Source organism: Rhopilema esculentum, chromosome 5, assembly GCF_057945365.1.
Source record: "Rhopilema esculentum isolate cy_ngs chromosome 5, ASM5794536v1, whole genome shotgun sequence".
In the NCBI taxonomy this organism is placed as follows: Eukaryota; Metazoa; Cnidaria; class Scyphozoa; order Rhizostomeae; family Rhizostomatidae; genus Rhopilema; species Rhopilema esculentum.
The window spans coordinates 8,191,988-8,264,076 of NC_142819.1; the positions used below are offsets into that span (position 1 = coordinate 8,191,988).

Sequence of the window (72,089 nt, forward strand, 5' to 3'; positions counted from 1 at the left end):
TGCTATATGTGATATATTCTGATATTGCTGAATTTAATGAAATCTTGTTACCAGAAGCTGAATTATCAATTAATAATGATAGCCTAAATACTTAAACCAGTTTACCTCAAGCAGCAGGTACCTTGGCCATGTTAGGCTGTAAATTTATCTGGCAAATGTATAATAAACTAATTGGGCCAAAAAGATAATAAATTGCATGGCAAGAGATGGAAAAATGTAAAAGAGGTGCATTGCATTTTATCATTCTAATGACATTCCTTTGCCTGCTTCATATGCTTCATTTCTTTAAAAAATATTTGTAGACCTGTTGGCTGATTTTAAAGAAACCTTGATTATATTTAATAAAGAACAGAACATTCAATCACACTAAAAGCAAAAAGATATTTGACAGTGTCAAATGTATAATTTCGTCTGGAAACTGTGTGCATTTCAAAAATTTCATTCAAATGGTGATTTCATTTTACTTCATTTAATACCAGTTAATTTAATTTCATTTCAATGAACAGTGCTTAACTCTGCTATAGCAAGCATTTTTCACAACTGTTCAGCAGCTGTTGATCAAAATCTAATTGATACTCTGAACAACATCATGAACAATGTTGACAAAATTCATTCAGCATTCATTTCTTACTGTTTTTTTACTTAATTAAACAAGAAGGAGCCTTGCTCAACAAGCCCTAAAGAACCTGTGGCATGACTTTTCAAGACAGATGGCTCTAACGAAGAATGGACATTATGGTGTAATAATTACGTGGAGAGTGACAAAACATTAGTTTGAAATTGTTTAAACACACTGCTGTGGACTTAGAGGTTGACAGCCTTTTGGAGCTTTCGGTTTTTGTTAGTCTGTTTTGGGCTCTAACTGAAAGTGTGTTGCCATTTTTTAATGCTTGAGGCTGAATAGGCTTGCAATGCTTAGTAAAATGTCAAGAGCCACTGCACATAGCTTAACATGGTGCTGTTTATCCTATTGACTTTCTATCACATACTGAACTTGGGGTAAAAAAGTATGAAATTTTCCTTATTTTTATTCTTTGTTTGAAAACAGCCTGGGGATAAAAAAATTGTTGCTCTATGTTAGCTCAGATAATTATATAAAATATCTTCAGTATTGCTTAAAGCAAGCAAATAATGATCGCTAAAATAGAAGGCATAAAAGCCCTGGCAAAATGACTGGATATTTGCACTCATCGTATGCTAGACATTGCTCATTTTGTTCAGTCTGCAGACATCCAGAAATTTTGGTGGCAGCAAAACAACTGAACATTGTCCAGTGAAATTTTGCTCTGCTGAAGAATGTCTATTATTCAAGAATGGTTAGGCCTGCTAGGCTATTTATAGACACCATATTTGTGCTCTATGCCATAGTTTTTGATTAGTCAGAATTAAAACTAATCTCTTCAGAAGACTCGTCAACCCTCTTAAGAAAACTCATCTTCTCTTGTTTTTCGTCAACTTGAATGTTAATGTTTGTTTCATTTCTTCATTTCTTCCCATGTTGCTTACAGTTTAAGCTTGCTGTAGATTTGAATATGAGAAATAAAATCATCATTTGATCATAAAATCAAAACTACATCATTTGCAATGCCTCAGCCATTCCATAGAAATGACACATATTGATGAAAAAAAATATTTTGGAATTTGAATGTGAAAAGTTGTTTTTTATATGGTAAAATACCTTGCTTAAGCATATTTATGATTTTATTTCCCAAAAATTGCTAATAATGGGCGTGGCTATGGTTATACCTGACCTTACTATTGCTAAAGGTCATTGACAGACACTTGTACCATTTTAAGAAAAAAGCCTTTTATATGAGAGAATGTCTATGAAGTCAAACAATTTTTTCTAAGTAATGAATAATTATGTAATGCCACACTGAAAAGACCCTCTCTGAATGGTCACACGAGTCACACTTTTCATAATAAAAGTGCTCTCATTTTTCTCCCTTTAATTCTTGTTTCATTAATTGGAGCATAGTTTGGCTTTCAAATGAAAGTCCATGCTGACCTAGAAACTGAAATTGATCAGCCCAGTAATTTTCACAAAAAATCACCCTCAAGTTTTGTCACGCGAGTCACAATACATCGGTCACATTAGACTAATGGGTTGGATTTAGGTCTAGACAATGTCAAGGAATTAATTTCTTTATTTGGGTACCATATACTTTATTTGGGTACCATATATCAGTTATAGACATGAATAATACTCAATGATATGGAAGAATACTAGTTTCTCATGCAAATGAGGCTGTAAATCTCTGTTCCATGTTGGTACCCAGTGCCAATGAAGTTGAGAGAATACTAGAAAGCTATCAAGGTGGAGATATATAATTTCTCAAATTGATTGAGCCAAATATAGGTCATTGGTATGCTGTTTACTGGGAGCCAACAGACTATTGGTTCCTGGGGCATGTAGTGAGAATTGACTCAAATGATGATGTCACAATGGAATTCCTACATCAGACTTCAGCTGATGCAAACAATTTCAAGATAAAAAATTATATTGAGTCTGTCTCTGTTTCTGATATCATTGTAAAAGTTGATGCCCCTATGCCAGTCTCATCATCGAGGTGCTCAAAAGTAAAGTTGACAGAGCACAACTTTGCAAAAATAAAGGAAGCCTTTGATAAGTTTCATGAAAATTAAAAAAGAATTTTCAAAATACCAGATATGCCAAGCTATTGATTTGATGGCCTTTATGTATCATTTAGTTCTGTGAAAAAGTTCTGATTTTTATGTTACACTTCCAGACACTGATTTAAGCTGGGTTTCCTTTAGTTAACTCTCACTTGTCACGCGAGTCACATTTGTGGGTCACACGAGTCACATTGCATTGGTCTTTTTATTTCAAAAAGCAAAAATACCTCAATTGAAATTTTCTACTAATATGGTGACTCAATGAGTAGGGGCAATCTTTTTAAAAGCTTCTTCATAAAGGTTTTAAAATTTCTCAGATAAAGTAAGATAGGCAACTGCAAGTAAAGACTTTCAAAATGTGATGGTCACACGAGTCACACCAGATGAACAAAAAAATTGCAGAGGTGAGCAAGTTTCTTTGGAACAAAACATTGCCAAGATAAAGAATGGCTCAAGGGGATTCTATTATTGTATCACAAGCTTTGGAAAATAATTCTGACTTTACTAGACAACTAAATATGTGTGTGACTCTGTCACGCGAGTCACTATGGAATGGCTGCCTGTGCGCAGACTGGACAATGTTCAGTTTACTTGCAAAACTGCCTTCAAAATTGACTGAACAACACTCAACATTGCTGACGTAGACTGGACAATGTGGCAAAATGATGCAACATCTATGCTGGACATTTGTCCAGTTAATGTTCAGTGAAAATGTCGAGTTGTTTAGCCATAGCCTAATTAATGCTTTATCAAAGACACACATTCAGAATTATGAAAATGAAGGAATTGTTCATTTTCATTTTCATTTGATAAAAATTCTAGTACGAATTATTAAAATTGCAAAGAATTCACAGTGATCCACATACAAAGTTCAACTGCTGAACCTTCCCTGAAAGCTATTAAAATACTACTTCAAAACTGCATCTTGTTGTTGTTGGGCAAAATCAAATTCTTCCATTGTCTGAGTTACAAGTGTAAGTAAATCAAGGAATGAATTAATTGCTACTCTGAGGTCTTTGGCTTTATTAGATTTCAAGGAAACATAAAGTTTTGTACCATCAACTTTCAGCTCTTTCTTGCTGCCACCTCGTTTTGGTTCTTTGTCGACCCTCAACGAATTAAAAGCAATCCCTGCATACCTTTCTGTTGGAAATGGTATGCACAAGTTCACTTGGCAAAAAGAGTTTGCTACACTGTCTGCCACAGACATTGTAATATGAAAATATTGAAAACAGCATGCGAATCTATCAATTTCGTGTGATGATACCCATCCAATGTTAGGCCCTTTTGCAGAAAGCTTTATCGTTTTCTTTTTCTCGAGCAGATTTAGATCAGTTGCCAATTACCGTGCTTTAAAAGTTTCTTGCAGCATCTGACTGTGAAATATCTACATCAAACAAACCTCAACGTTCATATGCCGATCTGCGAAAACATTTTGCCGCCATTACTTTCTACAGACAAGAACACACACGAGAGAGATGTCTTTGAATCATCCAGCAAATCGATCTTTGTATCTTGCAGTAAATTGACAACTAGCCCCAGCCTCCTCTCCAAGCGACTAGGCCGAAGTTATGGAAAAGTGACAGAATAAATCCAGAACGTCAAGAACAGACCCAAAGTCTCTGCCATCAAGATGATGAAAAGAATATTCAACGAGAGAAAGTTTACTGCGGTTGTGAGACTTCTAGATGGGGATGAATTTCAAACAGAAGTCACGGTAATTTAAGAGTTCTTCAGTAGGTCCCTCACTAACGTTGTTATGCATGTTTTGACCAAAGATCACATTTAGTCGATTTTAATTATTAAGTCAATTTGTTTTGAGAAAAAAGTCTGATCAGTGCAATGTTAATGATAAATTCCACACATTAAATAAGAAATAAAGTGAAAGTGAAAGGAGTAAATATGGTAACTGATATTAATCCATCATGATATGGTTATGCGAGGTACGCCAGCAGTTTATAAGCACCAAATTGCTTTTCCTTATGTCTAGAAACGTTGCTGTTAATCAGCTGACCAATAAAATTGAACTAAGGCAATGTGAAATTCAACATGTTTCCCAACCTGTGATGTATTCTGGGATTTTATCTTGCAACAGATTCTAGTTAAAACTAATCCAAAAAGATTGCTCTCCTAACCACCCACCAACCTGGTGTAACTGCAGTTAAAACCCCCTAAAACATACCAAAATACAACTTGTGAGTTTTTTGTAAAGTTTCATGCTCACTCCAGATGGAATGCAAACCAGTCTCAGGTGCAGACAGGATTCCCATGAAGGCCCGTATCTTATTTTGGTGCCAACTCAATTTTGTTTCAAATTTTACCTTCTTCTATAAAAATCCTGACCAGCTTAGGTTTGCAGAATAGCAAAAAGTTAGTAGCAAGGTTATTTTAAGTACTTTTAAGAAAATCAAAGGCCTACTCTTTTGTAGTTCAATATTTGCTTTAGACACCAACACCTATGGCAATATTCACTTGTCAAGGAGGTGACAAAAAGTAGGTTCAGAATAGCATAAACAAAAATGACAATTGAGTTTCAATTTATATTTTTGACAAAAACTTTGACCACAGGTTAGCACAATAATTGCTGCTAAAAGTTTCAAGGAAACAAATTGTTATATAATGCTGTTCAGATATAATGTGGTTATCAAAATAACTTGGAAGAAACACTATCCTCACGAAGGTGGTGGAAAGACATTTTGTGCACATTTGGTGCACTACACATTTTTGTTTTTCAAAGCTTTATTGTAAAATTGAATGAAGAATTTTAGGCTCAAATATGATGCTAAAATATTTTAGGATCATTAAAAAAACTCAAAATGTAAAATTCTGCCTGCTGGACTTTCTAATAAAGTACTGACGAGAATCAACAAATTAATTTTAAATTGCCTATTGTCTACACAAAATCCATAATTTTTTCTATTGAAATTCCATCCTTCCAGGTATTTTACAAGTAAAAAGGTACTCAAAATGTGAAATTCTGCCTGCTGGACTTTCTAATAAAGTACTGACAAGAATCAACAAATTAATTTTAAATTGCCTATTGTCTACACAAAATCCATAAATTTTTCTATTGAAATTCCATCCTTCCAGGTATTTTACAAGTAAAAAGGTACATATACTTATCTTATGCAAGCTAATACCTTAAGAGAACTGGAAAAGGACTGAGCATAACTGTTTATTCCAAGCCATACTAATTCATACCAAGGCCTATCCATAGCTTTATCTTTATTTTATTATGACTTTAAAAATAACATATTTTGTCTAAATCTGTTTTTTTCTATCCCATATTCCACAGATCTGTCTGTAAATTCTGAATTTACAGTTAAGTCAATAAATGCTTATAAATTGTCATAAATTGTTACATATGCCCAAGATTTTATCAAAAATGAATAATATATTTTCCATAGAGTATCTGATACTAGCATTGGCTTATAAAGAATTATCATTATGTCAATTTTGACTGCAATAAACATGTTGACTTACAGATTTGTATTTTTTTTGTTTTATTGCAATCTAAAAAATTGCACTCTTTCACCATATGCAACAGAATATAGGCTGCTGTGATGAGCTGAATAAAGCTAATGAAAGGAGGCATATAGTGTTTGGGCTTCCAAAGAGTCTATGAAGGCTCAAAGTGCCTTTGTATTGCAGACTATGTTCTCTTATTCCATTTATGTATCTTTAATGTAGGATGTTCAACTTTTTTGTGGCTTTTATGGTAATATAGTTACAGCTAGGAATCATTACAGTATATGATTGTCAAATGTTGGTATTCAACTCCCTGTCTGTCCTGTTAATGAAAGTGAGACCTTAATCAAGCTGGTGCTGATGAATGAAATACCTGTCCTTGTTGAGATATAATTTTTACAATAGTTTGTTGCCATGGCTATTTTCCTTTGTTCCTGTGGATTGTGGCTTTTCTGCTAATGTTTTGTAGTTTGTGGTAAGGAAAGCCTTTTTGCAATCTCCTGCCCCCAGCAATAGAAAATTACCCAAAGTTTTGGTAGTCCTTAACCATGTCTGGCACGTGCCTAGTTCTTTAGCCATGAAGACTTGAGGGAATCTCTTTATACCAATCATATGGCATAAATTTTTGTTAACCAGATGGGTGCCTAGCCCTTAAGAATGGAATAAAAGATGTAGCAGAAAGAAATGTGGCATGCTCATTTTTGCTCAAAAAAAGAAGATTGTAGTAGCAGCCAACAATTGTAGAGTACTTTCCTTATTCCAAAAAAGGGACTATCGTCTTCTGTCTTTGTTTATGTTTTACCTGTGCAAAAGACTTTACAAACCTGGTACCACAATCTGCTGACCTTTTTTATCTCTTCTTGACAACAATCAATTCTCGTTTTTTGAAATCTTCTTGACAACAATCGAAATCCCAGATTCTTGACAATGATCTGGGATTTCGCCATCCAGGGTAGTGACTTTTTGGTTTGATATCTGGGCTGCTCTCTCATATGTTGCTTGTTTTTTGTCAAATAATGCCTTAGTAAGACAGATCTTCAATATATTATGTTGTGGGCTTTCTTGAAGGCTTTCTCCCCAAGGTTTTGTAGAACTAAAGTTGTAACTTTGTGACTTGATAAAGTTCCTCTCCTCTGGGAAATATAAGGAAACTTGAATTAAACTTGTGTGTATCTTTATGATTATGACTGCCAGGAATGAATTCATGTCTATTTTTTAAATCAATTTCATTGGCACAAACAAACAAAATGCAGAACCTCTAGTGACTGATGTCACTAGAACATTAGACAAATATGCTGCTTGTAGATTGAAAGCTGTCAAAGGCAATTTATTTCAGCCAATCTGGTGCTTCTTTATCTGTAAGTACATATTGACTGTAAGTACCACAGAATCAATAACGAGCAAGAAAACGACATCAACAAAACTTAATCTTATAGGCATAACAAATAAGCGTATCTCAAAACTATTTTTGGCAAAAATTGCGATGAAATAAACGGAGTTCAGATTAAAAATACGATGGTTATTTGCATTTAGTGCTTTATGCAAATAATTTTTTTCTTATCTCCCGCTGGATTTTACCACCCTCAGCTATTCTGCAGTGCTCTATTTTGTATGGCGTTTCAATGGCTGTTGTTGACCACAAGCAGTGTACATTATACTAAAACCAAATCTTTTTTTTGGACGATCAAACTTTCTTTAAAAAAACTTCATCTGTCCAGAATCTAAGTTAATTCGAATTTTTTTCGTCTGAAAGTTTTAAATTCTTAGAAAATAAAGTAACCCAAGTATTTGCATCGGATGATACTCTTCCTTTTTCTTATACGCGTAGACAATATAATATGGCACAAATAGATATGCTGGCAAAATATGTTTCAGGCATCGATGTATATAATTTCTGGTTTTTGTTTTCCATGACGATTTTCATATGATTCGGATTCATGGCCTCATCTTTAATCAACACTAGCAGCACATTTTTGAATATGTTTGATTCAAACGTCGCCTTTCGATTACTTTCCGAAGAAGCCTAAAGGTTTATATGCTTTAAATGTATCAAGCACGCCTCTGTCAACAAAAGTAAATGATGTTTTGGTGGTACAAAACTTGAAAAAGGCTTTGAAAAAAGCAAACATTCGAGTAAACTAAAGCTTTTTGTCTGACACTCTTCAGAGTTTAAAACATCCGAACATAGATCGAAACCGATTTTGTCCACGAAAATTAAGGCCCAGTTTAAACATCGAATTTCTGCCGTTTCGAATTTCTACAGAAAACGAGCAAGTGTCAATCTCAAAGACTGTCTTTAAAAGACAGAAATATCTGTCTTTGACAACCTCACACGGCAGATATCTGTCTTTCAGAAATCTCTGTCTTTAATAAACTCTATCAATTAGTTTGCGAAAGATGCCATCTAAAAACCATGCTCCGCGAGCTAAACTTTATATCGGTAGGAAAGTATCGAATTCCTCATTCTCAGGTTTATTTTGTGAACTTTTCCCAATGATAACTTTTCATTTCTTTTAGAAAAGCACTCTTGGAAGAGATATCTTTGAACTGGTTTGTCAGCATGTTGGTCTTGAAGAGACAGACTTTTTTGGACTTAAATTTGTTTGCCCTAAAGACCGACAGGTATATCTATTTCAAGCTGATCTTTGTTACGTATGGCATTATTTCTGTGCATTGCATAATATTGTAAACAAATTGTCTATCATTTTTTATGTCTATCAATTTGTCTATCATGAAAGCGTCTATCATTTTTTTAATTTTTTTTCAGTTGAGCTGGCTTGATCATGCAAAGACTGTCGGGAAGCAAATGGGTAACGGTACGTAAAATCAGTTTGCTTTTTGCACCTTGTCTTCTCCTCGTCTTTTATTTTTATCTTGTTTTTTTACTTCTCCTGCTTCTCATTTTCTTCTGCGACTTATTCTCCCGGTTCCTTTTTTTGCTTAATAGCTGTTATTACTCCAAGCTTCTCTTTGTTCTCATGCCCAAACTCTTTCTTTTTTACCTTTCATCTTTCATTCTTTACTTCTGCTTCGGAAACATTGGTATCGAGAAGCGCAACCACTATGATCACGCGCTCTTTTCCTTAGCTTCCTCATCGCCGACAAAATTTCCTCAGTGATGTAGCGGGGGGAGGCAAGAGGGGACGGATGCCTCCCCCAATTGGCCAAAAATCCTTTTGAAAAGGGCTTTTTCTGGCGTTCAAAGGTTAGGATGTATAACCCCCACCTTTCCCTGGCTTAACTCCCCTTTGCCCTTCCCCCAATTTTACCACCCTGGCTACGCTACTGAATTTCCTACATAATATAATTACTTTTTGGTTTGTTTCATCAAAGAAATACATTTCAAGTTTTATATTCTATTAGGCAGTGTACTTTTGGGGGCTTTTCTTTCGAACAACATAAAGCAAAATAAAACGTAAATTGAGGTTTGGGTTTAATAAGACAATGAGAACACAACAGAAGTCTATTAAATCGGGATCAGTCGTTTCTTTAACAGAATACATAACGAGTACAGCATATTGCTATGTTCAAAACTGTCGATACAAGTCGGCCTTGAAGAGTTTAATCAATATCTAGGTTTTTGAGCATATTGAAGAGTAAATTATAGAAAGAAGCAAGAATGCTAAGGTCTTCCATCGACACATGCGAGCATGCGAGCTTTGACAGAGAGTGGAAAAGAGACCTGCCATTTTGTTCCTTGCAGTAGGCCTTTTTAGTTGCTCTCAAATTCAACAAGTAACTCAGGAAGGTAAAGAGTGCTATTTATACGAATTAAGACAAGATCAGGCCTCAATGCAATGAACGAAATCGCTGTTATCCATGTTTGTCCTGCAAAAAGTTCGTTGCTCTCAATGAAGATGTGAATACACAGTCAACTCTGTCTAATTTGAACTACACTCTCTTTTTTTTATAAGAACCAGTAAGTTTAAGTTCAGGCTGACTGTTCTTGATTTTTCGAAAATCTGAGGCTGGATGGTTCTTAATTTGTTCTTAATCTAATAGGGTGTAAGCAGTGCGAGTGCTAGCTTTTTAACTCTAGGGTAATGTACAGGCCTCATTTGCCAACAAAGTGAGTGAGACAGCCTTAATTTGCTGACAAATTTGAATGTTCACCGAAAAAGCACCCACACATCGCTAACATCCTCGATTTTGAGAAAAAACGACTTTGTTCAAAATTGCATTTTACAGTAGCCTAAGCTTGTCTTTAATTTGTTCTTAACTTTTGACCAATTTTGAGGCTCGAGTTCTTATAAAATTGTTCTTATAAAAAAAGAGTGTAGTGCTATTCGAACTTGTCCTATTTCGAACAAAATTCCAAGGTCCCTTGAAATCAAACCTTTTTAATTACAATCTCTGTAAGTACTATCCCCTACAGATTTCGAGTTGCACATATTTGCCTGTACTACAAATGTCTTTGTATCGATGTAGAAGAAGCCTCAACACTTGGGAGTTCTTCGCAATTACTATTTTAACTTCCTAAGAAAAAATGTCTTAAATATTTTTATACCTCAAAATAATTTTACAGGGCCCTACCATCTGGCATTTCACGTGAAATTTTACCCCCCGAATCCAGCTGCAGTTAATGAAGACTTAACACGGTAAGTAAAAGAACATTATTTAAATGATAGTTTATTAGCGAATAGGCTTGGTTTGAATGTCAGCACTTGTCTGCTATCAGAGTTCTTATTTCTGGGCTTCATAGAAATCTATTCCAAAAAACAATGAATTTGGATCTCAAAACCTGAATAATTATTTCATCATATCATATATGATGCAACTGGTTTTGTAGAACTTACGTTCATCAATTGCAGTTTTAGTTTAATTACATAAGCGGGTCTTTAGAAATCACCCCCTCGCTGAACGATTGATCCCCTAACATACCTGATAATGAAATTCTTATCTGATAATGTTCAATTCTTATGATGAATGTCTTGAATTACCGCTGTGTTGGTTATGTTTGCAATCAATACCTGTTTCATATGGCAATGCATGTCAGAATTGAACATCCGTTTTCAAAAGTGCACAAAAAGTGTGTCTGCACAATTTTCTCGGCCGTCAAACAAAATAAATTCTTGGCTATCAAATGCATCATTTAAAGGCATTGAGTCATGATAAACGCCGAGTCATGATTTTCATGACTGCGTTGCTATTGGTTGACCTGGAACTGCAATTTTCCATTCGGCATGTTAGTGTCATTTCAATCAAGGAAACTTTAAGATTTGGTTTAGATTCGTGCAATTCATACGACATTATGATTCGGTTCAGTTCGGCGCCAACTTCCTCTACGCAGGCGCATTTACTTTCATTGATTGGGTAGCCCGCCTGATTGCGTTTACATGGATAATTTCCATCCCACCTGACGCGGATTCTACCTATCCTTCTCGCGGATCTCACCTGAGCTGGCTGGCCCACTCTCTATGTAAGCGCAATTACAGAGATTAAAGAGATGTAAAGAAAGCATGGATCCCACTTTAGTTAACTAGCTGACTTAAGTGGGCTAGCCCATTTCATGTGAACAGACACTTAGACCCTGTTTAAAGCATTGCTTTGTGTTTCACTGTCCAGTACAGATTTGGTCCACTTTGCGCTCCCGTTTCCGGAGAACTACCAGAAATGTCATTCCTCTTTTAGGTATCAAATTGTTTTGCAAGTTCGTGATGATTTACTCAAAAAGAGGTAGTACTTTTATTCCTGTTGTATGCGTCTTATAAAAAAGTATGGAACAACAAATTTGCTGTTTATATAAGCAGATTGATGTTCAAATATTTTTGTTCATTATGAAAATGCGCGTGTTCCATTTTACTAGCTTTGATTCTCATACGTATTAAATGACTTTAGTTTTTTTGCGTTGTTCCAATTATATTTTAAATCTCATACCTAAGTATTGCTGTTTATTATGAAAATGTTCGATGTTCCATTTTAATAACTTTCGGTCTCATACTTAGTTTTGTTCTTTTAGGTTGATATGCTCTGTTCCAATTCATGCACTTTTAGCTTCCTTTTTGATTCAAGGTAAGCAGCTTTGAAATGTCCTGTTGCTCTCGGTTTATACACTGTTTTTTACCAAAGTGCAAGCATGTACTTTAGAATAGTTTGAATCTTGTTTATCTGTCGTATCTTTCGTTTTTTCTCTTCCTCTACTGCCTCCCTTCATATATTCCGCTTATTTATCGGCATATCCCTTTCCCAACGCTTTCTTAAATCTACTTCTTTTCTTTCTTTTTCTAACTCTCCTCCTCGCACTTCTCTCCCAACACTCTCCTCCCAATACTCCCTCCCAACTCTCTCCTCCCCTCCTCTCACTCCCTTCCTAGCACTCTCCTCTCCTCACTCGCCGCCCAATCACTCCCCTCCCATTAACCCCTTCAACTCATTCCTTCACCCTACTCCCTTTTCTCACTCACCTGTCCTCCCTCCCCTACCAACACTTCCCTTCCTCCAACACTCACCTCCCAACACTCCCCTCCCAACACTCTCCTCCCAACACTCTCCTCCCAACACTCTCCTTCCAACACTCTCCTCCCAACACTCACCTCCCAACACTCCCCCACCAACACTTTCCTTCCTCCCAACACTCACCTCCCAACACTCTCCTACCAACACTTCCCTTCCTCCAACACTCTCCTCCCAACACTCTCCTCCCAACACTCTCTTCCCAACACTCCCCTCCCAACACTCTCCTCCCAACACTCTCTTCCTAACACTCCCCTCCCAACACTCCCCTACCAACACTTTCCTTCCTCCCAATACTCACCTCCCAACACTTTCCATCCTCCCAACACTCACCTCCCAACACTCCCCTACCAACACTTCCCTTCCTCCAACACTCTCCTCCCAACACTCTCCTCCCAACACTCTCTTCCCAACACTCCCCTCCCAACACTCCCCTACCAACACTTTCCTTCCTCCCAACACTCTCCTCCCAACACTCTCCTCCCAACACTCTCCTCCCAACACTCTCCTCCCAACACTCTCCTCCCAACACTCTCCTTCCAACATTCTCCTCCCAACACTCACCTCCCAACACTCCCCTACCAACACTTTCCTTCCTCCCAACACTCACCTCCCAACACTCCCCTCTTAGCACTCATCTCCCTCCCACCACCTCCTCCCATCACTCCCCTCCTTCCCCTCCTAAACACATTCCTCCTTCCTCTCTCAGGACTCCCATCCCAACACTTCACTCTCCCGGTAACAATATTTATCAATCATTCTTCAACTCAAGAAAATTTGCTCATTCTAGCTGAAAAGGGAGATTATGACCCAGCCGAACATCCAAAAAATTACATCGATGGTTTGCAATTCATGCCTAATCAGGTAAGAAAGAGTTCCTATAACTGAAGTGAGTTTAAGTAGTTGTCATGGGGTAGTCTTAGACCCCGTTTACACGAGAGTGGATCCGAGTACGGATAGGCCTTGCGTTTACACGGGAACTGGTGGATTCGTATACTTTTGTATCCGCTGTCCGAACACTTTTGGGATCGCTTTCAGAGGTGATCCCGGTTGGATCCGATCTGGACCAGATCCCGTGTAAACGGGTGGATCCCGTGTATCCGTCTGAGTTATTTGTCGAAAGTGAGACAGAATATTTTTCAATTCGAGGTAGTGTGAATGTGTAATCCGTGCCTTTTTGGCACCAGAAAACCGAACATCAAGTTGACAGACTACTGTGTTGAAGAATTATTACGAAACGTTGACGATGTGTCGTCGTACTTTGTATTCACAGTTTCCCAATCCTGTCAATCTGCAAGCTTTGCAGCTTTGTAGTCGAATGCTACTTTTAAAAGTAGCGTAGTTTCTTCTTCAGTCCACGAAAACTGACCCTTTTTAGCGTTACCTCCTTCCAACCGTTTATAACGTTTATATTGGTTTTCCTTCGTCCACCTTGCAATTTCCCGTACTGAGCCCTTATGCGGAATCGTCTTTTTGCCAGTATTTCCGCTTGAGTGATTTTGCCTCAGCTGAGAACAGCAAGTTAGATATCTAGCGCCTTCGGCGCTTCTATATCATTGGAGAAACCAAGAAACCTCAAAAGAGGCTTCTACAAAAAAACTTAGGGAATGCTCCCTCACAAAGGTCGTATAATTGCAGAGAGATGGTGGAAATACGCTGCTTTCACGTCAAAGTTTCATGAAGTTGAAGACAAATGATAAGGTTGAGCTATGTTCCCAAGTGGAGATATCTCATGTTGCGTCATGTTCAGAAAAGTCAGATATCATACTTTTTCATTATAAGCCGAAGCTTAAAATTGGTTTGTAGCACGCCTTGGTGCAGTTTAAAATCAAGGGCAGCTTAGAAACAAGGGTTGCTTCATGCTTCATGCCAAGCTTCATGCTAGCTTGAAGGTGAGTGTGAAAATGCAGAAGATAAAGAAGAATGACTTCTTGACGGTGTTGATGGTCCCATGCTGGACGATATTGCTATTAGTTTAGCTTCTAATGTCTATTTTTATACTTGAGCTTTCAATAAGAAATTGCAAGGTGTTAAGGACTAAGTGCACAATCAGGTTTTTTTAGGTTTTGTGTCTGCTATCGCTGGCTGGTTTTGTGGGTGTGGCTTAAAACCAAGGGTGGCTCACGTTTTTTGTATGAACCCCCTTTGCTTCGGCCAATAATCTAGGGTGGTTTATGCAATGATTGCTTATAATGGAATAAACAGGGTGTGATTTCCACATCCAACGGAAACATCTTATGCCACGAAGAATTGACGTGAACTCGAATGAGACTGTGAAATAATTTTTAATGCTTGTTGATGTCTTTTTAGTTCATTTTTATCAAAATTATGTGTTTTTGCAAGTTTGTTTCATTACTCGTCTTCTTTTTCTGTCTAAACTTTATGTCTTCTGTTTTATCAAATATCCTCTTCGATTCTTTTGACCTTGGTTCACAATTCCTTGTATTCTTTGTTTCTAGCATGTTATTTGGCAGATGTGCACTCAAATTTCGTATAGCTTTCAATCTCATTGAACGTGGTCCTAATTCTCGTGTTTCGCAGTTTGAATAATTTTCCTATTGTTGATGTACACGCTGCATTGATGTATCAGAGTGGGTCATACTGATCATCTTGTCTGATAACATTCAGTTTTACGGCATGACATGTGTTGCCTGGCTACTAGTCTTAATTTGCAATTAAATTTAGTGAAGTTGACACCTACTTGTTCCTTGTGCTACTGATGCTATCTGTTAAAGGTTTTAAATTTATAATTTGACAGTCAAAAAAAACACCTCCCAAATCCTAAAATACATAGAAATAAAAAAACACTTCAAACTTTTTTGAAATCATTGAATGAACACTCACTGAATATATTTCCTAATTGAATTTTCCTCTCGGCCAATGTTTTTCCCAACTTTCACTGAAGTTTGAAACGACACTTTGTTGTTAGAAAAGCCTTGAACTCCAATGTAATCTCAGCAACATTCTTGCCCCATTTTACTAAATCTCTGGAATACGTAAAAACAGCTATCACAAACTGCATTATAGGATATAAAAACAACCCTGAGCTAATTCATAAAGGCAAATGGTAGCAGAAAAACAGATGCAGAAATCATAAGAATTTTTAATTCATTTTTTTCAGGATGACAGTTTTACTGAAAAGGTTCACGAATTCCATAAAAATCGCAAGTAAGGGTAAAAATTTCTCAATTAATTTGCTGTATGTGCCCTTCATGATTAAAATCTATATAGTCAATGATTTCAAAATAGTAATTACTTTTTCAAGATTCAGATTTTTTCGCTTTTACTAAAGTGCAAATAGGAATAGGAGAGTCATAAGCTTTTACAGTAGTCTACAGTATTTTACAGTTTACTAATCTAAACAGTATATTCTGATTGTGATGCTTGGTAAAAGGGCTGTCTCTTTGTAACAATAATAGTTTACGGGACACGTTCTTAGCAATCTTCTATATAATTATGGTACAGGGAACAAACGCTACTTTTATTTTGATCACTTATTTGCCATAGGAATTTGACACCTGCAGATGCTGAGTTCCAGTATTTAGATAACGCTCGCAAGATTCCCTTATATGGGATGGATTTGCATGAAGCTTTAGTGAGTGTTATTTTTAAACTAATTTCAAGCTGTTTCACGTCGATTTATAACCGCGTGCGCGAATTGTCTGCCGCATTCACATTCATATCAGAACAGGAGAAATGAGTAATACATTCAGCTCTTTTGATAATTTGATTGTGCACGTGTGTTTTCACTTAAGGAAGAAACCAGCTTTTACTACAAGGAAACTGTCTATCGTCAGTCCAAATTTGAACCCAGTAATTATCTTATTATAATTTGTTGTTACTCGAGAACCTAGCAACTTGTTGACCGCGTGAAAAAAACTATGAACTCTACGTGGCACATAATAAGCAGTTCTATTTCAGCGATCATTAGAACTATCTAGAAGCTTGTCTACGATTCCTACTTAGCTGACAATAGAGTAGCAAGCAATCTAATCTCGATTTGCGTCGTAAACTGCGCTGCTAATTACGAATGTAATCAGCTTACCTACATAATCAGCAATTACGAAGCTGTTGAGTTCATGTTCCCAACACTCCTAGTCAAGCAACTGAGCAATGCTTTAGTACTTTTAGCAGAGTACTTTTTTCTACTTGTTCTCGAACAAAATGATACCGAATATTGCTATGTTTCGTCCGTTTATGTCCGACTGGGTTTTTTTGTCATCGAGATTGCTCCTTGGTTGTCTTCCATGATGGTTATGGCTTGCACGTTATCTCTTATTTCTCAAAGCAGTTGCTAAGCAATGTACTCTGCCTCAGCGATTGAAGAGTGCTGAGTTGTTGGGGCTGAATTGAATTGAAAAAGCTCTCCCACTGCTTGCGCGATATCGGGCCTTGTTGCGATGACAGCAAAAATAAACTCCCTACCATAGACTGATAGTGGACGTTATCAACAGATTACTGTTTGGATCAAGGGGTGTAAGACTGGATAAGCATCTTGAAGTCGAAAGGCTTCAGAAGTTTTTCAATATACTGCTTCTGAGAAAGACTGACTCCTTCTTCGCTGACTCAAAGCTGGAAATGGAGACTGCCCATATCTGTCATCTTGAAATTTTCTTCTGAGGTTTGCTTTTATTTGTTCCATTTCTTTTTGAGTATTAGCTATTATGATCAAATCATCTACATAAACAGCAATTATTGTCAGATTGTTTCTTTTAAGAGATCCTTTCAAAAAAGATCAATGGATCTGCTTGACCTTGCCTGAAATTTAGTGTTTCCAGTGCGTCTCTAAATGCTCGATTCAAGCAACGTGGTGACTGCTTGCGTCCAGAAAGGAAATTAGACTAGGCCGAGAATAGGGGTAGGGTCCCCCCTCGGGGAAGTAATTCCAATTGGGTGGGTATGGATAATTTTGGGGTGCTGATTCCAAAAATCGATGTTATAAAGGCAAGGGTGGACCCTTAAAAAGCAACTGCCTCTATTTTGATTGAAAACGAGACTTTGGCACGAAATAGAGGCCGTTCTTGTCATATTTTACAACGTTTCTTGCTTCTGTGACATCAGCATACTCATCCATGCCAAAATGAGCTGGTGATACCCCTTTTGTGGATATTTGAGATCGTCGAGGATGGTTTTTTTTCTGCATCTGTTTCTTTTCCTGAAGACTCTGTTTGCCGTCTGTATTCCTTTGCTGTTTCTGGACCCATCTTCAAATACTGCTTATTAGATCCAAAATCAACATGTTAACGTCTTTTTTAATCACTGTAGGCTGCAGTGTTGACTGCTTCTGCCCAGAAGGTCTTACTAAATCCAGCATGGTTTATCATCGCTTTTGAGGAGTCGAGAGAGTCCGGTTCATGCGATCAGCCATTCCATTCTATTGTGGAGAGTGATGAACAGAAGTTCCAATTTTACATCCAGCTTCATTTATTGCAGAGGCTTCAAATTCTTTTTAGTAGCTCGGACTTCTTTCTAATGACTTTGACGCATCTAGAGTAGTCATCAATTAATGTGACGGAATAACGAGAAGCTATGTATAGACATTGGCCCACATACGTCACTGTGAACTATCTGTAATTTTCTGGAGGACTTGACTGAACTCTTTTGACTTGAAGGTTTCTGCGTATCTTACTTTCTGCACAATCTATACAAAAGTTTAGTGTGTCATTTATTTAGATAGCAACTCCCTTGATGAGGTTCTTCCTCACTACTTCCAGTAGCTGTTTTCTATTTTTGTGTCTCTGTCGTTGATGCCAAATAGCGATCGTGCTAGACTTTTTAACGCAATAATTTATAAAGTAATGGCCTGGGTCCATAAGCTGTTGTTATTCGAGAAGCTAGCAACTTGTTGACTGCGAAAGCAAAACTCTACGTGACGCATAATAAACAGTTCTATTTCAGCGATCGTTAGAACTTTTTATAAGCTTTTATACGATCCTTAATTAGCTAACAATAGAGCAGCAAACAATCTACTGTGAGACACCCGAATCCAGAATCCATTGTTGTTTGTCTCATTTTCTATTTGCTCATTTTCAGCGAGAAAGAGTTGAGAGTCCTAGTCATTATTTTCCATGTTTTCTGTACTCTTGCGCTATGAGTTTAGAAAGCGGGGTTATTCAAATGTAAGCACGTAGTAGCTTTATGACGTCTTTTTATACTATATCTTTTTATCTAATATATTTTTCTTCGAGGATGGCGATGGAACAAACATTGTCATTGGTGTATCGGGAAACGGCATACATGTAATTCTTAAAGGACGCGAAATGAGCAAATTTTCATGGTGTGTTGTTGCTAGAATATGTTTTGCAATATGAATAATTTCGTACCCCTGGAGAAACGTATAAAATATTCGTTTATGTTATACTTCTTACTGCGTACCTATACGCAGAAGGCAAATTGCTTCCTACAGTTCCCTTTTCCATGTATATGCTTACAGTTCACAATTATAAAATTCCATTAGCTTTTATCGTTTTTTTTTTATGACCTTCACCATTCTTAAACAAACGGTCCCGTTCACTTATGAAATTAAAGGAACTTCTCACTTTTGAAAACACAAATATTTCTTAACCGTTATCTCAATGGGACACGAGGTGATCAAGTTCCAGCAACGATAAATGCCGCTCTGTAATGGAACCGAGGCTTGATATACGGCTGATTCTTGTTTTAGGTCGAATATTCACAAAGTATACTTTAAATCAAAAAGATTCTATCTGGACGTCAGAGTTGTGACAGAGGTACTCAACAACCACATTTTTATTTGAACTCCTACTTTTATTTTAATATTTTTTATTGAATTTGTAGTTTCAAAGCAATAGCAAATGTTATATTATGTATTTCAAAACTGTTGAAGAATCAGCTATTTTTAGCTAGACAATTTGAGCGAAACGAGGCTTCCCAGACTTATTACCAACACTTTATCCTTTGGAATGGTGTATTTATGGTGTATTCTTTTAGGAATGTCTTTGTAATGACCTAACTCCGACCTGTAACCCATTCCCCAAAGTGAATAAGTCAGTATATCTATAAGCTATGAAAAAGTTATACTCCATTGCCAATTAAATTTTATAATTGTTTGCAATCAATGCTAGTTAGATTTTCAAAGCCTCGGCGATGGTTGATCAAAAATATTAATGATGCAACATTGCTTATCAACTCTCTTTCTTCTTTCGTTTTGCATATCAACTATATGAAATCACTGCCAAATTGCTTGGAACCCACAACCGTTTGCGCTGTGCTTTTCTATTTTTCATTTGTTTTCCCGAATACTACTAATTCTGTCCCCCTTTCCCCCAAAAACAATCTTGACAGTTTCAAAAATATCATACACGTCACAAGAAAAAGCGTACTCCATAACCCCTTTTTATTTTTCAATATAAATCAGCATTGTTCCTAGGGGACAGGGGCGGACACTTGGTCAAATATTGGGGGGGGGTCAAGCCTATTGTTTTAATAAAATAACGTCACATTTCCCATTGTTTTGGACTAAAATAACATTGTCCTCTAAAGTTTTGGGGGGTGGTCGCCCCCTCGCCCCCCAGGTGTCCGCCACTGCTAGGGAAGAGGAGGGGGTTGGCTGAATTTACCTTTGAAAATTGTCCTTGGTGTTCCAAGACTTTTGGCAATGATTGTATATTTCGTTTTAGGTTGAATACGAAGACCTGACAATCGGCTTTCGCTGTAGGTCAAGAACTGAACTAAAAAGATTGTATCGATCAGCAGTTGATCATCACACTTTCTTCAGGTAGGCCATTCAACGAGCAAGCTTTCTTAAGGTTTGTTAGTCAATCATCGCTCTTTGTGATTAGCTCAATGTGCAGAAAAGAGACTGTCAGACCAACAACTCAGATTATTCCCTTGGAGAAGTTTCATAGTCTGGAAGAATGATGCTGGTCCAGGAGAGGTTTTGAAAAAGATTGAGGCCTGGCTGCGAAATGTTTTTAAAAAGATTAAGTCTCAATAGAGTCATCATGTCTGATTGAACGTGATCCTATCTGCCAGACTGCCACTACGTATATGAAAGAAAAATGAAAATGCAGACTGCCACTGCGTTATAAATGTTTTTTTCAGGGGAATTTATTGATTCAAAACAAGGACAAAGCGTAGCGTCCTGTCGCCGAAAATCAGGGCGGGTATTTTCGAAAGGCTTTTGAAAGGATTTTGATACTAGTTTACAACTTAGCGCATTTTGCATGGCCTATCTAAAATCAGTTAAAGGTAACATGCAGTCAGAAATTTTTACATCAAGAAAGAATGTAGTAAATTCCCAAAGGAAGAACCTTTTGAAATACCTACCGCCTTACCTTTTTCAATTAAGCGTCTTGTCTCTAAGAACGATTTTTCTGGCTGCGAAATAAACAAAGCCCTTAATACAATATATACCATCATGAAACTTTACAGGTAAACCAAAGGTAATTTGAATTTTTAATGCCCGAAAATCACGATTTGTGCTGCAAATCTCTAAAAATTCTACATGGTTCATTTTAAAACAAGTTCGTGTCTCAGATCAAAAAAATTTTCACAAAATATATTTAGATAAGACATAGACCCTTTTCTACAGTTGCTCCCTCTGAACAGCCTGTATTTGATCCGGGAACATTGTTCAAGATTCTAGGGTCTATATTTATAAGGGCAAAAAGTGTATTTGCAATGCTTTCTTTATTTGGTTCTCTAATTTTAAAATATATGTAAAAGAGAATCAGACCTATTTTATGGTCACCAGCAGTTCTGTTATCTTTTGCAACTCTTGTTGGGGTTTAATCTAAGGTGTGGCAGCCTCTACAGCTTCATAGCTATTTTTTTAATTTATCCACTCTTTCTCTTCTCTTCTCCCTCTTTGTTTAGCGCCCCCCAGTCGTTGTCCATAATAGAAAATTGCTGGAGGACAGCCAAGGAATTGACCCCAGTTATTGCCCATTGTAAGGAAGTATCTCACGGATTTACCCTAGTTAAGTAACTCGCTCGTGGACACCAAATGGATGGAGCCCAGATATCGTCCATCATAGGGAAGTGTCTCACGGGCACCAAAGAAACGGCTCCCAAGGGGCGGCCCCCAAAGGGACGGCCCTAAAGGAACAGCCCCCAAAGAGACAGCCCCCAAAGAGACAGCCCCAGTTATCATCTGTCATAGGAATGTGTTTGACGGACACCAAATGGGTGGAGCCCAGTTATTGTCATTGGTAGGGATGTTTCTGATGGACAGCAAAAAGGCAGATCCCAGATATTGCCCACCTCTTTGAGGTTACTTGTTTAAGGCGATGATCATCGGGAGAAATTTTACGGGATAACCATCAGTGTTTATTTAGCGGTGTCCATAACTTGGTTGTATCTGGTATTGGAAAATTTACTTTGAATTCCATTTCCTTGTGCGGGAAATTTTTTTGGTTTCGGGACTGAAAAGAAGTACTAATTTTTTCTTCCAAAGGAGAGATGCATTGATACTTGGTGAGCAAAAGGTGTCATTTTTCAGACTTGGGTCAAGGTTTAGATATAGGTAAGTGCTGTTTGCAATCATTTATCTTTTTGCAAATCTTAGAATTATCAATATCTTTAGCATTTAAGTATATCAAGTTATTTCTCTAATCCAAAGTTAACAAAAATATGACAGTTAGCAGGATCCTAAGAAGAGCAAAATTTGAGGGAAGCTTTGATGACTTAGCCTCTAATTTTTGCAGAATCTTTTTGAATTCATTTTGCATTATCAAGGATGTTTTTAAAGCTACTGGACACTGTAACGAAATGCACTTAGGCTGATTACGTCATTAAAACCACGCTTGAGCCACTGCTGTGTGGAACAACTGCTCTTGAGCGTGTTTACCGAAGTAAGATAAGAGTCTTACGTACTTTTTTGTTTATAGTTTAATCACCGGCGTACTCTTTTAGCGTCTAATTGTAAGTAGCACCAACAGTCAGTACACAAGCTTTTCACTGTTATGATTATGATTATTATTGTTGCGATTATTGTTCGAGTATTCATTTGCTTAGTGGAAAGAAAACACTTCAGCAATTGAAAACGACTTCCCACACAAGACCTCTCCAAACATTCCAAAGAGTTTCAAGCCAGAGATTGTCAAGTGCCCAGCCCCGTTCAAAACATGAAGCGGCAGGTAATTAGTTTATTTTACTGCTAATTTTAATGTTACAACATCGCAAAGGCATTCCTATCATGGCCTAGCAAGAAGAGAATCTTACAGTGTCGTAATGATATGATAGAATAATAATAATTTCCGGCAAGGTCTCCATTCTGGAGCAGCTACTACAACATAAACACAGAATTGCCAGGAAAGACATACTGTGCAGTATAGTACAACGGGCTAATTTTATTTTAAGTTTGAAAAAGTTCAACCAATCTCTCAATTTTTATTAGGTCTTTGCGTTACTTTTATGTTTTTCCATTTCTGGAAGCTGTCTTTTAATTTTTTTTCTGCATTGCCATAAATGTTCTATGTTTTCTCAATGTAAGCGCACCTTCTACAACTATATTATTTTAGTTTCAGTTTCAGTTTCAGTTTCATAGTTTGAAATCCCTCTACACACACCTTCAATTAAAGCTACATATACATTTACAAAATAGACATTTTAGAGAAACTAAATACCAAATACAAGAAACAAGGGAAACTAAATGGAATTCTCTCAATAGGTAACCTAATCGAAGGGAGAGCACCCTCTTTAGCCATACTTTGTATAAAAAGAATAAAAATTGATTGGATTCCTTTTATAGCTGCTGTCACTAGCAACAATCAATTCTTGTAGCTTTTTTCATATAAATATGATTTCAGGTTTTTACGAAAACTAATTACAGAATAGGATTTCTTTTCTCCAACGGGAATGGCATTCCACATCTTTGCACAACAGTAACGCAATGACCTAATTCCATATTGCATAACAGAACCAACCAAACATGAACAGATCCAACTAAACCAAAGAAAGAGTGAGAATAAGTAGAAGAGATCTCGTTAACACATTCATACACAAAGATGAGCAATTTGAGATGAAAAAGATCTTGCAGTTTTAAAATCTTCACGTTTCTGAATAAAGGAGTAGAAAGAGAAGTAAAATGCTCGAATGAAATCGCCCTTAAGACCCTTTTCGGCAGCAGAAACGCTTGGGTGATATGAGTTTCATAAGTAAGACCCCAAACTAATATTCGGTATTGAAGAAAAGGTGAAAATAATGAATTATACAGACAAATTAAAACATTAGTAGGTAAAAAGTGTCTCACTTTAAAGAACATACCACAGGTTCTTGCTAGCTTTTTGGAGAGTTCAGACAAGTGGTACTTTCATGAAAGATTTTCATATCACAGAATGCCAAGAATTTTACGTACTTAGTCTGTTGAACTGGACGATTTCCAATTTTGATACTAACCATATCAGAAAAGGAATGCTGAAAAGACTCAACAATAATAAAATTGGTCTTGTCAATGTTTTAATGCCAATTTGTTAGCGTCGTTAGTATCATCAGCAAATAAATAAAAGGATAGTTTTGTTGATGAATGAAGTAAATCGTTAATGTAATTAAGAAAAAAGAGAGAGTCAAGGACAGAACTTTGAGGGACACCACAGGTAATAGTGAGGGAATTTGAGTTAGATCTATTAACTGAGACAAATTGCTTTCTAGCTGAGATACAGGATTTAAACCAATTCCAGACAGTTCCTCTAATTCCATAATGCTCAAGTTTCATCAAAAGAATGTCATGATTCACGTGTCAAATGCTTTTTGTAAATCAATAAAAATTCCACAACCATATTTTCTATTATCCAGTGAGTTCTTGATAGTTTCCGTTAAACTAACCAGGGCATGGTTAATGGAATGGCTAGCACGAAAACCAAATATACAAGATTTCATACTTTTGTAAGAAACTATAGAGACGTACATAAATGACTTTTTCAGTGATTTTACTGAAGACAGAGAGAAATGGATCGGTAGTTAGATGCTGTAAAAGTACAACCTTTCTTAAAAAGGGGTATAACCTTAGCTAGCTCCATCTTGTCTGGGAATGTCCCAGACTGAAATGATTCATTTATGATTTGAGAAAGAGGAGATGATAGCAATGGAGAGAAGCTTTGAAATTTTCATAGGAATACTATTAGGTCCCAGCGATTTCCCAGATTGCAGCAGAGAGGTTATATCAGAAATTGCAAAAGGGGTTGAAGGAACAACAAAAAAGAATTCCTAACTCTATTACCCATGAAATCCACAGGCGGCTTTTAAGGTCTTGGAATATTTTTAGTGATACTACGAGCAACATTCACAAACACGTATTAAAAATGGTTGCAATTGGAGTTTGATGTGATGTTATCATATTTCCCTTTGTAATCGGTATTTATATCAGTCACGTATAGTTTCAATTCTAGTTTGGACGATGTTGGACAATCGACCAGTTGATTCTCTCTTAATAATTAGTTTTTTGTACGGTTAAATTTCATGATCACATGCAGTGGCTTTAAACTGTTTCGCGTACAAATAGGAAGAACTCCTCAAACATGTCAGAAAGCAGAGAATGCTAGTTAGCCAAATAATATTGTATTATAAAATGTATGCTTTGCTTGAAAGCACATTTTTTAAGATTTAGGCTTTATAGCGAAAATCAATTTAGTAGTTTTTGGCCGATTTTTGTATAAGCTGTTCTTTGCAATTTTAGCAATTTTTTATTCAAATGATATTCGTTATTGATTATTACATTTAGCTTTGTTGGTAAATGTAATTTCTCGCGGTTTTTTAGTTAACTTTTTGTTAGGGTGAACTTCAAACGAATTCTTGAAAAATAACTCTTTATCATGAGTATTTTAAGCAAGATAATTTACCATCAATTTTACAGAAAGTCGCAAAAAAGATTCAGAGAATAAAGTCAAGGACACTGGAAGTGGAGCAGGCACCAAGCATCAAATTAATGGTAATTTTAGAAGTAACTAATTTCTGCAATGATTTCTGTTCTTTGGAGACAAGAGATTAACAAATGATTCTCAATACTTTATGCACGTATTTCTTGACAAGAAATGTTTGAAAAAATATTAAAGATGACCTAGAAAGTGAATGGAACTGATTGGCGGCTTTAAACCTATTTTAGAAAATTTGCAAAGCATGGAATTAATTAATGTTGTGGGTGTAGCACTAACATTTACATAAGTGCTGTGTTGGGAAAAACACAAAAGTCGCGTTAACAACGCCAATTTTTTGGCAAATTCATGTTTATAATTAAGATTTTGGAATTGTTGCTTCTCAAAATCGCGATTACTTAATAGTTCCCAAGGATATCTCTATCAGTATTGAGGGTTTTTATTTCTAGATTGATTTTCTGCTGTAAAAGCCACAAGACATAAAAAATTGTGTTCGTCGACAGTTTACGGCGGTTTTCGTCAGTTTTCCTGTCTCTATGTGATCCAAAATGTCTAAAACGCCTTCTTGTGTCATCTGCATCATCTCATTGTACGCTATGTCTTCTTCAACACTCAAATTTGTTATCAGTGTACTTAGTCTTTTTCCCGTCGCTTCATGCGATTCTGATTCCTGTCCACGTCTTGTACTTGAAGACTTGGAAAAAACAATTCAAGATTTAAGACTTCCATTGTTATTACATGCTAGCATACAATAAAACAAACAGAAAGCAAATTCTTAGACAAGATCCCCTACACTCCCACGGCGTCCTACATAGCTCCCAGGTTCTAAAAAGTTTAGTGAATTTTAATGAAAATTTCAGTCATATTTTGTCATCCTCGCTAAACTTTGCTCAACTTCACTAAAAAAAAGTTGAGTGAAATGTTGAGCGAAATGTTAAGTCGTCTTGCCCCGGCTTAAGAACAACACGCCTGACAAATATTGTTTCATTCCATCGCGGATGCCCCTTAGTTATGATAAACAACACCCTAATCTCAGGAAAAAATTTTTGGGCTTTTGGTGCATCAGCCCTTGTCTTGCCTGAGCAATGACGCAATTTTATGGTCGGTGTTTGATTCCAGGGTAAAAAACTGCCTCAGTTTTTTACCCCGATAATCAGACTGATACACCTGTCACACAATCGAATGACTGTGTGAGAAGAAGTGAGACAGGAGAAGGCAGAAGGAAGCATATAACGGGATAAAAGCAGGAGGAGAAGTGAGTACAAGGGGACAGGCATAGAAATAGTAGCGCTAGAATGCGTGGTCTATCACGTGACGCGTGCGAACTATGGGGAACCAAAATGGTAGCAACAAGTTGGCAAAAAATTACGCGGGAAATCACAGCGGACAGTATTGCCTACCCCTATCACCGTATACGCGCTTGAATTTCTAATTAATCTAATACACTGTTGCTAACATTGAATGATAATCGAACTTTGATAAAAGAAATGGTAGTGTCGCGTGCTGCTTTCGGCTGCCAGAATCGATGGATTCCTAAAAAAGACTTGCTTCCCGGTCAAACAAACATATCGTTCCACAAGTAAGTAGGCCCGTTGTGTGTACTGTGTTTCTCGTTATTCTTGATAGGAATTTGAATAGAAAAAAATATCTTCCAAAAATTCTATGATACTTTTATTAAGTATTCGAAATGATTTTCATTAATGATATTTCTACTATGTTTACAAACAGACAGTAGGTACATAAAATCGGGAGGGCAGTGAACCAAATTAAAAGTCATCTTATGGTTCGTGGCATTAATTCTTCAAAGAGGGTGCAATCGGGTGAATTTACTCGGCTGCCGAAGATAAATTCTCCTACAATTTCTTATATTGTAGCAAAATTTCCTAACAAACTTTGGTGGAAGGGGGACATATAACGTATTCTTATGTATTTCAGTAAATACATACTCAAATATGTGGAACCATACATCTCTTTATTTAATGAGTTAATGAGGAAATGCATAGATGGGTTAAAATTTCCATTCCTATTCTGTTTTTTATACTGGATTATAATAAGCAGGGGTGGGGGGGGGGGGGGGGTGGTTGCGAAAAACTACTGACCTGAAGAAATACCATGGTATGTCCCTATTGGGTACTTTTTAACAAATAACCTAATGCAAAAATATTGAAACAGCTCATAAGTGAAGGAATTAACCTCCTTGCTGAGAGAGAAGCTAAAGTTCATGCAGTCATCTTTGATGGTGCTCTTAAGAATGTTAGCATGGCTGAGAAACTTGGATGTGATATAAAAAACCTTTGCACATTATTTCCATATCCATCAAACCCCAGTGAAAATATCTTTGTAATTCTTGATACCTGCCACATGCTGAAGCTTGCAAGAAATGCCTTTTCCACCATCAAGATCTTTTGTACCCCAGGTGGACAAATAATATCTTGGGAGTATGTTCTTGCACTCTATAGAACACAAGAAAATGACATACTATCAGTGTTGCAGCACAGACTTGCAATAACTTTTTTGAGAAATCTGGGGTTGCAAGAATTTAAGGACAGCAAAGCAAGCAGCGACTTCGTCCTTCTGATGAACAATATCTTTGATATGCTTAACTCAAAAAGCAAATTTGGACAGCATAAAAAGAGACCTGAAAACAACAACGCTGTTTACATATATTAATTTGAACTGGAAAAAGTTGATTCAAAACTTCGGAATTTTGTCACAGACCTAACGGCTGGGATTTGATTTCAAGGTAATTTAAGCTAATTTTGTTATTAGTCTCGAATGCATCAAGTTTCAACAAGACTTTCTAGACACTGAATCACGCTGTTGCTGACAATTTTGTTAACCAGTAACTTCCGCGTTTCTGCTGGCCAAAAACTTGAGGAATTTATTTAGTACTACTCAAAAATAATATCGCATACCCATTTATAATGGTTGAAGGTTGTCTAATGATAATGAACTTGAATTGAATAAAGCCATAATTAATTACTAAGCTGCCCTAGGAAAGGAAATCTGGTAAAGAAAGGAGTCCAAACAAAATACGAAGAAAAACCGTAAAACGACTCGCTGTGGCGTATGGAAAAAGTAAAAACGCCCGTACCTTCTTCTATTTTGGCGCTGGAAAGGTTTCATGAAATTTTTCTCCTCATATCACCACGCAGAATCGGTAAGTCCATAACTTCTTATTTGTGTACAACGTACGCCACAAAAGCTTTTTGCCAACATGTTGCTACCATCTTTGCTGCCCTTTGGCATTACGCAGAAAACAATAGGCGAACAATAGCGCGCGCATTCTAGCTCTACTATTTCTATGGGGACAGGGATGGGAGGGGAAAACGCGTACAAACAACGCGTGAGTCTTGCTGCAAAATATGACATGACCCTAGCTGCATCACTGTACTTAAACAAATATGCCAGGAAAAGACCACCTAGATAATACCACAAGGTGATTAGCAAATAGCTAAGGTAACATGATATCCACAGCCTCCTTAAGGATATACGTGTGGGACCACCTGATTCTAGAAAAGGGGAATCTGCGCACTTTCCCCGCGGGTATTAACTCGAATTAAACGATTAATTCCCATTATAAAAACATATTAAGTATATGGTGTACACCGGGTAAGGAAATTTTCGTTGCAGCACCGGACATTGTACAAGAAAGAAGCAAAATTCTATATTTTAGTCTTTTTACGGTATTTCATTGATTTTAATTCAAGTGTTATTTTAACCATGTTTCTGTTAGATTTAATGTCACTTGCTTGAATAGAAATATTTCTAGTTCTCTCAGAAGCTATCATACTCCTAGAAGCAGTAGGCGTGTGTAAAGGTACCACAATTGTCACAACTACAATTCTTAAATCGCTTTTTCCTCTAAATATGGAAATTAACATTAACGAATTTTTACTTTGATTGGTATAAACGTTTTCCTTGCAAAGTCTCCTTCATTCTTTGAATTTTGCACACAACCTTCTACAGATTGGCTTCCAAAATATATTTTGCTTTCCCAATTTTTTTAAATTTATTAGCGCTGAGGGACTGCAAGGCTTTCCACTACAGATCTGTATGAAATATGCAATTAAATAAGTTTATCATCAGTGTTACGTGGCTAACGTTTTTATTTTTGTTTCTCTTACAGAAGTTAACAGTTGTGAAGATGACGGCAGCCCTTCCATGTATGTTTCTTTGCTCATGTTTAGCAATTTTCAAATTCTGTTTAATGATCTTAATAAATCAAGGTGTTCAGGAACACAGATATGACTTTTTTAGGACTTTTAATGAAGGCTCACTTTTTGACGATTGTTTATTGTGTCAATGTTCGCAATAATCTAAAACATCATTCCGAACCAGTCCTAGAATCTGGTTTTGGGATCTGTCTGGAATCATCATCATGTTGGGTCATTAATGTCCTTAAGTCTTAACCCATTTTCTACTACAGCAGTGTCAAAATCCACATTGCTTAGCCCATCTTCCGTTATCTTCCTGTTTCCATTAGCTTTGCGGTTCTGTAACTTACATATCCAGTTTTAGCCTGCTCTCAATAAGTTGTGAATACGAAAACGCCACATTTCTGCATATTTTCTTTATTTTATTGCTCTGAAAGAAACCCAAGTACATTTTCGAGCTTGTAAGGAACCGTTTTGTAGTTACCGCTACATGTCGACAATCAGTATTTTGCTCACGCATTAAGTGCAAGAAATGGCAATGTTTGTGATTTTTGCATCTCAGGCTTTCCAATCTTTTCTGTCTGGTCTACAAAGCTGCCAACCCATTCTGGTGCATTCAAACGGTATCGAAGTTTCTAAACCTTAAAATATAGGCCTGAAAATCATGTTTGATGTTATATCTTGATGTTTTCTGGGGAACTGGGTTGCAGGCCAAATCTGTTCCAAAGGCGTCACTGGTCAAAAGTCAGTGCACTGTAACAACAGTAATGATGGAGTTTCATATAATTAGTCTAGACTAATGCATCTCTATCCCTATCTTTGAGTTCAGACTGAAACTCATCTTTCTTCTTAGATCTTTCTTCATCAAAATACCAAAATAGCATTCTTCAACAATGCTATGTTTATCTGATGTTATTCTCTTCAACAATATTTATCTGACCATTGTGTTAGTTGTTTGCTTCTTCTTGTGTTCATCTTTGCTCTCCTTTGCCTAGATCTCGTGATGTTGTAATTGTTCCTACGGAGAATTCTGTAAAGGAACAAGGTAATGCTGACAAGCCAAAAGCCACCAATAATTGCCTAGCCGTGAAAATCACGATTTCGCCGCCGACGCCAGTGCCCGGCGAAAGACGCACAGTAGATGTAGATGATTCTTGTGAAGATTTCGAAGTCATTGAATCTAATGAAAACGAACTGGAAGAATCGGACGTGACGTCAGATGCCAAACCATCTGAGGATCCACCATCGCAGACCGAGGATTCGTTGTCCCAAGCACCACGTGGAGAGCCAGAGGGACAGAGCGGCCAAGAAGTTGAGACCGTTGAGAAACAAGTCATCCAAAGGGTTGAAACCACAGACTCTGAGTCTTTCGAAGAAATCACATCAAGAATGGAAACAACAACAACAGTTACTACAAAAACCATAACCAAGACTGAAATTATTACAGTGGACCTAAATGAGGAGGTAAGTTCATATTGTTGTTGATTATGATATGGTCTTGCATTGTGCTCTCCCTTTGAGTTTGATTGTTTTATGAGCATCTGTTAGGTTAAAATTGTTTGTCTCTAGCAAGGAATGCAGTGACACGGTTTCCGTAACCAAAAAACTACACGAACAATTCCTATTTTCCCGTAATAAGTATCCAACTTTCTATCCCTTGCGGCTACGAAATGATGAAATGCAATATTATCAGCAATATCGCAAATTTTCATACTGGTCGTGCCAACAGAGAAGTTGACACAGGTTCATGGCCTACCTTGAAGAAAGCTGTAGAAACAAAAACTAAAGCCATCTGTAGATAACGGGCTAAGCACAGAGTCTTGGGGTACAACATTTTTTTGTTTTGCAAAATTTGCTTCCTAAAGGCAAAAGTTTTGTTTTTGTATTGGAACTTCATGTGAAAGTGATTACGTTGAAAATTGACGTTTGTAGTTCAGGTTCTTTGGCAGAGATTGCTTGTATTTAGCGTCAAAGGAGATATATGAGTTGACCACAATATTTTGACAGCCATCCCGCGGATGCGTGTTAGGTACATTGATTACCTCAACGTGTTAATCATTCATGCTTGTGTCTTTTAGACAGTTGTAGTTGAAGAGGAACACATAGAAGAAAATGGCACAGGTATTCCCATAATTCAATTGAACTTCCTTATTGTCGTGTCAATTGGAGTATACTGAATTCTTATGTAAAATGATAGCTTATGTAAAATACAATGAGAGTTACTGTTTAACCTGTCTGTGAAATTGTGTTCGATACGCTTTGCTACGGATGGTTCTAAGCTGCAACTCCGAGTTTCACGCTTAATGTAACTGCTGTAATTCAGAGAATCGTAATTTAAAATGCATATATGGTATCTAGAGAAGGTAGGGATATGATACCATACTTTAAATAAATGTCGTTCAAACACGCAAACACTTTTTGTATTTCTGGGGTGCGATATCAAAGTGGGATTTTTATTCTTTACAAGTTTATTGTTAATAAAGGCAGTATGTCCCCCATTGTTCTCAGAATCTCTTTTTATGGCCACGATATTCATGCATCGTTGATTCAATGCACAAATAAACAATCAGAATGAAGAACCACAATAGCGTAATTTCCCTGAGCATCACGAAGGGGACAGACTGCCTTTAAACGCTCCTAATGCTTTGAGAAAAATGCATTTTTAATGCTAATTCTTTGCTGAAACTATTGTGTTTGTTGTCTGTGTACGTATCAAATGATAAATGTTGCGATATTTTTTATAGAGCCATTGGAGTCATGAGTCGCTGATAATCACAGACATTGCTAGAACCGTTGCTGAGGTGTGCTGCTTGTTGTGACGTAATGAATTTCATAATTGGCTGTTTTTAACCAGCTGTAGACAAATACTGAGCCATTTCAAACAACAATATTAAATACTCAGTCTTTAGTCATCAGGTATTTAATAATAACGAAAGACAGGTCACTACTGGACATTAATAGTTGTCTGCAACAAACGACAACAACTAATTCCCAACAATTTACCTCAAACTTTGCCAAATTTTTATTTTTATTGAAAACAAAGATGATGAAAGGATAATGATTGATAGTGAGTATGACGTTGAGGCTCACTAAAGATCTGTTCTTATTTTGAAGTTTACCATTCTCTTTTTGACAGGAATAAACCCATTTGTCTTCTTTTTACCTAAATATTATTACAGAATCTTTACTAGAAAAAAATAGGACTCAAGACTGGTTTTCTTTCCGTTTATTCAAATGAAACCTACCATTTCACTCTGCGTTAAAATTGGTTAGAATTGTCGAGTGTGGAGGTAGCCCTGCTTTTTTCTTCGATATGCTGGTAGTTATATCAAGTCTTGTTCTTCCTGCTATATCTAATAATCGCAGTTTTAGATACTTTTATCATAAATATGGCCGTTTGCTATAAGCTGTATATAGCCTATCGGTTTTGTACTTGCCAAGTAGTAATAATCAACTGCTTTCCCGAATTTCTAGCACTACACTTCTCTGACTGAAGAGATTCCGAATTTAACATAACCAGTGTTCTCATATGGATAATCTGTTGTCAGCTGTGACGTCATCATTATGATTATAATCATCATTATCATGATCAATCGACGTCATGAGCATCATCTCCATTACCATCTGCCATTTAGTGTAAAAATGCGTAGTTTTTCGACAGTTTACACTAGCAATAATATATGATTAAATATGTCAATTAGTTAATGCTTTTTTGTTGTGATTGGAAACGTTTGCCATCCATCAAATATACAAGAAGTATATTTGCCTTATATTCAGTCTCAGTATAACATGTTTTGGCCTCTGCATCTTGCAACATGTTTCACTTGCATTATCTGTATTTTTAGTTGCAGTGTTTACAATGATATTTTGTTACGGATCCGGCTTGGTCTCCTTTGTAAATAAAGACTAATCAAAAAATTGCAAAAGGTTTTTACAGATGTTTCCTTCTTTTCATAGACATTTAACCAAAATTGCTTTGAGATTCAAAGATTTGAGACTCTACCCTGCTTTTGTGTTTGATGGTTGGCTATTTAGATAAGCTTAGTGTTCGTTTATCGTAATAACAAGATATTAAAGATATGGTGTCACTCAAATATGTTATGAATAGTTAATAAATTATGTTTCTTTGATTAAGCCGTTGATGTATAGTGATGTTATAGTTGAATAGAAACTAAGAATTGGCTACATTTTGCCCTGTCACTGCTATATACCCCTTCCCTACCTCCCCCGAATTTTTAACCCTCAACTCGATTTTTTAAGATCAGTTTTACATACACCATAAAGTTCAATGGAAAAACTTCTTTATTTACTTTTTGCTACCTTACTAAAAGAATTCTAAAATTTCGGTTCATCGCAAAACCGCCAGAGATGTCTTTGAAAACGAACTTATCCTTTAGCCCACCCCAAATTATACCTTTTTATTTCTGTCAGTGGGAGTTTTCAATATTGTTTTCTTATCATGTAAACTCTTGTTAATCCCACTTGCTAAGGTTTTCTTCGATTTGCAGTAAATGGGAAAGTGAAGTCTGTCTAGATATTCGATGAACACTTTTTATTTTACCTTAGAATTGTCATAAGTAAAATTGTTGATTAATAAGATAAGCTTTTTCACCCCGTGTTATCTTTTTCATGATCTTTTGATTTTTGTAGTTTGTTTTTTGGTCTATAGTATTCCTTCTAGGCTGCCAAATTTCGGCAAATGGGAGGAATGTTCAGATTACCTTTTTTATATTTTAGTATGAGTTTATATATATTTTAGTTTCAGTAAAACATTTATTACCTGCACTACATACAAAGTTCTAAAACGGTAGTGCAGTGAGCAAAAACTGTCTACTCTGTGGTCAGTTACAAAAAAAAGAAAACACAAGTTTGATAAAACAGAGAAAACAAATGTATTCTGCTTTGGCTATATTTGCCTAATGATGTGTACCCGATGGTCACACAAGAGCGCGAATTGGGAGGGGGGATGGTCGAGCTCTCAAGCCCCCATAGTTTATGCAATTTTTCCTGTTGATATTATGTGGTAAGTGGTTGTCACCAAGCAGTACGGTAAGAACTTTGTTAGTGAAAATGGTTGGGTTGTAATAATGTATGAAATCTAGCGAAATGTCTCGCCTCTGAATGTCAAATGAAAGGCAGTGCAACAAATTTTACGTGTCATCGATTCCAGCACTGGTAGGGCACATTGAGTTTTAAAGTAGCTCTGCAATTAATGTGTAATCTAGATGAAGTTGTCAATCCAAAGTTGTCGTATTAGTTGGTACTGGCTAGTAAAACTTGGGAGTACAGGTGGACTTGCTACAAGTCTCTCTCTTTAAAGAAAGGGAAAAAAGAAAAAATTGTGAGACTTGTAGCAAGTCCAGAGTACAGGTGGATATGATGATACAGAGTCGCCATACTAGCTATTCTATTCTTTAAAGTTATAGGGGTTCCTTCTAAGTATAGTAATTCTGACCTCCTGAAGATAGAAAGAGTTTGGAAAAAACCAAATGAAGCTGGACGTTCTATCATCGCATTTTACTTTATAGTAGTACTTTTCGGTGTGAAGAGAACGCTTCTCCGAGCACAAGTTCCAGGTGGACCTCTTGTTTCAGTGGCACAAATCGGTATAACATACAAATTGCATTTTGATCATGCTGAAATCTTTTTTATGAATAGAAAAATATATATGACCCGATGGATTAATAATTTTTCTCATGGGGGAGGGGAGGCTATTCGATACGGGTGCTAATTGAAAATCTACCCTGATTCCTGGTCATATATTTCCAAGGAATCTTGCCGGCCTAAACATATGGAATCGCTGTTTGGGGATCTGAGGCTTTAGAAAAAATGCACAAAAGAGCCGCAGAATTTTATTCATAAATTACCAAAGAATACTCCTGAAGACAAATTCCTGGATTCTGTAAACTGGAAATCGATTGGGTATATCTGCAAAAGGCGTGTTGCATGCTTAACACATCAGATCTATCATAACAGAAGCCCTAACATTCTGGATGAATTAATAAAACGAAAAACATCATCAAGAAGCATGAGGGACACGGAACAACATCAAATGTCAAGACCAAAAAAAGAAATAGGAAGATCTAGTTTTGAACGCAGAACAGCATTAATATGGATTGTACGTCCAACGAACGTTAAGGCTACCTCATCTTATTCTGCTTTAAAATGCAAACTTTTTAAAATCTATAAAAGTTTAAATAGTACATCTGTTGGACATTCATCAACCATCAACCGAAAAAAAAATGATTACATCTATTTTTGAAACATCTGCTTTTATCTATATTTACTTTAACTATATAAACGTCTATATTAATCGTGATTGTAAGTATGTAGCTAAGCAGGCCCATATCCGCAGGTGCTGCCTTTTACTGTCCTGCATTATCAAAAATAGCATTTTTTACGATACAGTAATTATTCAATTGTACCATGTAACTTCTATCATTAATTTGCACCTGCATTGATTCATAGATGCCACTGACCAGTCCATTACCACAATGCCCCCTCAATGTCCCTTTTTTATTAGGTCTTGACGACAAACAAAATTACAGCTTCTCATTTGACATGTAAATGCTCAATCTAATCATTGATCAGTGGCATCTTCTAGTACTTTTTATCTATTAATCTATCTTTTCTTGCTCTCTGAGCATTATACCGATACTCGGTCCTGCTCAGTATCGATGTAGAAGTAGAAATGTATGTATGTCAGTCCGCCTGCTCTATCGTTCTGTTTAAACATGTGAACGTGTGAACGTCACTTGCGAAGCTGAGAAGGAGGCAAAACACGAAAGAGGCTAGAGAGGGGGATTTTGCCAAAACAGTGTTCCATGAAGAAATATGAGCTGGGGATCGCTTTTTGGTAGGGCACCTGGGCCCGTCGGAGATTCCTCAAGAATTCCAGGACCAACCCCATTACAGCAACAGAGGATAAAGCAAGTTGAGAGTCTTCGTAATTTCAACCAAAAGTAAGAGACTGCGTTATAAATTAAATACTTTGCGTAACAAAAGGTTATGGCCTAAAATTTAAATATTTATTTAATTTACTTGTATCATATTTCATTCTTTTATTATACAAGACAATACTGGTTTTCCAACCTGGTTAACCCAGTGCTTTATTTCGTTGTTGACACCAGTTAATTTCAGTCGAAAAATAGTAAACCTGAAAAAAACTTTTATTTATTAGGGAGAGGATCCTTGTAAAAGAATTCTCAAAAGCAAGCCTTGCGAAAAGTCAACCATAAACCATTGGGCGACTTCTTGGACACTTATCCATGCCCAATTCCTAACCCTATGTTTTGTTTTGTACAAGTGACCACGTTCTATTACAGGGCAAAACCTTTGCCAAACCATTGATATTGCTTGCCATGGTCAATCCATGTCCAACGCCAGATTTGAAAACATGTGACCTGAAAACATACTAATCTCAGTGATATAGACTGCCTGTGTATTTATGTTGCTTTTGTCCTTTTGTCCCACTCAAGGCATTGCTATGTGAACTCTGAGATGGTTTATTGTACTCTTGGTTTTTTGGAAGATTTTTGTATGATTTTAAATCAGCGTTTTGTATGATTTTTATATTTTAAATCAGGCAGACTGCCTGTATTCACGATCTGGTCCTGTAGTGGCCATTGTCAAACAGCAGACATATCCTTCATTGACTATAAATTTTAAATTACAAATCATAGCTCAAGATAATCCAATTGATTTATTTTTCATTCCAGTGTTGTAGAAGAGGAATGGGACAAGAAGTACAGCATTGAGTTCAGTTCTGGTGGTCAGATATTCAAATTATTTGTGTATGTATCACCCCTTTATATTCCTGTATTATAATCATGCAATAGAATTACATTGGGTATCTGTGTATATGTGTAAGACTTTTTTAACACACATGCCAAACTTCCATTGCTCCATTTTGGTAAGATGAGGGGGTAATATATTTCTATTTTCAGATAAAAGATTTGGCCCCTAATATGCAAAACTATCAAATTGAGCTCTGCTTACAGTCAAACTTTATTTATAATCACAAGTTTTCAAACAGTATTTTATGTGCCTATAACCAGAGTTTACTTTGTCTTTGAATTGAAGTTATTATTCAAATCACAGTGAAATAAAAAAAATTACTTTTCAATGATAAAATTTGTCACCATATGCTTAATAATTGAATGAAGGTTTACTGCAGATGAAAGAATTAGATTCATTTGCTACTGCTACTTTGTTCTATGTGTACTGCTTTTTAGAACATTGCCACCCCAGTTCCCAAATGAAAAGCCAATTGTGCATCTTTCACCAGCCAGCCAACATCCTTGGTTGGATGAAGGGGTAAGTCACATCGAGACATCTTATTTATAAAGATTGGTTAAAGACTATAATTGATATTAAGGTTTTTGTATCATGAATTGCAAATTCTTTCCCACAATTCATTTATAAAATGGTTAGCATTTCAATTGCTTGCAATAATAACAAACTCAAAGTCCGAAATATAATTTTCAAGACTTTCTTAAAAAGTATGCACTGAATAAATGTTCCCTCCAAGTTCATAAGGAAAGGTTTTATCCCATCTAACAGGATTGCAACTTTAGCTAAGATGTGGGCTAAGTTTAGCTTCTGTTCAAATGGGAAAGCAAGCTATCCATCTACAAGATTTTGCCAGCTAAATAGATTATTACTCAAAGGATTATTACATAGCCTAAAAGTCTTGCTAATCATAAGCTTTCAAGAAGGCCCCTGTATCCAATAATTATGAAATCTAGTCAAATGATTTTGCCAAGTCAATCATGATTCTCTTTTTACTGCTATACTTGTGTCTCACCACGTGTACTTGCGTTACATTCAGCTTCACGTTGTCAAGATAAAACAATGAATGATGTATTTTTTGCTATTTTGTGTAAAGAACAGGATAGTTTTAAGCTGCTACGCTGAGTTTCATCCTTAGTGCAATCATCAGGCAACAGTTGGAATAAGGTCTTCTGATGATTGCACTAAGCATGAAACTGAGAGTAGCAACTTACAACTGTCCTTTTCTATACACAGAGTAGCATTTGTACAGCTTAGTTTTTACTACATATGGCACTTTATGACAGACCGGTAAACAGTAATTTTCATTATTTCTTGATTTTTTATTAACTTGGTTTATTTAATATGTTTCTATTTGGTAATCTAAATTGCCAAAGCTCATATTGTGTGTTTATTTCTTCATTCTTCCCTTTTTTAGATGTTTCTTAAGAATTGCAGTTCTCTCAACACAGTAAGTTTTAATTGTTTGAAATATGTTTATTTGCCAATAGTAATAAAATCTTAAAATTGTCTAAACACTTTCTTCCAAAAAAATATTATGGATAATCAGAATATTTTCTGATTTAATTGGCTTTAGGAAAACAGTGATTTTATTTTGTCTTTATTAGGGTCCCTGTTGTATAGACCAAAAGGGGCAATTCACATATATTCTTTATCGTTAAATTTCATAGAAATTGTGGAAATATAGATACCCAAATTGATTTTGATTACTCTGGACCCTTCATGTTACTGACAGCTGAAAATTAAATACAATTTTCTACATTCAGTTATCTAGAGATAAGACCAATTGTAGAACTGTAAGATAGGGTAATAAATTTATTTGTAATCATCAATTTGGATATTACTTTTTAAGTAGTTTTGTACAATATAATTTGGCTCTTAGTTTTACATACATTCAAATTTGGGGAAAGTCATCAGACAGATTGTAGAAGACCTAAGGACCAATCCACCAAGAGTCCTGGCTCAAAGGTAAATTTCCTTTATGTTATTTGATTATTCATAACCTGGAGAAAGCTATTTTTGTAATGTTGTTTGCTAAAAAATTTCTCATTTTATCATCAATTTATTAATGGACCGAGAGCTACTACTCAATTAAGTTTAAGGATTTGAAGCTAAATATAAAAGTTTGTAAGACATAGTAAGACCATCATTGCCTCATGGATCAGATACTAACTAGAAAGGGAAAGAATGTTTAAAGAACAGAAATGAGAGGGCTAAGAAAGTTAATAGGAGGGACCCTCCAGGACCAAAAACGAAGCGAAGACATAATGAATGGAATTAAAAGTAGGAAATATCAAGAACCAATTGTGCGAGCAGAGACTATGTGGGTATGGCCACAGGCAAAGAGCAATAAATTATCCTCTGACAAAAAATATTTGAGACATTGCTTTTGATTGTCCTTTATAATGTTTGAAAAAGTTGACATTTATGCAGATATATTTGCAAATATGAAACTATTTTCAGGTTGGTATCTAAACGATTGTTAGAAGTTTATTGCAGTTACCTCGATGTCATTGATTTCAAATATGTGATACATCTTTTTACTTTTGATAGTTCTTATCGGAAAACCTCGTTTCCAAACTACGAACCCGTTACGTCATCAACACCTACGGCTATTCTTATATCGACTGAAACTGTCGAAGAGGATAATAAATCGTCAACTTCAAAGGTTTGACTTTCTAGATATTACGCTTTAAGTCATCTTTCCCTTGTGATCAGACATTTCAAATACCATACGCTTTTTCTATGTTGAATCTTGGCTGCCAAAAAAGAAACACTTTCTGAAATTATGCACCCCCCCCCCCTTCCTTCATATCAAACACTACCTCGGATGTATTGTGTGAGTTTACTCTACTTGGAAATAAATCCAGGCCCTCCATCTCTAATAAGCATTTCGGATGGATTTCTTGAGAGTTTACTCAATTTTCGAATAGCTGGAATAGCTGATATAATAGTAGGTGATGAAATAGTCAAGCTGAATTTCTTATCGGCATAAATATGAAACAGTGATAATACCAACCCCTTTCATATAGCAAGTGAGAGGTAACAAAAGGGTTTGAATTAGCAGTTTAACATAGTATTTGTGAAAAAGTCACTTTCCTAAACCTTAATCAGAATGAAAGTAAGCGTTATTGCTAGCATCCATTCGGTTTCAGTGAATCTATTATCCTATGTTTCAAATCTTACATACAAAATCGGACTATTTTAACCAACTTTGGTACGATTTTTTTCTACCGGTAAGCTATCATATGAAATTCCTCAAGGATCTATTCTTGGTCTACTTATGCTCCTTGTATATGTAAACGACCTGCCAAGCACGGTTAAATGTGATCTTCTCCCTCTACTAAACGATTCTTGTCTAGTTTTAAAGAATGAGGACATGGGTAAATAACAGGATAAATTTAACCTTGATTTCAACTTTTTCTGTAAATGGCTTGCAAGAAACTAAGCATTTACTTTGAAAAAAACAAAACGTTTTTGAAAGAAATAAGAAATGAACAAATTTTAGAAAGCTTGATAATGAAATGGGTAACTTTAGGATCAAACAGCAATCTTAAAATGACATATCTTGGCTGCATTCTTGAGGAAAGCCTTCTGGCGAGTCAATGACAGTCAAAGACCCTGAAATTCAATGCGAAGTGAGGTTTTTTTGGAGGAATTAAAGTATTATGAATCAGTCACATTGAAGGTTACTTTCTGAATGCTCACGTGCAAGCCCACTTTTATTATGCATCTGCTGCCTGGTTCCTCGAGCAACAAACGCGGATGGCAAAGAAAATGCAAAGCCAAAAATAAATGCATTAGATTTTGCCTAATCCGCGAATAACCGAATCATCAATCAATTGGCTCCCCGCAAAGAACCGGTCAAATAGTCATTCTGCTCAATTTCTGCCATATTGCAACAGCATTTTAAATATCAAATGGCTACACCCACATGCTCAGAGACTAAGAACAAAAAATTTGACAAAAACTTAGAAATATTTGGCGCTCTGACATGAAGTCTTTAGAAACTTTAATAGTTTCGAGCAAAATTAAGGCTTTTTTAGAAAAAAAGTGACAGGAACAAGCGAATGAACCATCATACGTCTCAGCTTCATTTGGTGTTAGCTCATGTTTCTTTAGCGCACTCAAAGATGTTTTTAATGTTGACAAAAGTTTTGCATTTTTCTTCCTCTAAAAGGGAACTTCATAGAAACAAGATCTTTTCTGTTCTTTTTTATGTTGTCATTGCCATCATTTAGAAGTTTCATTGTTCTATTTTAAATCTTGAATTTAGTTTCATGATATCGTTAGTAATCTTTTAGTTCTTTTAATTTCATTTTATCATCATATGAACTTATATTCATACTCATTTCAACTGTTTTTAGCTTAGAGCACTGTACGGTTTGTCTTTTTATGGCAAATAAATATACAATTGGTTACGTACATCTTCTTTTTACATTCTGAAAACGTAATTTTCCCAAGGCTAACAAACAGGCTGGTGCCCAGGCCCCATAATGCGATGTAACGGTTTCTCGTCCGATTACAGTGAAATAGAATGCAGAGACGATCTCACTTAGCTGCCATTTCTTTTCATTCTAGAAGCCATCAGATTGCAAAAGTTTAGAAGAGCTCTTTCATGCACTACAAGCCCTTTCGTGAGTGAAAATGATTTCATGATTTAAACTGTTGAAATCTTTCAGTTATTCATGTAAACTTGGAAGGCAATTTCAGAAAGGGATCCTACCTTACCTAGACCAGTTTAGACTCAAATTGACAAACACTGTGTAGCTATTTTTGTATGCATTCAATTGAAAACTTACAAGGTAAAATACAAGCTACAATACTTATGAGTTATTTTAAAATTATTTTAAAAAACACTACAAAAATGATGCGACTGGGATTGAAAATATATATCCACCACGTGGCTACATTAATTATGAAAGCTTAAACAAAACAGGTTGTTTATTATTATTCCTTAATTATGAGAGACTGTTGCATCATTGCAATACATAGTTCTAAATAAATTGAGATGTTTAAGCTGTTATAAGCCCTCGTTCCTTTTTTTCGGTTTCCGGTAATTCTGAAATATAGAGAGGTTGTGATCAGAATTCTAGACGAAAAACAGCTTCATTTCAAGAAAGCTTGAGAAATTATTGAGTTATAGAAAAGAAATTAAACAGTAACCTTCTAAGCAAGACTCTTACTGATCGTAGTAATTGGTTCAAGTTTTCAAACGAAACTAAGAAACTGATTTGTCCAAGTTCATGAAAAACTGTTTGAATAAACTGGCGAGTAAAGTATATTGTCGAATGAGTTTTAACCGTTTTGCCCAAGATGTATGACACGTTAATCAAAGATAATTGTTTCTAGACTTTGAAGAATTTCAAGTTAGCAATGAAGATGTTCGTAGTTTTTTCAAAAGCGAAAACAACACTACTGCTTTCTAGACTCGCCCTGTATCCATTCATTACTTCATACTGCTTTTTCGCAACGCAGGATTGAAGAACTGGAAAATTTAGGAAAAGATTATGACAAACTGTTATCGTTCGTCGTGAACCTAGATGAGGTAAGTTTGTACGATTTTCTACTGAGACAGACCATCATTCATTCATTCATTCATTCATTCATTCATTCATTCATTCATTCATTCATTCATTCATTCATTCATTCATTCATTCATTCATTCATTCATTCATTCATTCATTCATTCATTCATTCATTCCATTCATTCATTCATTCATTCATTCATTCAATCATTCATTCATTCATTCAGCCAGGAGGTGACTGCTTGTGAATCTTTCTATCAGACTATTCCACCGTCTTCTTTCGTCTGCTTGGCGAATGTAGTCCGCTAAGGAGGCACCTACCAAGCTCTTGATGTTGTCAGCCTATCTGTATTTTGGTCTTCCTCTGCTTCGTGCACCATGTACGAATCCCAACATCACATTGATTTTTTATTTGCGTTCATAACAGTTTACAATAGACACAATGTACAATACGATACCATCGAGAGCACGGAAGTGCATCACAATTCTGTGTCAATTAACAGTTAACTACAAATCTCTCGAAGTCTGTCCCAAAATGTCTCTTCTTGTGCTCAATTACGCTTTCACTGGAAAAAATCATGCTTGGTTGATTAATAACTAGGTATAACAGCCAATAACGTTGAATTTTTCAAGCCTCATCGTTCATATCGACCATACGCCTCATCGCTCGTATCGCCCACATCGTTCATATCGACCGACTAAACAAATTGCATTTAAAATAAATTAAAGGGGAAGGTATGCAAGTAAAAAGAAAGAATGTTTGGGTAAACTGAATAATAGTAGAAGTAAGAAATTATATTTGAAAGAAAAGAACTGTTTGGAATTCCAATCTTCTTCATGCCACATGCTGTGTAAGCAGGAGGGTTGTAGATGTTTGCCGCGCCAAAACATGTGCAGATCTGCATATGCAGCATCGAGATATCTGCAACAGGCCAGCTAATAGAAATATTCTTATTGTGCTTATTAATATAAATGTACGTGTATTAGCATCCTCTTTTATTCCAATGCATTTTTAGATAAAAGAACTTCAGGTAAGACGAAAAGATCTTCTTGAAAGCAACAGACAGTTGGCAGGTAATCTGGTTTTTTGTTTTTCATTTAAAATGCTCTTAAATGTATCTGTACTTTCTATAAATCAGTTTGCAATGCTGCTGGAACGTTAAAATGAGGAGAAAAAATTCTTTATCCGCCGTTTTGACATTTGGTAGTAGTAATGAGGAAGTTGAGTTGAATTGAGACAGACGTAGTGGAGAATAACGATCGAAAAGAAGCACCACATGATAAAAACCATGATTTGACATTGAAAAACCGTATCAACCAGCTCTGTAACTTGTGATGTACTCTCTGAGCCTATATCAGGTTTGCGGACGTTAAACGTGATACTTTCTACTTGCTAATCAATTTTTGACTTTATCCTTTCATTTGGAGGGCTGCCAATTATTCTTTCATACATGAGATCAGTTGGGATTAATGGTTGGAACTACCGCTAAGTCAACGAAGGTCCGTGGCAACATCTTGGCTTTCAGATAAAGTATCCCTTACGACGGATGCGCCCTTTGTCCTGTAGTCAAATTTTTCAATTAAATAGATATAAAAGACCTCGTTCCTGCAGGAATTTTTTTTCCAAAAATCAGCTGGACTAGCTGTTAAATATTATCTCCAAGTAACATCTCATCCACATTTGCTGCCATTTACGTTTTTGTTTATTGACAACCTAACTCTAATAAATGAAGCGCTTATCTCTTAAAATCTTTATTAAGAAATGGTGAACTTTTCGGAGCCTTTTGTTACTCTACACTAACCCTGTTGCTGTTTTTATTCAGAGCAAAATCTGTCACTGAAACCAAAAATGGAAGAACTGATATCAAGCTTGAAGAGCAAGTCTGAAAAAGTCAGATCCCTCGAGTCGGAGTTGCAATCTAAAATCATGCAGCAAAATGAACTGTTTCAGGTTTGACTTACATATCTGCTGTAATTGTGACCAAAAAGTAGTTGTAATACGAGAAAAATGACCCACTTCACTTTGTGGCTGCAAAAACCTACCTAATGTCTGTCTTAATGAAAGCTTGAAGAGCATAAACCATGCTCATTCGATGGTTTCACTATTTATCGATGAGATACGCCTAGATTTACACGCGTCATTATTATGCAATGACCTAAGATATTGAAAGTCGAAGGGCTAGTTGATGCCGAGGAATTTTTTCGAATTGCTCGGTATCAAGGTCAAATAGATAGTGTAAAATTGACATTGGGAATGGCTTTAGTCCCATCGATTTCCTACTATATTGCTCTGCTGGTAATTTTCGAAAACGTCTTGGACATTATATTTCGATTTCCCCATAAGCATTTTAATTTCCTGATTTAATCCTAATTCTCCTAAGTCATAACTCTCCCAACTTCAACCTGTTTTCCTTTTTCCCAGCTTTCCTCAGATTTTGCTAATTTCGCCACCATCTCCTTATTTTCCCAGCTTTCCCTAGTTTTTTTCAGCCTCTAATTTGAATTTGTTGCTTTAATCGTTTTATATTTATCAGCTTCGTTAATTACTGATTCACCTATTTTTTATTTAAGGTTTTTGAGTTGAATCAAGTTGTAACCAATCTGAGAATAGCAATTTCTCAAGCTGATGAATCGTCTGAGGTAATATGGCTGCATTTGTTTTTCCTAGTCTCGCCGATAATTATTCTGTTGGAAGATCACTCACTAAAGTGACTATTTAGAACTTTTTCCTTGGTATTCATCTTATGCAAGTTTATCTCAGATTAGTTGTATGTGGACGTTGGATAGATAATGTCAAAGAAGGGACTAAACCTAAAGATAAAGAGGGCGACAGATAAATGGCAAAGATTGAGTTAAAGGGCATCTATAGATACTAACAAACAGAAGTCAGTGCACTTTGAATTCTGCACAAGTGAACTCCCTTCTTGTGAAGAATTTCTCAGTATAACGTGCCAGACCTCTCACTCCGCGAATTCAGCCTAGCAGGTCTAAAGAACTTTTGATAGTACGAAAAAAAATCCGTCGGCCACAAATGCCCTTGATTCAATCTTTTAAGCAAGAAGATACCAAAATTTTGGCATAGGCTTTATTTGGAAATCTTGCTTTGGTTTTTCAATCAATTAATTTAGGCCATCCAGTTTCAACGCACAAGACATCTTATCTTAGGCCAAGTTGTTAAAATTTTTTTGTTCAGAAATTCTTAAATTAGATTTAATCTTTATCTGAAACAGTCCTTTCCCCTGAATAAATATTGAGTATTAGTTTTTTACAATTCATGAAATGCCAAATGCAAAAGTCGAATTTGGAGTTGGGGAGACGATGTATTAGCTCGGATGATCTCAGTAGTTTTTATTCAGTATTGAAGAAGCCGCTGATGTTTTGCTAACTTCAACTAAAAAGCGGTTTTTGTTTTGGGGACGTTTAAAAAACATGCTATTGTACATATTATAGTTTTCTTTAATGAAATTATTTGATTTTGGATCTCAGGTATGTAAGAATAGCCTGAACGCCCTAGGATCGAAAGTTTTCTCGTTTAAAAGCTATTTCGTTGCATGACAAATTTATTAGGCTTGATCCCTGCTTCTTGCATTGGTGAAATTCCATGCTATACCAGCCTTTTTGTATCTTATAAAATATGTTAATAAGATATACATTTTTTCCTTATTCTTTGCAGGAAATAGCTGAAAATTTCTTAACAAGTATGTAAATAATTTTTTCTTCTATTAACTTTTCTTCTTTTGCAACATTTGATTACGGTTTCGACATTTGTAAGCTGATTTTGCAAATGAAGCCTATTTCTGTGAAAAATAACATTCTCTACAGCTAAGAAATCATATTTAAAAACAAAACTTTTCAACTCTTTGCTCCGGACGATTTTTTTAAGTCTTTCATGTTTTTCTGCTTCCTACTTGGATTTTCGATTCCTATCGCTACTTCTACCCTAATTTGCAAAGGTTTCTTTCAGTTCTGCTGGACTTAAATGAACATTTTTGGTATTCTACGTCTTTTGGTGGTATTATTTCACTTATACTGAAATTCAAAATCGTTTCTAAATTAATCAATTCCCTGCTTTATGATTTTGAAAATTTTTGTCGCATATCGTTATTTTGAGCTTAAAGATTTGTTCCCTAAGATTTTTAATTTTATGTATCAGATACCTTTCACCTAAAGCTAAACTATAATGAACTATAGTTATGAAAAGATCTCCAAATTGCTGGCCAATAAAACCGCTAATAGACGTCTTTTCTTGTCTTTTCTGTTTCTTCGTTTCTGTCTCTTTTTCTCTACTTAGTTACAATTTTACGACGGATGCCCTTATGGGAGAGTTTCGGTTTAGAATTTGAATATGGGAGTTAAAAACTCGGACGTTTAAATTTGGGGGAACAATTTAGAATTTAAGAAGAGTTTTCAAAGGGCTACTTAAAATGAGCATTGCTGGGAACATTGAAAACGCTTTAGGGCACGGTCGTTCAAAAAAAAATGAAATAAATGAAGGGTTCTCTAGAGGCAACATGAAGGGATACACTGCATGCTCGGAAAAAAGTCCTTAAGATCTTGAAAAATTAATCAAATTTTAAATTTCGTAGAATACACAAATAACTTCTGATCTTTAAAGGTAGCCTTATGGATAGGTTTCCGGCATAAAGGTATGAAACAGTTGCACCTTCTTTAGGAATTAATGAAAAACTATCTGATAAAAAACGTTAGTGTTATGCTTGGCCAGTTCCTAGGCTTTTGTTTGCGTTGACCTACTTTCAGCCATTTTATATTATTCCCAATTTTTTCACAGAAAAAGTACCGGTGAATCAATTTCTAGAGAGTTTTTTAGAGCAAAGGAAGGTAGGTTCTTTTTTATTATTTCTTTTTTATTCGATAAAATTGATATTGAAGAGGCATTCCAGTCTTGCAGAGTGCTACTCGTTGAAATCATTAAAATGAACAGTTGGTAATGTATCAGCTGTCAATCAAGGAGAGAGGTCATCGCATATAAACTGTTTTTGCTTGTAATATTTACTCGTTACGTTCATTTGTACCTTGCCTTGTGAAGATTTTATTTGTTCCACTGACTGCTTCAGAATTGATGTACTTTATAAGCATTTTTTCGTCAAATTTTGCTTACGTTATTCTGATGGCAAAAGCACTCGTTTGAGGCATATAGTTTGAGACAGTCAATTTAAGTTTTAATTCCATGTAATGGCCCTGGGGAAGTCACAGCCTTTTACTGCCCGTTGCATCGTTCCCCATATTGTTGTAAAGGAGTTCTTTGGTAGAAGTGTAGCCTGTAGCATATGTGATTATTTTTTATTGGAATGTATAAAATATGCTTAATAAATATGTTCTTTTTGCTTGTCTTTTGTTTACAAATTTGACAAATAAGTATTAATTCCTCTAATCATGTAATCTCTTCATGCAAATTTAAAAATTTGTCTTGGTTTCTAATCCATCTAGATCTTTGCAAATAAAGTATGATGTCAAGGAATATTAATTATTAAACAATCTGCGCTTGCCTTTTAATTTCCAATTTATCTTCAGCTCGTATTTTTATGATATATATCCATAGCGTGACTGGGTTGTTTGTGATTGCCATGAAGTTACGAAACCCTATAAACTAGCAAACATACCCACCCGTTCAGTGCCACCATGATGTTGTGCCCAGCTTTAATGGGATATTCGTAATACAGGCACAAGTATTTTCATCAAGGAAATTTTTGTATGCAAATGTTCAACAAGCTCTTTGTAAGCATATTGATAATTGCTCGATTTGTCTTGCAGCTCAGTCATTTACGCAAGGCCAAAGAAGAAAGAATTCGTTATTTAAACCCAAGGTACTGATCAACACTCCGGCTTTTGTTCCATTGTGCGTAAAATTTTGAGAATTACTGTCGCAGAAAACTCATGGATTTAAATTGTACACTATCATTTTTTATATTTAATGGTATGTAGCGAGAGAATATGGGATATGATGAATATAGTGAAAAGGGAATATTGGATAAGACTAGAATGTTTAGAATAATACTTACTTGGGTTTATCTTCGATCTTTGAGTACCATACATTAATTGTTTATCATATTGGCAGTTGGTTTAAATTGGTACTTCAAGGGAGGGAGTAAATAGTGAGCACATCACATTTGATTTAGTGAAAGGATTCCACATAAAAATCCTTCTTGTATCAATTTTTTTAGAGTAATGTTATATTTCGGCCAATATCGAGAAGATAGGATAATGATGAAGGCGTTTGGATATTGTGCTTGTAAACTTTCTTAATTTGATTAATTAAGAGAGTTTTATATTTTATTGCAAGTCACATAGATTGTTTATTGATGCGAATACACACGCCTGCATTTCCTTGCTTGAGTAGGCCTCCCTGCAAAAAAAAACGTTTTCAATGAACTCCCCTATCCCAAATTGACTGAAAATTTGAATACCCATCTTCAAAGTTCCTACAATGATTCTTAGATCTGAGAATTGCTTTGGAAATTCGCGTTTCTATGCTCCTTGTCCATGTTCTATCTTGCGTCTTAATCGTGTCTGTTTATAAAAATATATCTTTGCGAGAAATCATGAAAATAAATCTAGACGTTATGATACCTTATCTAGTCATTGTATACTGTAGTTTAAGGGCGAGCAAATCGCCTTAGAAACGTTTTGCTTTTTGCTTAGAAAAGATAATGCCATGTTCAAAATTTTACTCGACAGCAGTTTTAAATAGATATCCCTTATAATAAATAAATGTCCTCGGTGATAAATCGAGGATAGTTGGTATATGCTTGCTGGGAGGTTTTTCATCTGGCTCTCGAATCTGAATGGATTATGAAATGGTGACCAAGAGTTGACATTTTATGCTAGGTGTGAAGCAGATATAGAACATGCTTGGTTGCTCTGGTCTGTCCAATCTGTGAATAGCCCGATTTTTGTAGACTAACCGTGTTTATTAAATATTAAATAAAATCTATACGGAACCAGAGCTCTTGATTATACAGTGATGTGGTTCTAGATTAACCTCAACGCCATACCACCACTTGGTTTGGACTTTTGTCCTGCAAATCCGTTTGTAGATCTTTGCTGGGACACAACTTCTCGCGATACATTGATAGAGGAGGGAGTGGCAAAAAAGTGATATCCCAACATCCATCGGCATCGTGGAAGACTGTGGCAGATAAATGTTCTGTTTCATTATTTCCCTGTGCTTTTTGTGACGTAGCAAAGTTGAGCCTATAGTGGAGTGAATGATAGCGGACGGGAGAACCGAGGGCATCTTTTTTTACCTGACCCTAAAATTACCTAAGAATCAGGCTTAGGACCACGCTGAAACGCTGCATTTGTAAAGTCCTAAAATGCAATTTATATAGTTCGTTGCTCTACTGAAAGGCGAATCATGACGCCCCCTACGAACTATACTCATTTGTCTACAACTGGTCATGCAGTTGTAAGGGACCAGAGCCCCATGTTTTGGTAACTTGCCTTGGTAGGTAAGTGCTTTGGTCGGAAAATTTATAATTTTTGGAAAATTCGCTTTCTTTGGACATTTTGCTACCCCATCAAAAAATTGAATTTCCGCCCCTCTGTCAATTCATTTTTTGTCAAAACTGTCGTCGACACCTTTCATTTGAACATGTACGTTACGTGTGGTACTTCATCCGAAATAAACAGATAGCAATAAATTGAGTACCAGAATGAAAATAAAATATTTAGATTGTTAAAAACAGCAAACCTAACTATTTGTGTTTTTAACAATCTAACTATTTTATTTTCATTCTGGTACTCAATTTATTTGCTAACTATATTATCGTTATCTTTCATTTGATCGGTAATAAAATTTTTTAAGCGATTATTTGTTCCGAGGAATGAATTTCTGTTCTAATTTGCTAGTAAATTTCTTTTCTTTTTAGAATCACAGAATTTTTGTGTTAGTGATGTAGGTATCGGTAAATAAAAATGTATTACTGATATTTTAGACAAAGTTATCATACAACGAAGTGGATTGAATATTAGCAATAATGATAATTGGAATTTGCCTTCTCCAAATTTCTAGAAATCTGAAATTATTTTCGAGGTAACAGAGATTTTCGGCCCAAGTGCACTTTATTGTGGTTTCTGCATGTGCCACCAACTCTTTTCTTAATTAAGGTAACAACACAATTATAAACGATTTGTAGGAGAAAAAAAATTGATGAGGAGCTACCCACTGTAAATAAATCCAATTTGTGAGTAAAATGCAGAGAAAGTTAACTAATATTTCATCGTGGTATTTATTTTTTATCCGAATAAGAAATAATTATTACTGTTTACAGCATCGAAAAATGTTTATGAATGTCTGGAATCAATATTGTAAATTTAGATCCTTGCTTGGAATTAAAAAAAGGAATGAGCCAATGATGAATCCTTGAGGGACGTACAGAAGTAGACAGAAAATGTTACTATGACCCCACTAAGACTATTTATGTTTAGGTTAGTGTTAGGGTGGGTATAGATTTTTAGCAGCTTCATCCGCTTGTTAGAAGAGATGGAGTGGGAGTGCACGTACCCTGAGTACCCCGTGAATACCCTGTCATAGGGTGCTTTTTTAGAAGAAATCGTCTGTTCGTTGGTGTGTTTCGATGACGAAGTTGGGTTCTAAACTTGGTCCCAGTGCACCGATCACTGACAGTGAGCTCAGTCGTACGAGGGAACAGGGGTGCAGGAAGAAATGGAGAACTTTTGGTATGCAATGTTCTCGGTTGTGACATTTCGTTACCTGTTTCAACAATTATGCTAACCATTTAATTCATTTTCTAGTGACCTTTTAAATGAAAATTTTTCATTTGTTGGTTTCAAAATAGGCCGATGTAATTTGCCCATGTAAACAATAGGCCTAACTTGTCGCAAGGGGTTCCGGTTTTTGCAATTGAAATTGATGTTATTTTACTAATTGAGGCCACGGGTCAGTTGATTTGTATCTAATGAGGCTGCTTATAACAGTTTTTTGTGGAAATATTTGTGCGAACATTTCAAATAATTGCATTGCGAATTTCTAAATTTAACCAAATTTAGGCTTTGTCAAGTTACATTGTTACAACGTACATTGTACTAATAAAGGATCAAAACAAAGGGTATTTTTTCACATACTTAATGAATGGCTTTTTGATTGTTCAAGAATGTATATGCTATTTATTACATGGTAGCTTCTTAAACCATCTTCAATCTCTTCTGCAATTATTTAGAAACAATTCATTGTTGGGATAGGTAGTAGTATGCCATTGAAGTAGATGCCATTTACAAGGAAATATTGAAAACCCATTGCACAAAAATAAAAACTGCTGAAAGAGCACAAGGCTATATTTAAACATGACTAGAGCTGGGGGTAACCCAACCTGTTTTAAATCAGCCTGATTTGACAATGGGAAAGTTTCCAAGTGCCAACATTCATTTGAAATACTTTTTAGAGCTACAATGATTGCATGTATATGTAATGTAATATTTGTAATAATGTCTTGCAATTTTATTTCTCAACAACAAAGCAGTTTTGACGTATTGAAATGTCAATGAAAGCATTCAGCATTACAATGTAATTCAGGAATGTAAGAGTATAAGCAGTGCAGACATTACAATGCCAATAAATCTCAACTTATGCTGCTGTTTAGCAATTTTATTTCATTAAAGGCGAACCTGGATCAGCTGCTCAACATTTTATTTCACTAAAGGCAAACCTGGGTCAGAGAAAAAGGATTTCAAAATGTGTTTAACACTTAAAACGTTGCCTATTTGGAGGTTAATGGGCAAAATCCGATTGTATTTAACTGCCCAAGGCATATGAAATGACTTTTTTGAATGTAACTCAAATGTAAAGGTTTTTCATCTTTCCTAAGCTTTGATATGATTAATCATCATGCAGTTCAAAATTTCCTTTATTGGCAGTTTCAAGCATCTTTCTGAGTCTAGGGTATTAAAAATTGACTCTCTTTATATATAATCTACAAATATGATACTAACTTGAAAAATGACTCAAAGCTATTAGTTGGATGCTGAAAAACGTCCCAAAATGACCAAATGGCAGTAATTGAGCTCACCCATCCCATATGCAAACATCCTCTGTTGCTCTAATAAGTTGCACAGTTTATGTAACCTTAATGTGTCAGATTTTCTAAATCAGTGAACATTCTGTGAATACTTTCAAAACCAGCTGCAGCAAAAGAAATGAATATGATATATGCTGTTGATAGGTGGTGATATTTAAAAGTGGTTGATATTTGGTTCAAATTATTTGTCATCAATTAGTTTTTATATCTGACTGTTTGAAAATTTTTAGAAGTATCTCAAATTTGAGAAACAATAATTTTTTTACCTCTTGATGAATGTGTATGGTTTTGAGACAATGTAAAATTGAGACCCTCAAAATTCACAGAAAAAATATATTTAAGTCCTGGCTTTTGTTTATTATGGGCTTCAGTTGAAACATAACACACTTTCTGCAAGGTTATTGTTAATGGTTCAATTGTGTTCATTTGTTTGAGCTCTGGAAACTTGACTATTCTAAAGATATGGGTTGAGATGTGCATATCACACAGTCATAAAGAATGGCTCTAGGAAAGTTTTATTGCTCACCAATAAAAATAATTATAGGCCTAAAATCCACTCAAACAATCTCACTATAGTCTCTAGAGAATACAATCTAGAGCAGATGGCAAAATGTCAATAAATATAATCAATAGACACCCTCAAAGTTGGCCATGTCACATATTTGATATCAGAATTAACTCAAAACTGTCTTCAACTGCCAAAATTAATTTTCCAAGTTTGGAAAAGTTACCTCACAATTTGATGGCTTCCACTGATAAATCGACAATGAGTAGGACAGGTGCATTATTAGGGATATCAAAGCTTTACTATGGCTAGTAATTCAGAAGAAGGAAGTGTTAGAGATGTTGTTCAAGAGGGCAATTGAAGCTACTCCAAAGGAAAAGGATTTTTGGAAAATGGGTAGAGAAGACCTCACACTTATCCTGCCAATTAAACTATGGACGGGCATCTGCTATGAGTGATGTGGCCAAGCAGAAGGTACTAGACTCCCTTGATAGAAGTGACATGACTTATATCTTGCAAAAGAGGAATACTCAGATCTACTTCCCAGAGATAAACAGGGTGAAGGTGCTCAAGCCAAAGTGGAATTTCAATGCACTTATACCCAGCTACACTCACTTTTCAAGGAAAATGATGATGAGGATATCTTTGATGAGAATTCCAATCATGTTGTGTTTTTTAGAGATAGAAAGCAGTATATGCACAGTCTAAGTTACCACATGTCTTGTGTCTTTCCTGGAAGGAGAAAACATGGAACTGTTTTTTAAAGGAACCAACTTAGCTCTAATTACAGGGGGTTTAACTTAATCTAAGTTCCCTGAAAACTGTCATGATCTATTTGAAGAGGTTACTTGCCAGCAACTAAGTTGATCTTGTACAGATATAATCTTCCATGTCATTGAGCATGCATGTAAAAGATCTAGAGCAGATATCATATCTAACCTGGAAGAAAACTTGGCATTCATTACAATCATTAATCTAATTTCTTTAGAAAGATCCAAACGCAATGAAACAAATAAAAAACTTGGTTATCTTTAAAGTTAACCAATGGAATCTAGGGAACAGATGGCCCCCTATTTTCCTGCAGATTCGGAGCATTTTTACTGGTGGATACTGTAAAGCACTTGTGACATGATAAGCCACTCAAGACTTTTCCACTTTGAGTTACAATAAAACACACAATAAGCGCCATGACGAAAAGAGACATTTTCTGAATTTCAATTCATCATCCTATCCATAATTGACAAAAATCATGAAACAAAGTTTGACATAATTAGTAAGACAAAATCATTATAACATAATCAGTTTTTCAAACATTTGATATCTAGCCAGAGTCACCTTCAGTAAATTACTTAAAAAACAACACGAACTATAAGTAGGAAAGGATAAAACAATAAGGATAGGATAATTGCGCTTTCAAGTTTTCTACTCGTTTCTTAATTTGTTTCTAAGAAAATCTCTATTCAGTTAAGTTTTTTATGTGCTATATATCTGTGCTGATTTGGTTTGCCCTTCAAACACAATTATCTATTTGCTAGTTTTCATGAAATTGAAATATTTTTTCCATTAGATATTCTAACTCATGGGTAAATCAACATGGCAGCAAAGGCAATTTTGACATCAAGGTAAACTGTTTGTTCTAAATCTTATTGGTACAATTAATATTTTTCTTTCATTGATATTGCCATTTGAGTCTATGCTTGTTTCATTCTTGCACCTTTCTTTATTTTAATCAGGGGGGCTGTAATCATTCAATCTTTAAATGTGGTTGTTAGATGAAACCAAGCAATAAGTGTTCTAAGTCTATGCTTCAAAATAATCCTTCTAGTGGCTAGATAAATGCACCCATCAATATGAAATAATATAGATGATAAACTGAATTTTTTTCAAAAATTGAATATTCACACATCCAAGTAGAGAGAAAAGGTCTTTCAGACATTGCACAGCTTGAGAAGTTTGCTGGGCTTGCACCACCTCTCAAACAAAACTCTGCATCTGTCACTTTATACCAGGGTATCTTTGAAGCATGTTCAAAAGTCCTTGGTGACAGAATCTGGTGAATTCTTTAATTAAATAACCTTGTGACTAATTTCTGCTCAGTTTTACAACCAGATCAAATTCAGGTTTTGATTTTGACTCCATTCTATAGAAATTTACAAATAAGAAATGAATGCTATATATATTCTTCTTTTCTTCTTTTCTAGTCTAGTTTACGAAAATAAATAAATCTAAATGGGGGCTCTTAGCTTGATAGCCCTTTATGAGTTTTTTCTAAGTGTCCTAAGTAGCCATTGCATATATCAATTCATTTATTAAAATTTATGTTTATTCCTTGTTAATTAATTTATCTTTAAAACATTCTTAAAGTTGCTATTGAATCATTGTTAGTTATCTAGTTTATATATTCCACGAATATTGTAATTAATGGTTGCTTGATTGAAAAAAAATTTGAAATTTTTTTTAATTTGTCATATTTAATTTTGCTATTGACTGTTTTATCTTGTTGCATGCACAAACATTATGACAAACCCCTGTCCAATTAATACTTATCAATTTTTTTTCAAACTAGGTAGGCTAGATTTTGTCGAAATTGGGAGATAAAAAAGAAACCCCATCTAGCTCCCCTACTGTAAACTTATTTTTAAACGTTAAAGATCCAGTTTTTCATTTGTATCACTAGCATTTGTGCACCTCTTGTATATCATCACAGCTTGGGATAGCAATCTTTTAAAGCAAAGTTTGAATAGCAGGTTTTGTGTGTTTCTAATTGATTACCATACCTTTTCCAGGGAGCTTAAAAACAAAGTAACTGGGATTGATTTGATGGTACCAGAATTCACTGAGAAGGTTGGGAGATTTTCAAAGTCAGCAGTGTTCAATGTGATTGTCGTAACAAGGTTGTTTTATTACAAGTCTCAAAACCACAAAGAATCAGACGTTGTGCAGTTTATGGTATGTGTATCATTTTTATACAGATACCTCTATTTATAATCATCTCGATGTGCATCTTATCCAAAGCTTTATCCAAAGGATCCAGAGTCAGTAGCACATGGGGTTGCTATAAAGCTACTCTTGTTAATACCATCAAGCCCTTATTTTCAAATTCATGCTATTATTTTTCTGATTTTTTTATGGAAACAGCCCCCTTTCCTTAGCCTATATTCCTGCACTTTATGTTACCAAGGTTAAGTCAAGAAAATTTCTTGTATCAAATCAACAGCAAAATCAACAGCTTTCAATCAAAAAGGCTTTTAGATTTTAATGGTTTTTTTATGTAGATATGCTTTAAACTTAAGCAAGTCCCATACAACCCCCAGGCCCCCCTCTTCGTTTAAAGTGGTCGAACGCTATTTTTAATTTCTAGATTATATAATTTTCTAAGTTATTGTTACACGAAACTGTTTGCGTATTTTCTAAATATTATGTTCAACGGCTTTCACGATTGATGAGCCATTGATACCAAATTTTTCTTCCTTGCATTTTGAAGTTTTACCACTAATCTTTCCTGTACATTCAATAATGCTGTAACTGATAGTCGACTCAAACTTTAGACTTGCTAATTCTGTGGACTACCAGGGCTAAAGTTGGTCTTAAGGGCTCTAACATAATTAAAAGGAAAACACATTTTAAATTTATTGGTTTAGTTATCTATAAGTTTTGAAGACAGATTTCTTTTGTGCGATACATAAAAAGCTTGCCCTTGTATTTAGAAGGAAATTTTCTGCATTTTAGCAAATGAATGGATTTACCTACCTGGCACTTTGAACACGTTTTACTAACCGTGCAAATTAATCAATGAACTTTTTGTGTTTGACTAGCGTTTGGTCATATTTAAGACCTCGACTTCAATGAATGCGGCATCTTTACGGCAAAAATTCTAAGATACCCTTACTGGATTCTCATCGCCGTATTTTTCAGCAGAAGGGTCAAACAGATATCCAACGGCTGACCATTTGAGGCCCACGTTGCCTTTTCGCTGCCTCAGGAGCGTAGGGTAGCTGTGAATTCCTCTCGTAAACTAGGCATGGAGGAAGCAATTTTATGCTCGAAGTTCAATTGATTTGTAGGTTCTGTTGTGTTCTTGAAAAGAGGCAGAAATAAAAATTGTCTGCATCGAAGATTCAAAAGGACTTCAACAACAATTACTTTAAATAATATTGCACTGATTTTTCTATTTTTGTTCGACTTTGAATTTATTCATTATTTTTATTATCTTGATATATCCCTGAACAAATGAGGCGAGCGATTCACAGCTCAGGTGCCAGGCCTGTATCCTACAGCCAGGCCTGTATTCTTCCTTTTTAAAACGAGAACTTTCACTTAGATATTATGTATTTAAAGAAATATAAATGCGTGTGGAAGTAAGGATAACAAAAACTAAGTGTCTAAAATATGCTATAATGTTAATGTTAATGAATATGTTTTTGTCGATTGCTGTCGCTATAAGAGATAAGGAATGGCAAAATTTTGTTACGAAAAGGGATAAATGCTGTCACAGTTAGGTATGCAACGTTTCAGAAGCGGTACTTTTGATTTGGCACCTAATTCAAGCAACTTCTAACCTGTTTTATCTTCCCTCAAATCTAATGAATCTTAGTAATTTTCCAACAGTAATAGATACTCATTGATATAATCTGTAAGTTTATATCCAGAAATTATGTGTTGGTTTTCAATTTTTTCATACTCACAGCACTGCTGCGATCAAACCATTTTTTTCAATGTCCTATCTAAATGCCTTTTAGGATCCTTTGCGTTATTAAATTTCACTGCCACTGGAATATGATGGAATTTGTAGTTAAACTCGACGTAAAAGATTATTGCTCTAATATTTTAATAAAATTTATCTTTTGTACCTTTTATGTTAGTGTAAATGTAAGTGTCGGTGTAGTAAATTTTAGTTTATGTATTTGGTTTTATAAATCAGCTGATATTTAGACTGGCCCTAATTTATTTCGTTCTTAAGAGAGCAGCTGATATACGCTATGAAAACCTTTGCGAAGAAGAAAGAAATCGTCATCTGTTATCTCAAACACAAAATTGACTTGGATTAATTTAATTAAATTCACAGGGAGTATAGTCCTTTACGACATATTCTAGAAGCAGTGGCGTGACGCAACTGTGGGCATCTTGACCAAAAGGGGCCCCAAAGATATTTCAATATTAATGTTTCAAGATTTCGCTCAAATTCCCCCTGTTTCGAACAAATTTAAATATTCTTTACTCACGTTTGTAATTCAGGTCCCCCAAGTTAACGAGAAAAATTATAATTTTTGCATCTTGCTCTTTTGTATAACATGCTACACGACAACGGATGGGACTGCGATCGGACTGCGAGTGCGAAGGAACCTTCTTGCACTCCGTAGGTACAGGCCCCGTTTCAACCTTATTTTTGAGCACAAGGTGCCACTGCTATGCAACTGTCTGGTAGCCAAAATGTTCTCTTAGATGAATATTCCCATGCTCCTATCCATGTTCCAGCCGTGGCTTACATCTTCTTTAACAATTCGGAAATTTGAAAACAACAGGAGACCATGTTTTCTGTCTTCTAGGTACAAAGAACATATGAACAGTTCGAGAACTTATATGAAAAGTTGTCCAATAGATTCCCCAGTGTTCTGTTTCCTACGTTACCAAAGAAGAGCTTGATTGTGAACTCGGCCGCCTTGCTTGAAAGAAAAAATGTGCTTGATGAATTAATGCATTTAGTGGCGCGCACTCAGAAGCTATGCTGTAGTCCGATGGTCCTAGAGTTCCTTGGTGTGAGAGGGCCTGAGAAGTCAACGCCAGAAACACTTGTTGTCAGTGAGGAGATTTTCAATGAACAAGTCAGTGAAGAGGTACGAAAAATATATTTTAATAAGTTTCCGCGACAGCTTAGGGGATTAAAATACGGATGTCTGATTTTCGAATCTTTCATGTTTACACTACTCCGGGTTTTTAGCAGTATCTAGAATCTTCTGGTGTAGATCCGCACCAGGTAGTCATAATTTGTATCCTTAAGCACGTGTCTTAAATATTGTATATTAAAAATGGGTCTCGAGTGTGGATATTGGACCAGGTACAATAGAAGAATAAATACCTAACATCAACAACGCGGATCAACAGTATCATCCAATTTGGATACGAGCACATAGTTTTTGTACATATCTTAATATATCCATGTTAGAGAGTCAAGAGATGCTCCTGTAGGATTTCTGTTTATTTGATCAAGACTTTAGCTCAAGTTGCTTTCTGGTCACAGGTGTCAATTCGATAAGTTTATGTTTAGAAATCTATGGATTGCAACAACAAAGCTGATGCGCTGTGCTTTTTCTAATGTTTTTATAATTTTTGATAAGTACTTGAAGCCAAGATTGCTTTCGACAGGAGAATTCAGTAAATATTTGATAGTTCGAGGCATAAATTTTGATATAGGAAACTTGAGTAAACGAATGGTTATTTGACATTCTACGTCCCGTCTTGAGGCTAGGTGGCTGCAAATAGTACTCACTACAAACACCAGACGTATATCCAGTATAACCTGTCGCTTATTGTGTTTGCTGATAATTTTGATCGTGATTGCTGTACATTGGGTTTTTATTCTTTGAACCCAAAGCTATTTCGACCGTTTCTCCTTTGAAAACAACATGGTACCATTCCAAGTCATCGCCAAACCATTTCGAGTAATTTGAGAAGTAAAGCTTAGTTACTGGCTTAGCCTTCAGATTCATCTCCTGCACTTTTTCATGACTGAAATCTCTGCCTCAGAAACCATACGTTGAAATGGTGATATAAATGTAGATTTGACAAACTTTTTGTTTTTCTCCAGCTTCAAGGCAAGCGTGAAGACGAACTAAGCAAAGAACAGGTAGATGGCGGTGTCTGGAAAGATAAGAAAAGCAAAGAAGAACAAACTGATTTGTTTGTACCCGTTGATCTTGACTCTTCAAACCTATCTGATATCACAAACCACGATGACTTGTTTGCAGCATCGAATTCCAAGAAATTGGAGCTTCATGCCTCGCTGTTTGAAGATGAAATCGAGACCACTGGAGATAAAGATGAGGCAGCCCTTTTTATGCCGGCCGCAAGAGTTAAGGAGAGTGAAACAGAGCAACTTGATAGCGATGACACAGATGGTCTTTTGAAGTGAGTTGAGATCTGAAATTTTCTTTTTTAAATTTTGCATTGTAAATCCGTTGATAATTCATAATCTAAAAAATGCTAATATTCTTTTAGTGCTTATTTGTTACTTGTATGATGTTTACTTCTTCAAAATCCCACGGTCAAAACTACGGAGGAAAGGCTTTGGAAAGATTTGTGGACGACTTTCCAGTTCGGTATGGTAAGCAATTCATTTGGAATAGGAGTGGCCTCATAGACTAGCTTTTGATTCTAGCTCGAATTTTGTAAATGAAATCCTGTTGAGAATCCTATCTTATCATATGACTGCTAGTTATCTAATCAGTGGCACTGACATTATCGCTATATGTCTTCGAAATCGAATACAAAATTGCTTGTATGCACGAAGTGTGTAATTTTTAACTTAGGCCGACTATTTTATATATCGTGACATCGTCTATTCGCAGGCCATTTGCAAAGGGCGTCTTCCCGCTTACCGCCTCTCTTGGAGTGAGCCGTCAAAAGAGTAATGTTGGGCCCCTGCATCTAAATATTTATTTTGGGATAAATGGTTTACTCTAGATGCTTCAACTGATCTTTTCATCAACTGATCAATCAGCAAAATCTTTTCAAAAGACGATTCCCCTCGAAGAAGCCACTTAGAGATTTTCCCAGTAGGCCTTCCCGTTTATACTAGACATTCCTACCAACTGAGTAAATGGAAGCGTGGCTGATCTTCATTCGGTCACGTAGGAAAGTGGTCTTCAACCACTGTTGAACCATTCAGACAAGTTTATAATTTCCATTCCCATACCATCGAAAACACATTTCTGGTTTTTTTTAAAGAAGGTATCTAAATGAAGAAGACATCGTTTGAAGTACCTGTCTTTGTGAATAATATACATTTATATCTCCTGTTAAGGGTTTTTGCTATCCACGCATATTTTTCTGATGCTATTTTCGTATCTTTTTTAACAGTTTTTGTGTCTTAAAAGTAGCGTCAGTATAGCTCAATATTTTCGTTGAGTTTCATTATATGCATCAAACTTTTCATTGAATTTGCTAAAATCGTTGATTTTCATTGTACAGTGTTGACGAAAATGTGGACGATCTACTCGCTCTTAGCAAGAAATCAGAACGCAAATCTTCCATTAAAGCCAGCACATCCACACGGCCGTTGCCGAAATCAAAACCTCAACAGCGGACTTCATTTGAGGGGGGCATTGAAGACGAGGACCTGTCATTGTTGTCGTCTGCAAGTACGAAGAAAGAGCAACAAAAGGAAGAAGACGAGGATTTATTTGTAGAAGCAAGAACAAAAAGCAAGGCGACTATGAAGTAAGATGCTGCATTTTAAAACTCATTGATACAATAAAGCCCTATAGTTTATAGCCTGAGAGCGCGGAAATTTATTAACATGAAGTGGTAGCTCTTTACGCTTCCGATGTTGACATAACCCTTAATTGTATTGTCAGGCCTATCCTTTGCTAATTAACAAAGGTAAGATAAAATGTTTCCAAATGCCTGGAATGGTCAATTTTTATTGTGTATATTGCAGTTGATTCTAAGATGTTTATGTAGAGGTAAGAAGTGGAACAACGTGTCTAGACAAGGAAAAGTGAACTGTTCTTACATGGCTCTTTAGTCAGTGGCGATACCTTAAAATAAGCAAAATTTCTCATCATTTTTTCAATAGGATTTTAGTGCACATTTTGGTCATGTGTTTGTTCAATGTTTGTCCAAATGTCTGTCCCTTCTCTTTTATTTCCACGTTGTCAGAAATTAATAGAATTGCTTTCCACTGGCTATTATTTCTCTGGCTATTATTTGAGCGTACTGTCTCTGGCATTGTCAGTGTCCGATATGAAATTCAAATTAAAATAATCATTGAAATTGTCTGATATTACAAAATCTACCAACGATTTTGTTAAGCAATTATATTCTTCCAAATCCTTAACCAACGTTGCAGCCTTAAAAAGCAAGGCATATCGTTGCGAAATACTGCAGTATGATATTTTAAAATACAATTGAAGTATCATGAATAACAAATTTCGTTTGTCATTTCTGTCGTCAAAATTTTCTCAAACTTCAGCACCAAATCTCAGTACAAACCCGAAATTTGCAAAGAAATTCTGTTCCCTTCTGTTGCTGAATTTTTTACTTTATGAAACAAAATCTATGCTTTTTTTACATGTATCATCTTGTGCTTGACATGACTTTGATTTTATCTTAGGGAGAAACGAGAGAAATTGGTGAAAGAGGACACCTTGGATGATATATTTGGTAAAAGTAATGGCGCCAAAAACCTATTCGCCAAATCGCATATTGACGATGACTTGTTTTCAAGCTCCTCCACATCCACAGCAAATACCGCCACTACGATGGAGGAGGATGATATTGCTAAATACATAAATGATAATATGAATAACGATTTGGCAGGATTGGATTTGTAAGGTAATTTTTTGTAATATTTTTTGTACTATTCCAACGATTTTTTTTGTATGTTGAATATTCTGAAAAAGGAGTTTAATGGCGGAAAAAGTACTACGTATTACGTAAAATTGCGGTAAATTATTATGATTTGAATTGGCTTTGTTGTACGAAAAATTTATTATAAAGAAATTGAGAATAATGAAGATGAAAATACCAAGAAGTTTCTGTCTCTGAGTATTTTCGCTACAATCAAGTTGGTTTTCAATGCAGTAACCATGGCGGTTCTACCTCTGAAGAACGCTAGTAAGGTCACTGCAGAAAATCTAAGCACCATAGCGAAACAAAGCTTTTATTGTCTTGTAAAAAGGGCGGGATGGCTTGGCTTAAAACGACCTTAGAAAGCTGCCCTCTGGAAGGTGCCCTCTGGAAGCTTCTAACTTGAGGCTGCCCTGTGGGGACTGTTCTCTGCATGCTGCCCTCTAGAGGCTGGCCTCTTGAGGCAGGCTGCCCTCTTGAGGCAAGCTGCCCTCTTGAGGTAAGCTGCCCTCTTGAGACAAGCTGCCTTCTTGAGGCAAGCTGCCCTCTTGAGGCAAGCTGCCCTCTTGAGGCAAGCTGCCCTCTTGAGGCAAGCTGCCCTCTTGAGGCAAGCTGCCCTCTTAAGGCAAGCTGCCCTCTTGAGGCAAGCTGCCCTCTTGAGGCAAGCTGCCCTCTTGAGGCAAGCTGCCCTCTTGAGGCAAGCTGCCCTCTTGAGGCAAGCTGCCCTCTTGAGGCAGGCTGCCCTCTTGAGGCAAGCTGCCCTCTTGAGGTAAGCTGCCCTCTTGAGACAAGCTGCCTTCTTGAGGCAAGCTGCCCTCTTGAGGCAAGCTGCCCTCTTGAGGCAAGCTGCCCTCTTGAGGCAAGCTGCCCTCTTGAGGCAAGCTGCCCTCTTGAGGCAAGCTGCCCTCTTGAGGCAAGCTGCCCTCTTGAGGCAAGCTGCCCTCTTGAGGCAAGCTGCCCTCTTGAGGCAAGCTGCCCTCTTGAGGCAAGCTGCCCTCTTTAGGCAAGCTGCCCTCTTGAGGCAAGCTGCCCTCTGGGACTGCCTTCTTTAGCCTGCACTTTGGAAGTTTCCCTCTGGAGGCAACCCTTTGAAAAAGGCATTGCCAACTAGCCTCTTTGGTGCATTTGATAAAATTCCAAATTTTCGACTCATTCAATTATTTTTTGGACGAGTTGCATTAAAGATAAGCGATTAAGGAGTTTCCATTTAGTGCAGTGAATAATTCTCTATGTGTTATTCTTAGACTAAAACCATCATCATTTGACAGTTTTTTGGCAGAATCCTAAAAACTGATCCTGATCTGTAGCGCAGTCTCTTTCAGATTCAAAGACACTTAACCTTCTACCTTCCCCCAGACAGTAACTATTAAGGGGGAATCCTTATTCGAAATTTTATTTTTGTGAAGTTGGAAAATAAACTTGGGCATAAGTCGGTACCCTCAAAGTATTCAACCTTTGAAAATCCTGCTTTTTAAAAAATAAAGATTAGAACCAAATTTGACAAACTGAAACGAAGCTCCTCGTTGGTGTTTCTTTGCTTAGTAGTGTCTTCGTTACTGTTTTGAATCTAAGAAACATAGAATAACAGAATGGTTTCAGAAAATAAGAACTTTCACAATGATTGCAATGTTAAAATTATTGAAATTTCAGTTAATGCACAAAGACTTGCAGTTTGTCAATTCAAAATTACGCTAAATGATGCTGCACTTGTTTCTCCATACTTAACTTTGCATAGGCCTTTTGACAACATCTTCAAAAAGATGTCGCCTTTGCTTGTGAGCCGTAGCTTGGTGCGTGCTTATGCTTTGTGAAACTAAGCCAAAACCCCGTGCAGTTATGGTGCTCCGTTTTATCCAATTGAATAGCTACGCGCGAAAAGCATGCAACACCCAGAATGCATTGTCAAATTGGCGGCAAAATCAATGTTGCGATAACTGAATGTTCAGTGTCGAGATGAACGCGCAAGACAATGTCTGAGACAGCAAGAAAAGAGGAGAGCAACCGAATTTCATTTAATATTTTAAATTTGTTCAAATATTTATAGATTTTCGCAAAAAGATTTCCTTTTCTTTATCTGGAAAAGCCGAGAGATGGTGTTCTTTGTATTGGAAGGTACTACTTCTTCTCAAAAATTGCATTTTTGTTTGGCGCGCTTGATAACGAGTGGCAAAGGCTGAATTGCTAGTTGAATTGCCTGGGAAGATGCCGTCCTCTAAACAGGGCTGAACAGTAAAGGTCGTGCTCAAAGCAGTTGCGACGAAGCCTTTCGAAGGTAAGTTGAACTTACTATTTTTTCAAATTATACTGTTTTGAAAGTTTTGCAATCATTGTCGTCAAAATTATTCAAAGTTCGTAAAATGGTACCTATGTGACAAATGATGGCAAGTGACCGATGGCATATGATGTGGGAAGCCTGTAATTGTAAAAGATACTTTTGAAGAGTCGTCTAAAATGAAGTCTAACTTAAATTTGGCTATTAATAACGGATCAGTTGGGAGTTTAAAACGTATCATATTGGTAGCAGAGCGGCTTGTGGAGCGACACCATCTCCGCTTGTAAAACGATTAGCTCTGCATGCCTGTTTATAAAATGAATCATTTTTGCATGGAACACAACCACTCCTTTTTTTTCCTTTTGTATCGTTAGAACCAGGTCCAGTTTGGAATTACAAAGCGCATAATAAATGCCTGTAGATAATGTATTTAATTGCAACAGTTCATAATTGATGATATAGGTTAATTTTATCGATTAATTGATTGATATTTATTGATCACATGGAGAAACTTATTGATCACGAGCTTCTGATTTATTGATCACGTGATTGTCGATGATTGATCACATGTTTTGACCTTGCTGATCACATGTCTGGGTCTTATCTATCACGTGATCAAGATCATTAATCGTTATTGATCACATGACCGTTATTTGTTGATCGCATGGAGAAACTTATTGATCACGCCGTTCTGTTTATTGATCGCATGATTGTCAATTATCGATTACATGTTTTGACCTTCATGATCACGCGGCTAATTTTAAAATACTTCCGAAGAGTTGATATCGAACTTCAGATTATATGGATTTTAATGAATTGGGCTAGCGTTATTTTCTAGAAATTTTTTGCAATTTTAAAATCTGTTACGCTTAATGTAATCCAAAGAGAAGATAAAAGGAAACAGTTTAGGCAAGCAGTGAAATGGACGCCAAAGTAGAAGAAAATCGTTATTATTGTGCTAGTAATCAGGGCCTTTTTTGCAAAACAATAGAGTTTTTTCAAAATCTTTTGTTATGGGTGTTAAATTTTCCCTTGGCCCCCCCCATATTTATCGGATTTTATCGGAGCCCATGGTAATAATGTCCTTATTCTCTGAACCTTGTGATTCCTGTACCTGGAAATACCGAAAGCTGACAACTCTCCCCACTATAGGTAAAGCTTCGTCTTGTCACAGGGACCGCACAACTGATCCTAAACTGGAAGGGCTATCAATGTAAAGAAAGTTTCTTCTTATTCCCTCTAGTTCCCATTGTGGCAACCATCTTGCTTACGCTATTTTACTTGTGGATTTTGGTTCAATGTATTTGTTGTAACCTTCAGGCTTATCTATACAAAGGATTTCAGCTGATCTTGATATTTTATTTCGTGAAAAAGTGGGGAGGTCATTGCCCTCTGGCCGCCCCTGTGGCGCGGGCCTTAAACACTGAGCCTACACCTAATACTAGCAGCATTGCACAAAAGCTCCCCCCCCCCCTTTGATTCTAGACATTGCTCCTTTTGCTTAAGAAAATTCCGACATTCTATACAACTGCATTAAAGGTTAAAGCAGAAACAAGCCAATTTTTGAGTCCTGTTTGGCCATTTCACAATCTTCCTGTTTCCTTTAGGAAATGACTGCTTTGGGAAATGACCCACTCATGGTCAACGAAAGTTTTCAGCTGCTAATTTATTTTTGTCAAAGTGATTCAATTTTCAGAATTCACAAAACCAATCTACAAATTGCTAATTGCCGCCTTGAAGTGAGAAGATCCTTGAGGCAGTGGCGGATTTAAGGGGGAGCAACTAGGGGCAGTTGCCCCTCCCTCGACGAGCTGAAGCAAGTATGGCGCCCCTTTTTTGGAAATTGTGCGCCCCTTTTGAAATATGAGAATCAGGTGAAAAAGTTTCTGAGACCGATAGGCTAATATGCCTTAAGGATTACTCCAAAGTTATGTTGTTTATTCCGAAAATGGATCTGAAATTGTTGTATACAGCGTTCTCTCGTCAATTTTTGAAAATTTCTCAGCGCCCCCACTACAAACTGTCCCTCCTTCAAGTTTGCTCTGGTTCTGCCCCTGCCTCGAGGCAATATTGAAGCATATTGAAAACCGTTCTTCGTGTTTATCTAAAATATCAGTCAAATAATATGCCAACTGCTAATGTCAAAAGGTATCGAAAAAACCCGAATTTGTGCCAAGGTGATTGGAGCATTTTAGCATTTTTGAAACTATCAGCACGTGAACTTGGTTTGCAGGTTGAGCGTTAATTGGTTGAAACGATAAAATACATAAGATAAAATGCATTTGAGAGGCTGAAAATTAACATTGATGAAAATTAGTATTTTTGCCATCTTCACATCACCCGTAGTTGCTTTTGTAGCTTAAACCCTAAAACCTTTACTGCATTGAATTTAATTTATAACTGCCGAACCTAGCTTCCATGCCAAATAAATATATTGACCAATTATTGACCAATTGACAGTCAATAGGGATAAATTGATAGCTCGGTTTTTGAAGAACGAAATGAATTTGAGGTTTACAAGCCTGTAACATGTTTCAAATTTTTTGTCTGCCGAGACCATCTGTGCATCATTTCTAAATTCTTTGCCAATGGAAGTATTTCCCACAAAACATAGAATGATAAAAAAATTTAGTCAAGTAAGAGTGATTATGAAATTTGGGAATATTTTTTCAGTGTTAGATTCATTGTAGAGCGTGCCCTTCGCGGTGATGAAAAAATTTTTGGTTACGCGGTGTTATTCTAAGGAAACCCAAAGCCCCTTTCGGTGAATAGATAGTCTTGGCAAACTCTCGATGAACGTTTGTTAACAATGTAGCTATGTCTTGTTTGGTAGCTAATTTGAAAACCGTTTTTGTGAACTAGCAAACAATTGCAGATTTCATTGCATCTACTGTATGGTACATTTTTCGTGACTTGAACTGGACTTGAATAGGCAAGAAAGGATGGGGATCAAATAAAGAAAAATGAATGCAAAAAGGGGAAACAGAAGTATAGGGTAGCATTCTCTATGTTGAGCGGAAAATTTATTTCAATTTTTTTAAGGTTTTAACAGAAACTCTGAACGGAAAGTTACTTCGTACTTTAAACAATTGCGTCTTAATCATTAATGAGAACTCATTGCATGTACTGTATGGTACCTTTTTAGTGACTTTAACTGGACTTGGAAAGGCAAGAGCGGAAGACGAATAAAATAAGGAAAATTAATGCAAAAAGGAAAACAGTAATATGGGATAGCATTCTCTATGTTGAGCAGAAAATTATGTTTTAATTTGTTTAAGGTTTTAACAGAAACTCTTAACGAAAAGTTACTTCGTATTTTTCTGCCCAAGATACGTCATAACTAATATACTATACAGCTGGTGTGGTAGGTGAGGGGATCGTCTAGAATCTAGCTTTTAAAAAATTCCATCTCATAGCTGAAGGGTCTTACTTGAAAATACGAATATTTTGTATGTATAAGCAATTATTACATCATTATCATATATCTAATGACCGTTAGAGCCGCTCATTAATACATAGAATATTCTTTAGGCAAATTCATCATTTATTCTAAAGAAAAAGGCATTGAGATTTATTTCTTGAACATCGTTTTATAAATTAATGTTTAATATCTCATATATATTATAGTTTTGGGTTCATTTGTTTCACGGGAATGATAATTTTGGGTGCAAAATGGGATTTGCTGAATGGACTGCTCCCTAACGTAAAGTTAAAATTAGTGTGTAAAGTGAGGGGAGTTCTATGTTACATCAAATAAAGATTGCGTGGTCGAGGGTGTGATTAATGGCAAGCTTGCTGCTGTTTTGTAGCATGACAATATATGCACCAGCCAACAATAAGGAATGCCACTTAATTCAGATCAATTACTGAGAATTCAAATGGCAGCCATGATTTTCTGTGACGCAAATTGCCCATCCTCTTCTTTTAATTTACCCTAACTTATGTAAGATAACGACAAATTGTGAATGGTTTACTTTCGTTGCCTAGACAAGGCCGTATTTCCCACAGTCAGTATTTCTATTTCCTGTCGTGGATTCTATGTCTAATGAAGTTGTAAAGCGCCATGGATATTATTGAGACGTTTGCTTCCAGCCTCGTTTATTACCCAAACAATATGCTAATTGATCGATGAGCCCCTCCTTGCTTCCTTTAGCCCACCTCTCGACTACATAACGAGGAAATGTAATTAGAAAGTACCAACAATTACCAATCTGAGTTAACTGCTTTTGTCTGAGGCAAAATCTCTGCTTGAAGCACTGTCGTTTCAAGCTTACTGCAGGCAAATATATATTTCAGGTATATATCTCAACAGCAGGTATATACTTCATGGCACCATCGACTCTCGAAATCTACATTAGGCTTTTTTCGGGGGCGTATTTATGAGGTCAGGATATGGGGGAGGTAATAACTGGATCTTGCTGCCACACCCTCCAGTTGACTGGAAAATATTGAAAACGCCCATTTTTGAAATGTTTCTGTTTTTTAACTTTAAGATAAAGAAGATCAGAACATAAAGAAATTTAAGATTTGCATTAGTTTTTTATGGCTAACAAAAATCCTTTTTACTGAATCGAAGCTAAATTTATGAAAGGACAACAAATATCTGGGCCATCACAATCACCCACCCCCCCCCCCCCCTTCCGCTCCTGCTTAATTCGTCCCTTCCTATTCTAGATACTTTCATTGCTATGTTGTTATGATGTTGCTGTATTGATTCAAATAAATTAACATATCAAATTAGGGAGGACTTCTAGATCGAGGATGTGATTTTCACAAGCATTGGAAATTTGTTTTGTTTGATAAGTTGACTCTCCAGAGGGGGGGGGGGGCAGCAAGAAGGGAAAGGGGAGACCTTCGCCCCCTAAATATTTTAGAAGGTCTCCAAAACCGTTTCCAGATCGTTGTGTGTCTGAAAACATGCAGATGATGCTTCTTAAACCTCTCTCCTATGACTGTGTTGATTTCTGCTTGTTTATGCATTACCTCTGTATGTTATTTTTAATAAAACCATTTCTATGTGCTGGCTAAAAATATGTTGCCCCCCCCCCCCCCAATTAAAGTCCTAACCTCCCTGATGGACTGTTCATTATGCTTGATTCTGCATGGTTGAGGTTAACGAAGATGAAAGTAGTTAGGAGCTTTTCTGTGTAAAGAACTTGCAAACCAAATATCTGTGGCTCATAATTCTAATGTATAGGTTTATGACATCCTGTGTAGTTGTAACGTTCTGGCATGTCAGTATGACCACATATGTTCACTCTGTAATGGATTTAAGATGAACGGGTACAAAGAGATTGTTCGAAATTTATTATGCGAGGAGTATAACGGGGAAGATGCGGCTTTCTAAGGAATTCAAATAATACTTTGAAGTAATAAACAGCATTTAGAAATGTCATAGAACACAATAGTGCTAGATCGATTGGTGAAAAGGATGTAAAATGAGTTTATTGAAATTTCTTTTGAAATTGATTCACTTTTCTGTAGTTAAAAACTATTAAGTAGGAAAAGAATAGCAGATTGTTTGACTAAAAAGGGTAAAGGATGTACCAGCCACTACCAAATTAAACAACTTCAGCTATTCAAACCTACACTTGATAAAGCACCTATTTAAACCAAGGGACCTTGGGATTTTGGGATATAGAAAAGACAATACCACCTGTTCCGTGTGTATACTAGTTCCAAAGCAACTATAAGATACACTCATATTGCACTGTCTTTGTGAAAGGGGCGATGTCATCATCTGCATTATTTGAGAGTCAGTTGCAGCCAATTCAAAAATTGGGAAGGGAATGGGTAGATTTTTCCACTTCTACTAGGCATTCTAATAGGATTTTTCCATTTTCTGTTGCCTGTTGTTAGCGAATGATTTCTCTAATTAGCAGGTCTCGGACAGGCCAGAGAGTGGACTTGTTACAAGTCTCTCTCTATCCATTTAGTAATCGGAAGAATATAGAGAAGGAAACAAATAAAAAATGGAAGGGAACGAGAGAGACTTGTAGCAAGTCCAGCCAGAGAGAGTCTCTCTCGTTCCCTCCCATTTTTTCTTTTTTTCCCTTTCTTTATTTTTCAGAGGGAGAGACTTGTAGCAAGTCCAGCCAGAGAGAGGTTATTATCCTATATCTGTGATCTTTGGTGACTTATACCTTGTAGAGATACAGCAAGCAAAATGTCAACCCAATATGACAAGGGCCAGCTCTCTTTTTGACTAGCTAGCTGATTAGACCAGATGAATAAATTTTAACCAATAAATAGAGAGGACAAAAATGAGCCAAGAAAAATCTTTAGAAACCATGTCGCCCCTCACGAGGTGTCTCAGCAAATCTTCGCCCTTGATACTAATGAACAACTGCTAGTCGGATATCGGGGTGTGCTAATCGTCCTGAATGTCTATCTACATCATAACCATGTATGAATCAGCAGAAACCAACAAGCCCTCTGTTGCTTCCAGTTTCAGCAACTTTCGGTGATGTCAAAGAGAATATTGGAAAGCGTGGTTTTTTAGAAGGAAACACAAAAATGGTCATTCATTCCACAATACACATAGAAGTAACAGGAGGTGTTGCAACTCTGCCTTTGATTGCATGCAGTAATAGATGAACATTATAATTAAAGTCTTGTGAGAAAGCACGCCTCAACACGAAATTGAATCACTTCAGTACCTAAAGTGTTTGTAGCTGTTATCTGGCCACGAGCTATTTGGCAGATGCAGATTTGCAGGTTATTATGTTTTCATAGGTGTATTTTCAAGGAGCACCACCTGCCAGTCCGCCAATGAATTTAGCTGCTATTTGCTATTAAATTTTGGAGGCTTTTTACTACTTTG

At 36.2% G+C, this 72,089-nt stretch overlaps 4 protein-coding genes across 4 annotated transcripts; 3 read left to right on the top strand and 1 right to left on the bottom strand.

The window, feature by feature from the left end:
* Positions 1–1,569: 1,569 nt before the first annotated feature.
* Positions 1,570–4,111, bottom strand: LOC148960256 (EKC/KEOPS complex subunit Lage3-like). The gene is made up of 2 exons (XM_089108729.1): positions 3,198–4,111; positions 1,570–1,588 (listed from the first exon to the last, which is right to left on the bottom strand). Exon 1 carries the CDS (start codon positions 3,845–3,847, stop codon positions 3,545–3,547), a length of 303 nt encoding a protein of 100 aa, XP_088964855.1. The 5' UTR covers positions 3,848–4,111; the 3' UTR covers positions 1,570–1,588; positions 3,198–3,544.
* Positions 4,112–4,125: 14 nt separating this feature from the next.
* LOC135690078 (band 4.1-like protein 1) lies at positions 4,126–34,159 on the top strand. The gene is made up of 19 exons (XM_065207534.2): positions 4,126–4,354; positions 8,623–8,727; positions 8,873–8,921; positions 10,631–10,703; positions 11,737–11,781; positions 12,065–12,117; positions 13,349–13,422; positions 15,680–15,726; positions 16,066–16,153; positions 18,747–18,835; positions 19,223–19,289; positions 20,199–20,296; positions 21,977–22,045; positions 22,537–22,658; positions 25,373–25,447; positions 29,521–29,557; positions 30,544–31,012; positions 31,627–31,669; positions 32,293–34,159. Exons 1-19 carry the CDS (start codon positions 4,271–4,273, stop codon positions 32,307–32,309), a joined length of 1,704 nt encoding a protein of 567 aa, XP_065063606.2. The 5' UTR covers positions 4,126–4,270; the 3' UTR covers positions 32,310–34,159.
* A 2,174-nt stretch (positions 34,160–36,333) lies between these two features.
* On the top strand, positions 36,334–49,555 carry LOC135690082 (vacuolar protein sorting-associated protein 37A). Its single transcript, XM_089108728.1, has 14 exons — positions 36,334–36,510; positions 37,267–37,341; positions 37,783–37,864; positions 38,757–38,789; positions 39,222–39,307; positions 39,893–40,007; positions 41,921–41,976; positions 42,818–42,887; positions 43,884–43,941; positions 44,691–44,818; positions 45,439–45,507; positions 46,541–46,565; positions 47,657–47,706; positions 48,640–49,555. The coding sequence occupies exons 1-14, from the start codon at positions 36,383–36,385 to the stop codon at positions 48,697–48,699; spliced, it is 1,035 nt and encodes a 344-aa protein (XP_088964854.1). The 5' UTR covers positions 36,334–36,382; the 3' UTR covers positions 48,700–49,555.
* Positions 49,556–51,465: 1,910 nt separating this feature from the next.
* Positions 51,466–63,178, top strand: LOC135690079 (uncharacterized). The gene is made up of 7 exons (XM_065207535.2): positions 51,466–51,567; positions 54,995–55,049; positions 56,214–56,376; positions 58,974–59,261; positions 60,233–60,552; positions 61,615–61,863; positions 62,759–63,178. The coding sequence occupies exons 2-7, from the start codon at positions 55,021–55,023 to the stop codon at positions 62,976–62,978; spliced, it is 1,269 nt and encodes a 422-aa protein (XP_065063607.2). The 5' UTR covers positions 51,466–51,567; positions 54,995–55,020; the 3' UTR covers positions 62,979–63,178.
* Positions 63,179–72,089: the final 8,911 nt, after the last annotated feature.

Bases quoted from the DNA above. Each gene is read 5' to 3' on its own strand.
- LOC135690082 (XM_089108728.1), top strand. From the start codon at position 36,383: ATGAGCTGGGGATCGCTTTTTGGTAGGGCACCTGGGCCCGTCGGAGAT. The intron at 36,511-37,266 runs GTAAGAGACTGC...TTTTCATTCCAG, and splicing joins CTTCGTAATTTCAACCAAAA to TGTTGTAGAAGAGGAATGGG. The intron at 43,942-44,690 runs GTAATCTGGTTT...GTTTTTATTCAG, and splicing joins AAGCAACAGACAGTTGGCAG to AGCAAAATCTGTCACTGAAA.
- LOC135690078 (XM_065207534.2), top strand. From the start codon at position 4,271: ATGATGAAAAGAATATTCAACGAGAGAAAGTTTACTGCGGTTGTGAGA. The intron at 10,704-11,736 runs GTAAGTAAAAGA...TTCCTCTTTTAG, and splicing joins GTTAATGAAGACTTAACACG to GTATCAAATTGTTTTGCAAG. The intron at 15,727-16,065 runs GTAAGGGTAAAA...TATTTGCCATAG, and splicing joins GAATTCCATAAAAATCGCAA to GAATTTGACACCTGCAGATG.
- LOC135690079 (XM_065207535.2), top strand. From the start codon at position 55,021: ATGGCAGCAAAGGCAATTTTGACATCAAG. The intron at 59,262-60,232 runs GTACGAAAAATA...GTTTTTCTCCAG, and splicing joins ATGAACAAGTCAGTGAAGAG to CTTCAAGGCAAGCGTGAAGA. The intron at 61,864-62,758 runs GTAAGATGCTGC...ATTTTATCTTAG, and splicing joins AAAAGCAAGGCGACTATGAA to GGAGAAACGAGAGAAATTGG.
- LOC148960256 (XM_089108729.1), bottom strand. From the start codon at position 3,847: ATGTCTGTGGCAGACAGTGTAGCAAACTCTTTTTGCCAAGTGAACTTG.